This window comes from Caretta caretta, chromosome 9 (genome assembly GCF_965140235.1).
Source record: "Caretta caretta isolate rCarCar2 chromosome 9, rCarCar1.hap1, whole genome shotgun sequence".
Taxonomy (NCBI): domain Eukaryota; kingdom Metazoa; phylum Chordata; order Testudines; family Cheloniidae; genus Caretta; species Caretta caretta.
In genome coordinates this window covers 65,188,556-65,249,503 of record NC_134214.1, presented here as the reverse complement: position 1 = coordinate 65,249,503, position 60,948 = coordinate 65,188,556, and the positions used below count along the sequence as shown (strand labels likewise).

Genomic DNA, 60,948 nt, shown 5'->3' with positions numbered 1-60,948 from the left:
TAATGGGGCTGCCAGGGCTGGTGTTAGACCTGCTGGGACCCGGGGCTGAAGCCCAAGCCTCACCACCCAGGGCCAAAGCCGAAGTCTGAGCCCTACTGTCCAGGTGCAGAAGCTGAAGCCTGAGGGCTTCAGCCTTGGGTGGTGGGGCTTTAATTACAGGCCCCCCCTCATCCCCCATCCAGGGCTGAAGACCTTGGTTTCAGCTTTGATCCCCCAACCTAGGACAGTGGGGCTTAGGCTTTGGCTCCGCCTGGGGGAGTGGGGCTCGGGGATGCTCAGCCTTTGGTCCCCCCTCCTGGGGTCATATAGTAATTTTTGTTGTCAGAAGGGGGTCACAGTGCAATGAAGTTTGGGAACTGCTGCTCTAGTGACATAGAGGTGTTCTCTCAGGCTTGCTTTGGCCTCCAGGACAGCTGCTGTCTAGACTCAGGGCTATACTGCCATGTATATTTAGACAAGACCCTCCATGCACCCAGATACTGGATGCTGTGCTCTGAGGTATGAGATGTGGTACTTCATCTAGACTCCCCTGCTGGGCCAGGGACAGTAATGATCGCCTTTGCAGTTATCTCCACTGCAAACATAAGACTGCATTCCCCACGTCTCCCTGGAGAGGGAGCTCTTCCCTCCAGAGATTTGTTTCACAAACAGCGAGAGGAGGGAAACTGGTGTTGCAACTGGATGTGGGTGAGACTGAGGGAAGTTTGAAGCCAGACTAGAGTTCCCCAGAATTCAGGGGCCTTTCAGGCTGACATCTTGGAGATGAGCCAAGCTGTTCAGATCTGGATCCAGGCTTTCCCAGAGGATGAAGGGGCAGGATCCAGTGTTCAGTTTGGACTCAACTAGCATACACTACCACAAACCACAGAGAAAAGAATAAACGCCCACCTAACTGGCGCACTATTGAACAGTTAGGGCCCAAGAGCAGAAAGGAGGAAAATTCCCCGATCTCCACCCAGTGAGCATGAGTCGCTGGAGCTCTCAGCCTCTTCAAACCCAACTGCATGATGCTGCCCACGAAAAACCAGAAGAGACAAAAGCCAGACCCAAAATGGCATCAATTCCTTTAAAACACAGAAAATTTCCCACCATGTCAACTTCAAGATTCATCCATTGTGAGTTCAGCAAATGTACAGTCATAACCAGAGAGAGAACACCGGGAACGGGGAAGACAGGGCACAATCATGAACAATGTCCCTTCTGCTGAGGTACAGCTGAGAAGTGCAGTGCCAAGCAAAGGCACAGGGTAGCAGGGGTGTCCAGGGATGCCTGGACTTACTTGGAGACAGAAATCTCCTTTCATGGCAGAGAAGGGTGGCCCCTGCGGTCCAGGTTGTGGTGTGCAATTGATGCAGTGTATTGGTGGGGAATGGAGCTCTGGAAGAGCAGAGAGTCAGGGACTGGACGCCCCTCCGACCCCAAACAAGGGCTCTCCTGACAAAGTAGGAGGTGGGGGTGGGGACGAGCGCACACTTTACTCATGCAGTGTGGGTGTCATAATGAAGACTGAACTTGCCGCTCCTGCTGGACACTTCAATGTTCAGCAGGAGCAGAGCATGGAGAGGTGGGATTCTCCTCTCCCATCCACAGCCTACAGTGGGTCCACAGGCACCAGACTCCCCCATGACATCAGAGTGCCGAGATCTGCAGTGTGAGCGGCACAGGAGAATTCTGGTCTTGGTACCTATTCAGCTTAGACCTGCTTTGTGCTAGTGACTGGTGATGAGGCCCCTTGGGCCCAGCCTGGCTGCTCTCCTCTTCATAAATCACAGCTTTGCTGCCTGGCTGCCCCCCCAATTCAGTCTGTAAACAGGCATGTGTCACATCTAGACACCTGGCAAGAGCCAGGCAAGTGCTTTCGATCAGTCATTGACACCGGCAACTGCGTCGTTTTGGATGTTTTGGACCTGCCCCCTCCCTCTGCTGGGTGCGTCAGACGATACTGTGCCTCACGCCAGACTCGCAGGGTGCATCGAGTTGTGTGGGCCTGACTGGTGCACACCGCTGGCAGCAGACGCACTGCAGGAAGTCTGAGACATTGTGCTGAAAGAGCTGGCGGCATGGGTGCAGGTACTGGAAGAAGAGGAGCATGAAGAAGATCGCCAGGCAGTAGCCCACCAGCAGCTGCAGCACCAGCAGTGGGGCGCAGATGTAGTCAAACACATCTGTCTTGAAGAGGTACCAGAGGACAAGCAGGACAGCATTCTCCGCCAGTCGCACAGCATAGTATGTGGTCAACCGGCCCCAATTCTGTGCCTTGTCTATCAGGTCCCGGTCAGTCAGGTTCAGTTGCACGGCCGACCAGCAGAATATGTTGATGCCAGCGTACAGGAGGGTGAAGGAGCACAGCACCGCCACGGTGCCCACCCGGCTAAAGTTCTTCTCAACATTGTCAGGCAGCTGGGCACCGCTACGCCAAAATTCCACCCATGGCAAGAAGAAGAGGATCAGCAGGTTGGCGAGAATAATGGGGATGATCCAGTGCTTGAAGACGCTGCAGAAGAGCACCAAGACGGCCACACGAGTGGAGATCTCCAGGCTGCGCCACAGGACGATACAGATGAATGCCAGCGGCCGCAGCTGGACCTTGTAGTCATCGTATTTTATCTGGATGGCCAGGATGTTGCAGATCAGCGCCCCATAGGTGACTGATATCAGGCAGATGCCCATCAGGACTGCTGCACAGGAGGGAAGAAAGGTGGTGACCATGGGTGGTTAGAGGTTACACAGGGCAATGCACACATGCTGCTCTAGTCCATGTGTTCCCCTCTGCCCCACTCTCCAAGCAGACTCTGGGTCAGGCACAAAGGTCTCGGCGTGGACAGGGTACTGTGAAGGGACAACTCATGCCCAATTCAAGCAGGCATTTGGGAGGGATGACTCATGGAGGGTGGGAGCAGGGGTTTGGAACTGGCTCTGGGGCAGAATGGCTCACAGTGGTATGAAAAGGAGCTGGGAATGGGCAAGGGGCAGGGGAGGAATAGCTTGTGGCAGGCGGCATCAGGAGCCTTCAGCAGCTGCAGGTGAGGGACAGAAACAGTCTGGTTAGCTAGATCCCAAATGGGAAAGGACTTTCCCAGCCAAGAACAGCCTGGTGAAGACAGTATGTCCTGCATGCCCTAAATCAACCCCAGCAAGCCACTTTCTTGTTCCTGTATCTATAAGTGTAGCCACCCAGGACCCTCTTCTGCCCAGAGTAAGTGGGAACATTTGCATTCCTTCTTTCCTGCTGGCTGAGTGGGTGCTCAGCAATAGGTTAATGTACCATCTACCCCTCACCCCACCTCACTAATTCAGACAGCTAACAAACCCCATGTCACTCCAGAAAGGAGATTCAATTGATCCCAGATGCCAGCAGGCCCAGAATCATGGCTGCCCCTGTGTCAGCTAGGCCTGAATTTGGCTTAAGACCTCTGAGTTAGGGCAAAATTCTGCTCTTGGCTGGGGTTGTGAAGCTGTAACTGGGAAAGATCTGGTGGCCCAGGTGCTCAAATACAATGGGGACTGGTGTGGTATAAGCACCTAGGTAGTTAGTGCAGTAGCAACGAGGGCAGGAGGCAGGACAGCCATGAATCCTGCTTGGCCCCATTCCCTGCTTCTGTCTCTACAACTATAACCCACCCAGGCCCTATTGAAACTGAGGCTTGTAACTGCATTGGAATCAGTCATGAGACACAATTATGGCTGTGATAGTTTGCATCTGCACCTAACACAGCTATAAACTAGGCAAGAAAGTGGCTGCAGACTTGCCACGGGGCAATCTCTGACACAGATTCTGCTAGGAGAGTTATGTTTAAGCAAGTCTCTGTCCACCTGTATTTAGTGACTAATGTCCTATGAGCCATAGCAAGTCAATGCAGGACATACTTTGTCTCATGTTTCAGCAGTAGCCAGGCAAAGGATCAGATACTATGATATCAGTATACTGTAGTACATGTGGGAGGAGTGAGCTTTTGTCCTCTGTGTTACAAAGTCAGCCTTTATATACAGGAAACGTAGCTGGTCACTCTAGTTCAGCCTGGACGGGGAAACTGTGCTGCAGCCATAAAGGAAAATTGCTTCTGATCTCACGTGTAGTGAGTAAATGATGTATTTACTACTGTGGCATGTAGATTCAAGATGTACAGACAAGCTCCCTATGCAAATCCCTGAGCTAGGGTTACTTTCCTGCATCTGTTGCTGAAATGGCCAGAGGTTTTATTCCAGAGCTTCTCAAACATTTTTGTAGTGTGGATCACACCTTAATGGAGACTTTCTAGGGGACCCTTTCCCTCACATTCATGATCACACAGCATCCCTGGGCAACTATGGCACTGGCTTATGTACAAAAGTAATACTAGGGGGAAAAGGTGCTTTTAGCTGTCCTGCAAGGAAGGCAGGCTAGTCGACTCTCCATGAACCACCAGCAAGTCCCCAGTAATGCATGGACCACAGTGTGGGACCCAGAGTGTTTTACAGTTACAGAGTGTGCAGGTAGACCCTGGAAGGGCCTCACGGAATGAAAAGGAGAGTTTCTTTCTGTGCTTTGTGAATAATCTCTTCTTTCCTAGAGACTAGTGCATTATTTGTGACCTGGAATACTGCTCATTGTACGAAACCTTAAATTGCACGTGAACATGAAGGTCAGTGGAAACTGGGTGTCATTCTCCTATTAATTCATGCCCCTTTGGGTATGTGCCATTCTCCTAATAATTCACACCCCTTTGGGTGTGTAGGTCTTCACTACCCACCAGATCGGCAGGTAATGATCCATCTATCATCTAGACGCAATAAATCAATCCCCAAACGCGCTCCCTGTTGACTCTGGAACTCTAGCTCACAAGAGGGGAAGCGGAGTCACGGCCAGGTAAGTCGACCTAAGATACGCTATTTGCGTAGCTGAAGTTGCGTATTTTAGGTCGACCGCGCCCCCCCCCCAGTGTAGACCAGGGCCAAGTGTTTAGCAGCTTAAGGCATATGTGACGTACATAGGAATGGAAATCTCCACTTTCTGAACTAGTAAACTTTTATGTAAACTAGTGATAAACACCAGTTTTTATACCCTAGTTACTTTAGGACAGTGGTTCTCAATCAGAGGTATATGTACCCCTGGGGCGTAATGCAAAGGTCTTCCAGGGAGTACATCAACTCATCTAGATATTTGCCTAGTTTTATAATAGGCTACATAAAAAGCACTAGCAAACTCAGTACAAACTAAAATTTCATACAGACAATGACTTGTTTATACTGCTCTCTATATATACACTGAAATGTAAGTACAATATTTATATTCCCATTTATTTATTTTATAATGCTATGGTAAAAATGAGAAAGTGAGTAATTTTTCAGCAATAGTGTGCTGTGACACTTTTGTATTCGTATGTCTGATTTTGTAAGCAAGTAGTTTTTAAGTAAGGTGAAACTTGGGATATGCAAGACAAATCAGATTCCTGAAAGGGGTACAGTAGCCTGGAAAGGTTGAGAGCCACTGCATCAGGAGGTTACATTACATACATGAGGAATTGGAAAGCTTGGTTTACACATTTACTGATTATATGCCCAATCCTGCTCCCAGTCAATGGAAAACCTCCCTTTGATTTTAACAATAGTAGGCTTAAATTGTACTAAATTAGATACAATACTACTACTTTGTGCTTCTAGAGCTTCTTCTATCTGCAGATCTCACAGCGCTTCACAAACATTAGTTAATCTAGCCTCGCCACACCTGCAGGAGGTGGGTACATGCTGTTATCTTCATTTTACAGATGGGGAAAACTGAGTCACAGGATAGATCTAACTCAAGGTCGCATGGAAAATGTGTGTCAGAGCCACATGAGGACCTAAGTCTCCTCACTTCCTGGCCTGCACCTTACCCATGAGATCATCTTCCCTACCCAAATCCCATTTACTTTACCAGTCCTGGGCCAGGTCCATGCTTAACTTTACTCATGGGAGCAATCCAGTTGAAATGTATGGCCCCCATCCCTGGATAGTGAAATCAACAACGCTGCTAAATCAATGGGGCTACCATGAATTACACCAGCCAAGGATATGGACCTGTGGGACTCACTCTGCCCGAGATTCTGTGCTGTGCCTCTCAGAGGAGCAGCACGAACTTGCAGCCCAGGGGAAGGGGGACTATGGTGGTTTTAAGCCACTTTTGTGCCCTCCCTGTCCTTGGAGTAGACAGCCTCTCTTAGTCACCATAGCTTCCCCCAAATCTCCTCAGTGATGCAAGCTGTGGCCTCACCTCGGCACACCCCTCGTGCCCCAGCACAACCACTACACCCCAACTTGCAAGGGGGTCCTAGGAGGTAACCTTATCTTCCACAGTGCCCCTTCCAGGGGAATCCTTCCATGCTGGAAGCAGGGCACTTAGGGCCTCTTTACACTGCTCCTGCCCTTTTATGTAGCATGAATGGCTTAAAGCACGAATGAGGCGCTCACCCTCTAATTCTATTAAATGAGACTGAGACAGTAGCTCTCAGGATTTTATAAGCAGAGAGTCACTAAACACAGCACTCATTGTACATTAGGAATAGCAACTGATTGGATAAAACCCAATTTCCTCATTATCATTTATACTATTAGCTTAAATTAAGGTTTATTTTGGTTTGGAGTCTGTTTCCTTGCCTGGATCCTAAGAGCTTTAGTGACTTTTTCCATGGACGTCATATGAACTTATCTAAGACGTGGCTGCACCAGCAAGACCAGACCATATGGGATGATTTAAACGTGACTACGAAAAATTCTTTTAAAATATACGTAACAGTAAGATGAGCTCTGGAATGGAAGCAGCTTCCAAAGGAGACAGAGGCAATAGTATCACATGAAGGGAAATGTTAAAGCCCTACCGCACTATGCCCCTAGTGGAGATGGGGATCTACGTTTATGGCCTTCAGCACCACGGTACCAGAGCACCTCACACTGGTTCATGGATTTTAGCCTCCCAACACCCCTATGGGGTAGAGAAGCATTATCCCCAATTGACTGTTGGGGAACTGAGGCACAGGGTAGATTGTGACTCTGTCAGGTCACACAGGCAGTCAGTGGCTGAGACAGGAATTGAACCCAGGTGTCCTGAGCCTCACTCCAGTGCCTTATCCACTGACCATCCTTCCCTCACCTACAGGGGTTTACTCTATGAGAGAGAGAGTCCTGCATGGAAAAATAAGCCAGGGACTGAACTAGAGATATTTCTTTTCCACCCTTTTTGGGTGATACGTCAAGTTTAGAAGACTCAGATCTTAGCTGTACGAGCCAGTGCCTCACGCATCCTATTCAGTGGTGTGCTGACCTACTTGCCATGGAGCTTTTCTCTGGTATGAAACAGGCTCCACAAAGATTTTACCCACAAGTCTGAGTTTGCTACCTAAACATTCCCCTCTAGTGTCATTTGGATACTGCATTGCTCTTCACCTGCTCTCCCAAAGCACGGTGAAGCATTGCTATGTGCTATTAAACATCTGTCACCTTCCATTCCAGAGGTGGTTGAACTAGAGGACTAGCCTGTTCTGAGGAGACTTCAACTGTGCATTTGCAGACCTGATAGACTTGGATAAACACTCAAATTTCTGGGCCTGCACCTTGAGCCTCATGGGTCACTATCCATGCTGCCCCATTCCTCCTTTACCTCTGGCAGTGGGGACATACATCTCAATGATGCTGATGTACAGCTGCAGTGTGAGCTGCGGGGTGGAGCCTAGGAAGGCCTGGATCACTGCTATGCGCTTGAAGGCATTGCGGTGTGTGACCAGCTTGCGGATCGAGTGGCCGACCTCCTGCTCCAGCTCCACCTCAGAGCCCTTCCTGAGCTTCTTCTTGCGTGTGATGGTAACGTATGGCTCCTCCTGCCGACCCGAGCAACAGTAAACCACCAGGGCCTCCACGCACCTGCACACAGACAAAGCAGCCCATCAGCTCAGCCAACCCCCTCACCAGGGACCCCGTCATGTTCCTCTGCAAGTCTCTCCTTGCCGGCATCCTCCCCAGCAGGAGGTTGTTGATTCCACTCAAGCAGTTTAGCAAGGAGGCGACTAGTGAAGGAGAGCTTGACAAGGCAAACAGCTCCCCTGTTCCCAAACCACGGGCAGGGCACTATATTTGCATTGTGGAAAACATGCACCCCAAAACACACTTTGCTCCGCTGAAATGCTTGAAAAGAGCAGGAGAGTGAGTGTGAGTGTGTGTGAGAGAGAGAGAGAGATTCCCTTCCTAACCAGTTGGCATGATAGCTCTGGCAGCATGGCCTTTTCCCCAAAGGGCAGCATTGTCCATGCATTTTGTTTGATTTACTTCAGCCCAGAGAGCAGATACCCTGAAGTCTTTGCCTTAGCCAGGTCCTCACTGGCCCCCTTAGAGTAAGTGAAGGGTTGGGGGAGTGGGGAGTCCTTCTACTTATGCTGTATGTGGTAGTTTATGGTTGGTTTTACCAACACTGGAGATCCTTCTTACGCCATCCATCTCTGAAATATTCCAGCACTTGGTTTTCTTTGGAAATCCCCATTAGGTTACTCTCAGCAGTTGGACGGGTCAGTTCAGTATTTTGAACTCCAGCCCCTCCAAGTCCATTGAACCCTCCAAATCCATCAAAATCATTGGGGGCAGGGTAAGTATGAGAGAAAGAGAAATGGTTTGCTGAAGAGAGGTAACACCTAAATGTGTTTAGCTTCAGCTTGGAAACCAATGCGCTCTGGGACCGATAGTGGAAAACTTTATTAGGACAATCAATGGTACAAGAGAAGTCACCATTTTTCAGACCAATTGTAATTAAATCTCTGCACCACTTCTCTTATGGGACCCGAGCCTCGCCTGGTTACATGTTGTGTTGCAAACTCTGAACTGAAACCACATTCATCCTAAAGGACCAGTTTCCAGTGAGCCCAGAGCCCGTGTATGACTCAGTGAAACCAGGTGAGATTCAGTGGTTTGGACTCCGGGGCTACACCTGAAAGGGTTTGCAGACAAGTCTCTCTAGAACGTTCCGAGGCTCCTCTCAGTACAGCCACGTGCCTGCAGACATCATCACAAAAGGCATTACAGACACTCTACATTTGGCCTCTTGCTGCTGAAATGGATGGGGGCCATTTGCAGCATCATCCCATTGTAAAGAGATCCGGGTGAGTGCTTTCACGCAAATAGAGTCTGCACAGCAAGATGAGTTAGCCATTTGGTGCAAGGTGTGGGATCAGAGAGGCCCTGCAGATGGCTTCTACTCACTGATACAATTTATGCTACTGTTAGAACTGGCAGTGGAAATTTAGCCCTAAAATAACTCTCTCATCCTGATCAAATGGCCTGATGTAAGTCCCCCAAAACCTGGATATTCAGTCAAGGACAGCATTATCCCATTAGAGCTGAAGCACCACATGCTGATGGACACCCTGATACTCCTTCATTCTTTGCTTCCTGTCAGAGGATGTAGCAGCTCTGAATCTCTGGGGGTTTGTGGTTTCCACATGAAGTGGAGGGCTCGGAGTTAGTTGTTTAGATGTCAGCTAGATACACCATATTGTCCTGCTCATCTCCTTCCCAAGAATTCTCCATGGAGACACCTGAACACCACCTGCATCCCAGGGCCACTGACACCCTCACAGGGGGGCAGGCTGGAAGGGACACACCTAGCCTGGTCCTCAGCCCAGCTGAAAACAGAAACTGGTTTTAAAAGCCTTATTATTTGTTTTAGCGAGCTCTGATGCAGCTAGCGTGGCTTTCCCACAACCTAGGTTTGTGAAAATAGGCTGTCTTGCTGGAGCAGACAGAGCTTACTTGGGGAGGGGTGCATTCCTGCCTGGAAGGAGGCATCACTGTCATTCTCTAGGAATGAGACCTAGGCTTCTTCCCTTCCTGTTTACTGCACCCAGCTCCTCCTCTCTCCCTTGGGTCTGTGGCTACAGCAGCCTGGGTGTCTCCCCACTCCTAGGATTTTTCTGTTCCAAAACTCACCCATTTGCACAAATGCTCTTCCATTCCTTGTCCCATGTCTCCCCATCTCTTCCTTCCCACATCATCAAACCCAAGGTGACAGCTGCCTTCCCTCAGTCAGACACAGGACTCCCAGCCACACCTTATTCACATCTCAGCTCTGAAACAGCCCCAGGAAGAGAATTCACACACACACCCCTCCGTACCCTACAGCTGCAACTACACAGACTTCATAAGCCAATTCCCTGTCTCTCTTGGCCAACTAACTCAGAGGGGACAAGAAGTGCAAAAAGCAATCATGAAAAAGGAGCCTTTGTTAGACAGCCTGGGTGCTGAGAACAGTTCACTGCAGACCTCCCCTTACTGAGAGGCAATAAGCATTTAGTCTGGATGGGGCGTGGCAGGAAGCTGCCTGGGTAGGTTCCAGTGGCCACTGTCTTTGGGGGAGATGGCTGGGTAGGAAGCTCCTGTGGTTTATTTCCATTGGGGTTAGGAGGAGAAGAGGAAATCTCCAGGGCTTTATTCTTCTGAGCCTGTCCTTGGGTAAAGAAGGGAGAGAGAAAACAGGAACTATTTTGAGATAATGAACTGTCTCAGCCTCATGAGGTTTTGCTAAGTTACAGAATCTATTTTTTGTAAGGCAGCTGAATCCAAGCCTAAAACTGGTTTGTTTATCTGATCTTTCATAACGACTCTTGCCTTGCTGTAGGCAGGAGGAAACAGGTTGCAATCTCCTGTACAATGCAAAAGAGAACCAAGTGCGGTATCTCTGAGCTCCTAGCACCTATAGCTAGCATGTACCACAGGGAAATATCTAGGAACTACCCAACAGCTCCTACACCTCTCCCCACAGGGACTGGGACAGCTAAGAACTTACCCAAAGCCAGAGCTGCTACTACACCACTCCCAAGAGAGCCTCTCTAGTAACAGTAATATTAGCCCTCATAATGCTTTCCACTGGCAAAGCACTATCCAAACAGTCACCCTTAGCAGAGTTGAACTGTAATGGTGGAGAGCTCTACTACAGCCAGTGCTCCTGCATCATCCCCTACAAGAACTCTGTACAAGAAGCTTCCCTGGTCAACACAGTCTCCCTGGGACTGACTCAGTGTGCAGCTGGCTGACTCAGGGAACAGATCATCTCATCCCTAGTTCATTGGGGCTGGGGGGAGGGGTATGTATTACACTGGGGGTGGGGAGGTATTCATGCTGCTCACCTGATGACAGGCCCCAACTGTAGAATGTGCATCAGTAACACCAGTGGCTTGTCACTGGTCAAATCCCTGTGGACAAAAATGAGGGTCAGCTGGACCATGATGGATGGATACAGCATGAAGAGAATGGTCATCGCAAGCCAGAAGTGATCATCAGAGTGACTGTAGGAGGAACACAGGAATCCAGCAGCCACGCACTCGCCACAGAAGAGAAGCGTGGAGAAGATGATACTGAATGGTGGCTTTGTCTTGGGGGATACAAGGGGTTCCCCGGTTTCTTCTTCAAGTGGGGGTTGGTCTGAACATTCCCCGATGGGACCCTCGCACATGCTGTCCATCCTTGGAACCCCAGCCCCTCCAGTCTTATCAGCTCGGAGCTATTCTCCCCTTCCTCGAGCCCCAGAAGTGTTTAATGCAGTGACGAGTTAACCCTGTTCAGCCCAGGAGCCTTTAAGAACCATCCTTTCTCAGTAGGCGCGCGCTCTCTCTGGGTGCAGCCTGGTACGAGGGGCAAGGTGTGGTGTGTGTTGAATCAGTCTACAAAAGAGCATCGGCTGTACAACTTCCTCCCTTTCAACCCAGAGCTAGGCGGCTTCTACCGGTCACACGGCAACTGTACCCTAGATAAGGACGACAACGGTGGCTCCGAGCGAGTGGTGAGCCGAGGCCAATGAGGATGGCCTGGAGAGAGCGGTCTTGAGTCTGTTAAAAGAAAAAAAGTATCAAATTCAGGCAACTGAACTGGTGTCTCTTCCGAACGCGCGCAGGAGCCGCAGCCCGAGGAGGGGAGCTGCGGCGCAGGGACCGGCACACGGGCTCCCGCCGGCGCCGAGAAGTTGGGGAAGGCCGGTCCATGTGGGGAAGTTGCGGATCCAGGGCCCGTGCTAGACGGCGCCGTGCAGGTGCCCCTGACCCGGCGCTGGGGGGCTCGGCACACAGCGGGCCCGGCTGGCAGGCTGCGCCCCGCTCGCAGCAGCGGCGGGCGGGCCCTCCGGGTCCATAGCGCGCCGCCCGACCTGCCCGCAGTCAGGGGCTCCGGGCGCCCCGGCGGGCGGCGGCGTCCTCACCGGAGACGGGCTGCGCGGGGCTCTGCGGAGCGGGAGAGACGGGCTGAGCGCGGGCGCGCACGGCAGGAGCCGCCCGCCGAGGGCTCCGCGTGGGCACGGGGCGGGGACCAGGCGCACGCGGGCACCTCGGGCGAGGCTGCCCGCCCTGCCCCCCTCGCCCGCTGGGCGCGCTCCACGGCCAGGGCAGCGTCCGCCGGGCCAGCTCCCGCGCCCCGGTCCCCGCCCCCGCGGGGCTCGCCCCAGCTGATGTGGCCGAGCAGGTGTGAGCGCTTCCGGGCGCCGGCCCCCCGGGTCCTAGCGCCCGTCCCGGTGCGGCGCGTGGCTCAGCTGCTGGAGCCGGCTGCCGTTCGGGCTGTGGAGCCCCGCAACGAGTCCCCTCCCCAGAGGGTCTCCCAGTGGCGTTAACGGGGGGGGGCAGAGGCACAAAGTATCCCCCATCATCAGCCTCAGCGCTATTCTTTCAGTGCCTTGTTGCATGTCCCCCTCCCCCACCAGGCAGAGAGGACCTACACTCGCCCGGGGACCAGTGCTCGTCCTGCTCTTCCTTCCTCCCCCTTTTCTGTTTCTCTCCCTCCCTCCTGCCTTTTCCCTCTGCTTTCTCCCCTCTGCGTTCGCTTTGCTGCACCAGCTCCGCATTCCACCTCCATGGGCTTCAAATCCCCCTACTAAAATGATCAGCAATGAAATAGTGAATGCCGATCTGTAAAGTGTAAGCCTCTGAAGGCTTTAGTGTCAACCCCTAGTGAAATGGCTGAAGGATGGGGGAGTTCCCACCTCTCGGTCATTGTGTCAGGCTGTCTGCAGACCCAGGAAGGTCACACTGCATTGGTTACCTTCCTTTTGTGTTTGGAAGGTTTTCTTTGCAATTGTGAGGGCTCGAAACTTTTTAAAATGAAAACTGAGATTCTGCAGAACCACCATAAACTGCGCAGGCCATATAAATGCATCAAGTAGCCTGGATATGGTCCCTGGGCCAGATGTTTGGCACTATTGTCCTAGATATTATGGACTCGATTTTCAATAAAGTTTAGCATGTTGGGTGCAAAAAGCTCCTTTCAAAATTTGGCTGTGATTATCGCTGCTGACTGAGTGACTCTCTCCAAGTGCATGCTGCTTTCCTTAGCTAACTGCCCCAATGATCCCCGGAAGACCCTACCTAGGCCCTTGAAGTTAGATTCCTCCTACTCTCTGCCATTCTCTGCACCCCTTCCTTTGCTTTGCAAAGGAGGAAGGAAGATAACAGTGATCTGCCCACAGAAGCTAACACATGAGGGGAGATCTCAGATCTTTGTTCCCACCCACCTCGGACCAGCCTGGGGGTGGGGAGGTTGCTTGCTGCCTAAGAAGCATAAATTGTGAGGCAGAAAAATGGGGATCCTTCCAATGCACAATGAGATCAGACCTATTTCCAGAGTTAGATTCTTGGTGAGGGGAAGGGTTAAGTATTAAGTGTGTCTGGGCACAGCTTTTCTCTGTGTAAGGGAAGGCTGTGTGGGAACAGATGTTACGGAGAAGTCATGGCTGCAGCCAGCATTTGGGTAAGTTGAGGTGGGCTGGAGCACCTGACCTCTGCAATGGCATGTGAATTCCTGTAGTAAACAAAGCAGGTATTTTCTTTTATTCTATAATCTAATGGGAAACATGGGAAATTGATGAGATTTTAAAACTCTTTTGTCGTGCACCCTTTCCTAGCTATTCCCATGAGCCCTACCTGAACCCCCTCCCCTAGCCTATTGATCAGGGTATTTTCCCTTGTATCTCCAGGGTCTTCATATGCCTGTGAGCTGGAGACAAGTGGGATGACTCCTTGTCTAACGTAGGGGGATGAAGATTTGAACCAAGGAAACAGAATAGACCTTTCCGTCCATCCTGCAGGTCACAGGCCGCATATTCTTGCAGTCAGGGCTTGGAGCTATGGACACTTCACAACTGTGGATGTGAGAAGGACTTGGCGACCAGCACCATACCCCAGTCAGCATCCCTGAACAATTCCCCAATAACATCAATAACCAGCACTCCTGAAGCATCTGAAGAAGTGGGTTTTTACCTATGAAAGCTTATGCCCAAATAAATATGTTAGTCTTTAAGGTGCCACCGGACTCCTCGTTTCTACCAGCAACCCTGTCCCTGACCTCAGACAGGGATTATTCCTTACGTTCCCAAATATCTAACCTCTTTCTGAATGCGTGAGCACTGATACTGCCATGGGCTGGTCAATAACTGTCAACAGGTCCTCAGAACCTGTATGGACTCTCATTGCCAGAATTCAATAGCTGTCTATGATCATATACTGACAGCGCCTATTAGATGTGACGCAGCCATGGAATGGTTGTGATTGGCCAATTTTTCCTATTTTAGGGAGACCCAGAAGCTATAGATAGCTTTAAAAGCTGCTTGCTAGACAGTCCCTTTGCAACTAGGCTGGCTTGAAAGGCGCTGATCCAAACTGTGCTGTGTCCACTGCTAATACTACCTCACCTCCTCTGTAGCAGCCTTCATCCAACAGCCTCCCTGTGCTTTGCAAACATGAACGCTTGCAACCCTTGTTTTCACCTCAGTTTTCATTTGTGAGGTGTGGGTCTTATCTCTGGTCTACAGAAGGGAAACTGAGACATAGGAAGGCTGCCAAGAGTCACTTAGCATATCAGTAGCAGAGCTGGGAATAGAATTTGGTTAGATGTTTGGGGCCTTTCTCTCCCATCAGAGGCTTTCCCTCTGAAACACACAGAAACCAGAGTACTTCATTATTGTGCTCCTTTCTCAATTGGTGTTCAGTAGGGCTGTGTAGTAAACAATTAGCAGTAAATATTGACTATTAGTGGTAAATATGCCCAATGGCCTGTGATGGGATGTTAGATGAGGTGGGATCTGAGTTACTACAGAGAATTCTTTCCTGGGTGTCTGGCTGGTGAGTCTTGCCCACATGCTCAGGGTTTAGCTGATCACCATATCTGGGGTCGGGAAGGAATTTTCCTCCAGGGCAGATTGGCAGAGGCCCTGGGGTTTTTTCGCCTTCCTCTGCAATGTGGGGCACAGGTTACTTGCTGGAGGATTTTCTGCACCTTGAAGTCTTTAAACCATGATTTGAAGACTTCAGTAGCTCAGACATAGGTTAGGGGTTTGTTACAGGAGTGGGTGGGTGAGATTCTGTGGCCTGCATTTCAGACGATCGTAATGGTCCCCTCTGACTTTAAAGTCTATGATTCTAAGTAATTATGCTTTCAGAAAGTGGTCAATGTTTTCTCCTCTGCCCCTAGACAGTACCGTACCAGGCTGCTAATATGAGGTGCTATAAGCATGAGGATGGCAGAAGCCCCAGAAGGAACTATGTTCTATCTGAGAGAAGAGGAAAGGGAAGGCTGGATGGGACCGTTAGTGTCCTAGCTTGCAGCTGCAATGGTCTATAAGAGTAATAGTATGGGAAACTGCTGTAGCATCTGCCTATCTGCCTCTAGACCTTACTGGGTGACTCTGCTTTTCACAGGCCTCTGTAGGAAAAAGGATAGCTACCACCTGCCTTCATTTTTGTGGGACAGTTAGTAGTGATAGATCTATTCTCCAAACAGAGCTGAAATATTTTCAGGGGCTGGTGCAGCATCACAGTACAATAGCATTCATGCCACATTGTGACATAACTCATTCATCCCCCAGCACAAAGCAGTAAATGTGCAAAACACAGCTGGCGTCCTCTTCAACACACAGGTGCAGCCTGTGGACATGACTGGTCCCAGCATGCAATGCACCACCTTCATCTGAGCACTAAAGAAATATTGCATGCTGGGGCTAATCATGACCACACCTTTTCATTAACCATAAAAGCAACTTGTAGTCTGTTCTATTTATGTAAATTAAATGCAACCCTCTGGATTCTGGCAAACTGCCAGTGCAGCCTGCCTTCAACTGAGCAATGCTTGAGCTCTCCTAATTCAACATAGTCATAGATTCTTAATTGTATCTTTCCATATTTACTGATAAATGAATTAAATATAATTACTTAAGCACATAAGCACTCTAATGCTGCCTTCTGTACAAGGATCTCAAAGTATTTCACAGGAATTAACCAGTTAAGCTGCATAACTCCCAATGTGAGGTTGGTATTATCATCCCCATTTTATAGGTGAGGCACAGAGAGTGATTAAGGGAATTGCCCTAGTTCACACAGCAAGTCACTGGCAGAGCCAGGATCAGAATCTGCATCTGACTCTATCTTGTGCTTTAACAGACGGATCATAAAACAGCATTGTAACCCAGGATAAAATCTCGAGATGAATTCTGCTCTCAAATCCACTTAGCACTCCCATTAAAATCAATGGGATGGGCATGCATGTATCTGCTGAACTGGGCCTGAGGTTACTATGGAGAAGGCCTTGAACTCTCAGTTTATTGCAGAGCAGCAGTACAAAATAGGACAGAGGTAAGCAAGGAGTGACTGTGCAAGTAGAGGGAGGGAACAGAAATAAATCATTCTGTGTGAAGCAAGAGTTAGTTCCCATCTGGAAAGCTGTGTGCCATGTTAGTTGCCATGCCTCAAAAGCAGTTGCTGCCTCTAAGAAGATGGCCTGAGGTAATGGAACAGATGTGGGAATCTCTTATTTCCCTGGAGAAGAGGTGACCAAAGTTTCCTAATAGAAATTACAAAATGATGATAAAGAAAGTTAGGACTAAAAACCAAGAATAACTTAGAATTGCTCTAAAGCAGCTAGGAGAGAATTATTTGTGGATGGTCTCTAGGAAAGCTTCCTATAGTCTTTTCCAAAGACACTAATTATAACTTGTTTGTATCACAGTAGCACTTAGAGCCCTATTATGCTAGGCACTATGGGCCCATAGTGAAAGACAGGCCTTGCCTTGAAGAGGTTACCGTCTCAATAGACAAGACAGACAGCATTAATTCTATTTTACAGACAGATGAAGTGGCTTGTCCAAGATCAAACACTGGAGTCTGCTGCAGAGCAGGAAACTGATCCTAGACCTGGTGAGTCCCAGTTTTGGGCCTGAACTACAAGGCCATTTTTCTTCTCAACCAGTGTTGCCAACTCTTTTTGATTTTCACAAATCTCACAATATTTGGCACTTTTCTTAAAGCCCCAGCTCTCTGAGTCCTGTGATCATGGGAGAATCTTGGCTTTTATTTTTTGGGAGGGAGAGGGGGGGAGTTTCTAGCCCTTGTGGTTACCCAACATATATGTGTTCTGCTTTTTCCTCATGCTCTTTGGGCCCTGACTCATGATCTCAGAACATTTTGGGATGGCAATACTGCTCATCCTAAATATAAAATCCAAATACAGAATTCACTGTATGAACTTTACTTTCTCTCTGTATAAAGTTTGGTGAAATGATTTTATGGGGGTGGGGGAGGAAGAAGAAGCTCCATGCTTCATGGGCTTCTCCTGTTCAAAATATTCCATGCCTAGCAGTTTAGCTTCTGTAAATGGAGAACAGAAACTGCTCTTAAAGAGCTAAAAGACCAGAGAGCTGAGCACATACTGCTTGAAAACAAGCCTCTCTCCTTTTCTTTGGTGTCTGCCTGGAAACACTGTTGCATTAGGACCCTGAAGAAGGCATTACTACTGGAGGAAATCACTGGGTCATGCCAAGAAACAAATTGCTTCCCAAATATAGTCATGAATGGGGGTAGAAGCAGCTGGGTCTCAGTGGAGAGACAGGCAGTTATGGTTCCCCCTCCCCCGTTTTGGATCAGGAATCTCTCTGCAAACAGAATTTGCATTGAGGAATGACTAAATATGTAGCTGTGGCCTGATGGAGGGATGTTTTAAAACCCTCTTTCCACTCCCTTAAAAGAAGCAAAATGCAGCTCAGAAGAAGGGAGCTGGATTAAATGGGAATCACCAAATATTAACAAATTAAACATTCAACAAACAAAGGAAACCAACATTTAAACTCTGGGTTCAGAACAATTATAGAGAATAGACCAGCTAAACTGGTGGCTAAAGGGATAATGTAGGTTCAAAATCATTTGCAAGTCAGAAACTCCTTACCCGTTTTGCAAAGCAACATAGTGTAGATAACTAAAACTGAACAATTATTTTTTAAAACCCAGACTGGATTTTTGTTGCTTTTGCATTTCAGCATAGATGTGTCAGTTTTACTTTTGCTTCCATTTGTTTTCAGCGTAAGGTTTCCCTGTGCTAAATAATGCTGTAATATTTGCAGTGCAAACACTTCGGGGGGTTGGCTTTAGAAAAATGTTTTGATATGATTTTTCTCTCTGACTTCCTGGAGACTTTTGTATTGCTCTTTTTTGTCTTGTACAACATTAGGCCTCAATCCTGTCATTGGATCTGTGTTGGGCAGAACCCTGTACCTGCATGGAGTCCTGGGATCGGAGATTTGATGAATCTAACTGCAGCAGCCTTGGTCCTGGACTTATAAAAAGCAGCCTTTTGTGCCGAGTGTGGCAAAAAATATTAGATACTGAGCAGATAACTTGGTACACACTTAGGTGATAGTATGTGGTCATCTGAGAGTTGGTAGTGTTGATGGGGATTTCCTTGCTTCTGTGGTGGTAAATCCCAAGCATTAGAAATGTTACTGCTGCTTGTTTGCTGAATTGCCTTTTAAAAGAAATCAAGAAATGTCTATTATTTTGGTGGATTTATTTAGTGTAATTCTTTCAAATTCTGTCTGAGTTGTGGCAATTCCCGTACACACAGCAGGTGACATTGTAACAATAAATCAGGTAGTAAGAGTCTGTCTCTTTAATTAAGAGATTCACCTGATCCCTGGAGGTTTAACCTTATGTGGCCCTGTTAATGCACTGAGCCAGCCAGAGAGTGTCTGTAAGTGACCTGGCTGAACCAGGCAGGGGCAGGGCCATATCATCATGCTTACCACCGTTACTGCTGCAAGCAGCATGAGGAGGCCTCTACGAATGGAGCCCATGTCAGAGTGGAAGTTAACCCTCTCGTGCCCAGGAACCCTTCAGGTCCAGTACTGCTGTTCAGAATCTCTGTGATCAAAGGTTAAGGGAGGGATATGCCCCATGCCCAAATGGAGAGGCACTGTGGAATGGTGTCTAGTGTAGAGAAATTACATGCTAACTTCTCCCTGTGTGGGAAATGGGAAAGAAAGGGTAACAGACAAGCTAGAGGAAAGCATCTAGGCCTGTCTCTGTCATGGGCTTGCTGTCTTAATTGAGGCCAAGTGCCCCAGTGAAACCCAGCACAAAAACTGGGTAAAAAGCAAAGGTCTCCCAGAAAAGCAAGTGCTGCATCCAAGGTCAGCTTTCTTGTGAAATACACTACAAAACTCCTGGAATGGGAATGGCATGGGAAAACTGAAAGCCCCTGTCCCCTAGCAGCAAACTGCTATGCAAACTAGTCCAGTTACGCAATGGGAGGGATTGCAAGCTTTACAGAAGGCTGCTCTTTATGGACATTCTCTCCTCTCCCTGGAGCAAAGGTTGGAATTAATTCTCCTATTGCAACTGAAACTAGCCCAAACAAGTATCTATGTATGTCAATCACATAACAATCATTCCTGCATCCTCAGGGTGTGAAGCCCTAGTCCAGATGGGTGCATCACCCTAACCTGCCCCCCAGGAAATCCCAATGGAATAAAAGAGAAACAATCAGGCTCTTCCTGTTCTCTGTTTCCCCATTCTGGGGACTGTTTGCCTTTCCTCTTTCAGGCCTGTCTGTTTTCTTACCCATCTCATCACTGTGTGCTTAAATGTCTTTGTTTCATAAGGAATGAACAGGTGTTTGTGCAGTGTTTTTCAGATGCTGAATATGAATATACTCTGGGAAGCTGCTTATCTCTCTACACTTGATTTCAGGTCCCTGGTTTCCTTCATTCCATGGGGTTAAGAGAACTGTAGTGTGTGAGCTCAAAAGGAAAATTTAACTCTGCCCTCCCAAAATGTCTCAAAAAAGCTATTGACTGGAAAAGAGAGCTCTTTTAGCCCTGTTTGACAGCATACTAGTGCCAAGCTGGGGAACACACCAGGACAGGGTGCTGATATCCAGCAGCAAGCTGAACTTTAGTTAGTGCCACGCACAAAGTACATGTACTGCTAGCTAACGGGGGTTAGTGACAACATTCCTATTACAGCAGCCCTCAATCAGGCTTTTCCATGTCAACTAGCATCAGGCTGTTGAAGGCCCTTGATTCATCAGCATCTAATTTTCCTCAGAAAAGGCAGCAGTTATCTTGTGATTCCAGTCAGACCATGTGGTGTTTGTGTGTAATTAGTTCTCAGAGTCTAAAGCCCCCATTATCTGACTTATCATTAGCAGCCAGAGCTGTGCTGGAATTTAAAGGGACAGTGTGGTATTTAACCACACATGTTTGCCACACAATTTTTCTTTTGATTTGTTGGCATTTATTACAAGAGGTACTTCAAGAAAATAACACTCTCTCCCTTTGAATGTTACAGCTACCATCTACCTTGCCAGTATTGGAACCATAGGAGGCAATGATGCCCACCGCACAGCAAGCAGAGCTCATAGTGAGTAGATCCCACTACTCTCTACAGAGCCTATGAAAGCATCAGATGGATCCCTTGAGAACAGATCTCCATTTTCCACTAAGTAAATTGGGACACTGTCACCCTTTCCTTTATGTTGTCTTCACTGACCTACCTGAATCTTAAGAAATCCTTAAGCAGTGCTGACTGTAATAATCACAAATTGGTGCCAAGTAATCCCAAGCCTCACTGATTTTAACTGCTAATCCTCATTAACCCTCCTTCCCAACTCTAGTCAATCCCATCTTGTTCTAGCAAATTCCCACCAAGTTGGGCTAGTCCTAGCCAGTTTTCATGGATCCCAGATAACAGCAAATCTAGCCCATCCTCGCTCATACTCACAGTTCTTAGGCAATCCCTGTAAGAGTGAATTGCCAGTGCCTCCCAATCCTCACGGCTCCTTTTCAGTTCTAAGGATGTCGCAGCCGTCCTTGTTCATAGAACCTCAGGGAATGCAGCGATGTACACCAAGATTTTTAAAATATGTGCTGAGTCTTAAGGGACTTGTGGGCTGGGAGTTTAAACAGCTCCTGAAGTTTCCGATGCCAGCATGCTCCTTCGCCTGCCTCTGAATCCATCACACAGTTGGTGATGACAAGGGGGAGATGCCCACGGGCAGCCACACTAGATTCTTGGTCACTGTGTAGCTTATTAGCAGCCCTAATGGAGAATGTCTTCTGTTATCAACCTGGGGACTAAATTCTACCTCCCAGTCTCACCTGGCAACGGTAACCAGGGAAACCTGGAAGTGTTCCTACAATAGAAGAGAGTTGAAGCCCAGAGGCCTCTCTCTGGAGGCTGAGGGAGAGATTCAGCTCTCGCCCACTTCAAAGTAAATCGGGAATAACTTCACTGGCTTCCCTCCAGTTACTCCTGGCTTACGCTGGGGTAGCTGAGAGCAGAATCTGGTCACGAATAGCTACGCCCTGTTGAAACCAAAGCTGGGCTGAGGTGTTTATCCCAAGGCCAGGACATTTGACCGTGTACCCTGACATAGACTGAAGCAATGAGCCGAATTTAGGCCAGTAGCAAAATGCCCATTGACTTCAATGGATTAGGATTTGGCCCTGGAATTTTAGGGTCACTGATGCAGTTTTGCCAACTCTCTGATTTTTATTGTGTGTCTCGGAAAAATGCAGGGGGAGGGGTTAAGGGTTCCCGTGAATTGCTGGTATCTGCCTTCAATCTTGGGAAGGCTTGTCCTTATTAAATATGGCCACCATCTTCCATTACTCGACCGAAGCCACAGGCCGTTCTGAGGGAAAATGGTGGCCCTTTTGTCACCATGTGTGGGTCTGGCAGGGGACAGGAGGACATAGAAGTGCTGGGAATGGGGCTCTGGGTACAGCAGGTGGGGCAAGAGTGCTGAGAAACAGGACAGTAAATTATGAGGGGACAAGTGGGTAGGGGGGATGCAAGTAGCAGACAGAGGGGAGCAGGAGGAGACTGTGATGGGAAGGAGACTGGGGGAGAACATGAATGTGGGGGACATGTTGTGGGGGCCTGCAGGGAGAATGGGTGGGGCAGCTGCCTGTCTTGTCTCCTTGAAAAGGAGCTAGAGAGAGGGATAACATGGCAGGTCCCTGTGCCCAAGGCATATGAGTGTGTAAGTGGTGTTCCCTCCAAGCAGCAGTCAGGGAGACCTGTGTATGTGTTTCTATGAGCATGTGAATGTATTTAAGGTTGCATTTTGATCCCAAGATGATCCCATGCAAACTGGGGATAGGCAGCAGCAGCTTCCCTGAAGGTAAAAGAAAATCAAAAGATGGGTACAAAACAGTGTGCTTTATTTAGCTTTAAAAATCATGAGATTTTTAGAAGGCTGTCTCATTATTTTTGAGACGTCCTTGTGGCACCTTAGAGACTAACAAGTTTATTTGGGCATAAGCTTTCGTGGGCTAAAACCCACTTCATCAGATGCATGGAGTGAAAAATACAGTAAGCAGTATATATATCACAGCACATGAAAAGATGAAAGTTGCTTTACCAAGTGGGGGGTCAATGCTAACAAGGCCAGTTCAATTAAGGTGGAAGTGGCCTATTCTCAACAGTTGACAAGAAGGTGTGAGTATCAGCAGAGGGAAAATTACTTTTTGTAGTGACCCATCCACTCCCAGTCTTTATTCAGGCCTAATTTGATGGTGTCCAGTTTGCAAATTAATTCCAGTTCTGCAGTTTCTCATTGAAGTCTGTTTTTGAAGTTGTTTTGTTGAAGGATTGCCACTTTTAAGTCTGTTTTTGAGTGTCCAGGAAGATTGAAGTATTTTCCTATTGGTTTTTGAATGTTACAATTCTTGATGTCTGATTTGTGTCCATTTTTAGAATCATAGATATTTATTCTTTTGCGTAGAGACTGGCCGGTTTGGCCAATGTACATGGCAGGGGGGCATTGCCGGCACATGATGGCATATATCACATTGGTAGGTGTGCAGGTGATATGTGATATATGCCATCATGTGCCGGCAATGCCCCTCTGCCATGTACATTGGCCAAACTGGACAGTCTCTGTGGTCAGTGGGAGCTCCTCTGACAACTCAGGCAAATGGCTTGTGTCTGTGGTTAGTTCCTATTGTGATTGGCTTCACCTTCCCCACTAGTTGGGTTACAGGTGGCTGTAGTTTGAGAGAGAGAGGCTAAGGGAATGGAAATAAAATGTTCTTGTAGTGGGTCATACCACCTATCACCAGCTCTATGGGAGGCTGCTGCTGCTGTGGGAGGTCTCCATTCACGATAAAAGTTTTGTTGGATTTTTAGATAATGTGGTCTGCCTTCTTTCCTTTGCACGCCTCTGCTGTTACACTGTAAAGAGCGCTATCTCTTGGCACATGACAGTCTGTACCAATATTTGTAAGTCTATGTTAAGTAAAATTGTTAACGCTGAAAAAGGCTGCCTTACCCAGAAGCGCTTAACACTTAGCCTCGGAGTTTGCAAGCAGGGCTACCTGGTGCTTCCCTGGCTGCAATCTTGACTGCTCCGTAGACAATACAGGAAGGGAGAGAGTTACTTAGTTCAATGAGTGTTTTGGGTGTTTTTTAAACATCTCCTTTGCCATAATTGCTCTGCTCTGTTTGGCTGCTGGTGGTCAGACACAAGAGCAAACTTAGCATATTACTGTTGAACCCCACTGTGGGACTTGTGCTCAATTCAATGAACGTTGCAGCCAAGACACGCTGGCCCTTTGTGGTGTGTAGGAGGCTTATCCACGAAGTGAGCCAGAAGGGAGAGCCTGGAATGGTTCCCCTCACATTATTTTGAGACAGAAGTGGTGTATTTTTGCCATGAATTTCCCACTGCAGGCATGCATGTATGTGCACACTCCTACAAAAGCTTAGGGGGGCTTAGGCAAGTCGCCTGCAGCCACACTTTCAAAAGAAAAGGAGTACTTGTGGCACCTTAGAGACTAACAAATTTATTTGAGCATAAGCTTTTGAGAGCTACAGCTTTCTGTTGTGTGGTTGCTGGTGAGTATTTGCTTCAAGTTAGGGGGCTGTCTGTAAGCAAGGACTGGCCTGTCTCCCAAGATCTGTGAGAGTGATGGCTCGTCCTTCAGGATAGGTTGTAGATCTTTGATGATGCGTTGGAGAGGTTTCAGTTGGGGGTTGAAGGTGATGGCTAGTGGCGTTCTGTTATTTTCTTTGTTGGGCCTGTCCTGTAGTAGGTGACTTCTGGGTACTCTTCTGGCTCTGTCAATCTGTTTCTTCACTTCCGCAGGTGGGTATTGTAGTTGTAAGAATGCTTGATAGAAATTTTGTAGGTGTTTGTCTCTGTCTGAGGGGTTGGAGCAAATGCGGTTGTATCGTAGAGCTTGGCTGTAGACAATGGATCGTGTGGTGTGGTCTGGGTGAAAGCTGGAGGCATGTAGGTTGGCATAGCGGTCAGTAGGTTTCCGGTATAGGGTGGTGGTTATGTGACCATCGCTTATTAGCACCGTAGTGTCCAGGAAGTGGATCTCTTGTGTGGACTGGTCCAGGCTGAGGTTGATGATGGGATGGAAATTGTTGAAATCATGGTGGAATTCCTCAAGGGCTTCTTTTCCATGGGTCCAGATGATGAAGATGTCATCAGTGTAGCGCAAGTAGAGTAGGGGCATTAGGGGACGAGAGCTGAGGAAGTGTTGTTCTAAGTCAGCCATAAAAATGTTGGCATACTGTGGGGCCATGCGGGTACCCATAGCAGTGCCGCTGATTTGAAGGTATACGTTGTCCCCAAATGTGAAATAGTTATGGGTGAGGACAAAGTCACAAAGTTCAGCCACCAGGTTTGCCATGACATTATCGGGGATACTGTTCCTGATGGCTTGTAGCATTCAAAAACCAGTCGGAGAACACTTCAATCTCTTTGTTCACTCAATTACAGACCTAAAAGTTGCAATTCTTCAACAAAAAAACTTCAAAACCAGACTCCAACGAGAGACTGCTGAATTGGAATTAATTTGCAAACTGGATACAATTAACTTAGGCTTGAATAAAGACTGGGAGTGGATGGGTCATTACACAAAGTAAAACTATTTCTCCATGTTTATTCCCCTCCCCCCCACCCCCGCCACTGTTCCTCAGACCTTCTTGTCAACTGCTGGAAATAGTCCACCTTGATTATCACTACAAAAGATTTCCCCCCTCCCCTGCCTCCCACCCCAGCTCTCCTGCTGGTAATAGCTCACCTTAAGTGAACAGTCTCATTACAGTGTGTATGGTAACACCCATTGTTTCATGTTCTCTATGTATATAAATCTCCCCACTGTATTTTCCACTGAATGGATCGGATGAAGTGAGCTGTAGCTCATGAAAGCTTATGCTCAAATAGATTTGTTAGTCTCTAAGGTGCCACAAGTACTCCTTTTCTTTTGCGGATACAGACTAACACGGCTGCTACTCTGGAACTTTTAAAAGAGGCCACTAACGAGGTGCTTTGGTTTGATGGGGCCTAACTTGATACCTTCTGCCTGACTTTTAAAAACACTGCAAACCATGCACACCACTTCATGTCAGTGGGAGTGGCAAGCACTCTCAGCCCCTTTGACAGTCAGACCCAAGCGGTCGCAAAACGAGGCACCTGAACTCAGTGGTAACTTCTGAAAATCAGGGTGCCAAGTTCTGTAGCCCCCTTTTCCCAAGAAGGTTCTACTCCTCCCTCTCGCCAAGCTGGTGAGAGGTGAGGCTAAATAGACAAACATCTGTAAAGCACGTTGCTGTCCTTGGAGAGAAGGGACTAGAGAAGGAGAAATTATTAATTATTTTTATTTTGATCGAGGTTTTTATTCAGATAAACTATTTTAAAATGAGATCAGGGCTTTGATTCAGTTTAGTCCTCTCACCCTCCTGTGCTGGTGCACCTGTGGCGGTCCAGGCAGTCCAAAACAAGCCGTCTGTGCTAGCGAGAGGCCCACTGCTGGGAGAAGTTAAGTAATGGCAGCTGAACTTTGAATTCCATTTGGAAACTGGCTTTTATGGACTTACCTGATCCATCGTGTTAATTGAGGGGAGTCCAATGAACTGCTCAGGGAAAGTGGGAGGTTCTCCCTAGCATTGCTCACTCACCACCCTCCTGGCAGACCCAAGGAGAAGCAGTGAGGGGTTCAAACCTCCCTCTGTCAGAGAGGAGCACTGTGCAGTGGGGCTGTGTGAGGAAGGTCCTGAGGGCTGTCAGAGGGGCCTGGAGGATGCAGGCAAGTGACAATATCCAGCACATTGGCTATACATCCTTGCAGCCAAGTCTGAGCCCTAAGTGATGGGTTATTGCCTTCTCAGAAGGGGAGTTCTCACAGTGGAAGTGCTGACACCACCTAGCCCATGAACTGTAGCGCAGCAGGCTTTCAGCCACAGCCTTATCCCCCCCTCTGGGCTGGAGCAGAGTCAACAAGTGGGGGAGGGCATCACATTTCCCCTGGTTGGTGACTACACTGTCCCTTCTCCAGGAGCTACATGAAAGAAGCAGCAGGAGTTTCTAGTGGATGTTTACTCAACCAAACTGTGTGTGTATATGAGCGCTATTCAGTGGCAACATCCTGTTGAAAACTGCCTGTGTTCCTTATTAACCACCTGCCCACTCACTACATGTACATGATCTAGACTCCTGACCCATTAAACAGGGGCGCACAGCAAGGTGTGTAAGAGGAAGGATGCTGGGGACCCTGCAACACACCCAATGTATAATGAGTTACATACAATTTGCAGATTAGTGGTCAAGGGATAAAGCTGACCATATGTAGCAAGCAAGAAACATGTATCTGTTGAACAGGGGGGTTGTTTACAAAGGAACAATGCCTGTTCTGAGCTTTGATTAATAAGGGACAAGCTGAAATGTATTTCTTTGTTCAGAGGCCAGCTTGCTGAAAAGAGACTGAAGATAGGCCCCCAGCCTTCACCACTAATCCCTATTTAGTCCCATTATCACTTACTTACCTGCCCTGGTGGCCCTCCTGCACAATTTCCTAGAGTCCCTGTTCTGAGTCCCAAGTGTTGTCGTTTCCTCCCCAAAATCTGCCCTTCTCTCTCTAGAGCTGGTGAGTGTGTGTCACTGCCTCATATCTCTGGAAGTTTGTCCCAATTCCTGCAGTGCTTAAGAGAGTTTGTTAGAAATATGGAAACAACAAATCTCTAAACTCTTCAACTCTGGATTTCCACTGTGCTCCGTTAGCTGTGTCTAAGGTTCTTTATGTCCACGTTTTCTGTGCTGAATACAATGTTGGCATTAAACATTAATTAACAATAACTTTTTCTGTGCCTGCTCTGCTTGCCTCACTGATGTCAGACAATTCTACCTGGATCAATACTAGCAGTCTGAAATCTGTTCTCAGACTCTAGCTAGTCCTCTCCTTCTCCTTGCCTGCAGTCTGCTCATTAGTTCCAAAGCCATTCTACAAATTCCTCCCCAGGATCAGCCCTAAGGAAACAATGGAGTGAGGACTCCAATGGATCAGCCCACATGATCACAAACACTGATAATCTCCCAGGGCAGCTGTGACATCTGATCATTTCCTTCCATATCCTGAATGAATTTTACCGAATTAAGTTAAATTATTGAACGCTTATTGAATTATGGTTAATACCTTTAGGGTCCATTTGTATTAAAAATGTGATTAGTGTATGTGTTTTGTATGTAACTTCTCTAGGAGGAGGGGGATGCTAATGTAATTCCTCTGGTTATCAGTCCTTTGAAGTCACCCATGGAAAGATACATGTATACTGGTTCAGAGGTGGAGGGAGTCCAGGGACCAACAGACAAAGCATTTTTGGATAAAGAGCCTGGTTTTAAACTGGTTCTTCCTGATCCAGCAAATGGACAGGACCCCTGGTCCACAGAGGGCCTCAATATTTAGTGAAGTGATGGAAAGATTGGACCTACTGAGACCCCAAAAGACTGTGATTGTTCTGAGCTGAAGCGGAACTTGAAACTACAAGGATACTCTTTCAGTGGGGTGCTCCTGCCAGAGCCCCTGTTTGGGTTGGGGTGATCTCTGGTAAGCTTATTAACTGGTGTGCAGGTTCTTTTTCTGTTTTGGGTATGTTTTCTCTGTCGTGCTTTTTACCTTCAGAGAATAAAAGAGGCTTGCACAGGAAGTGTTGTGTGGTAGGTAGCTATAACTGTGGGCACTGTGTTAAGTGTTTTGGAAGAGAAAGCAAGCACATCTGCTCAGATTGTCTTTTGCTGGGCTAACACAGTGAAGGCAGGAAACTCTGCAGCCTGGAAATACCAAGGTCAGAAAGGAGAGAGATTTGGGTCTCCACCCCAGAGAGGTGACGGCTGGGGAGCTGGAAGCCTGACAGAGGGTGTCATTGCTAGAGCACTGGGGGGAAATACTGGTGCAGTTGCCCTGAACTGTGATGTATTTTCCCTTTCCCCTGGTTCTGTTGGCCTATTTCTCATTTTAACCATCTGGTTTAGTAAGTAAACCCCCTTAAGGCAGGGATCTTGCCTGGTTAGCGTCATGCACTGTGATAAGATCTTTGGATGAAAAGCAAAAACCCTAAGTGTTAAGAATTATTGGGCTATATCCTCAGCTGGAGTAAATCAGTGTTGCTCCATGGATTTCACTGGGGCTATGCTGATTACACCAGCTACAGATCTGGCCAATTGCTATTAATTTACCAATATCAAAGCAGCTTGAAAACCATCAAAGTATTTATAAGAGGCCAGAAGATAAAAGAACTGGCAGGTGCCACAGGATGGGTTGCCCCCTGGAAATCAAAATTTGCATGCCATGGGGTACACGATGCACGCTCCTCACCATCCATGCCCTCCACCTCTGCTGAACTCAGCAGCTCAAAATAGCATTGCTGTCTTTAAACCGCTTATGTGTATCATTCTGATCCCTTCCCCGCTCTCTACAAGATGATCCTTCTTCTATCCATCTGGTTTTTGGCAGATCTCTATCATTTACATCCCCCTAACCCTACACGTTCAGTGGCCCCTCTTTGGTCCCAGCAACATCCTCCCTAACACAAAATGGCACCAGGAATACTCACGATATTCCAAATGACAGTGGGGTCTTCGGTACTCCCCATCGCCTCTAGACTCCCATAGCCCTGTATATCATGCAGTCCGTCACATCTTGGGCTGAATGGCCTTCACGTGATTTCTAATTAATATTGCCCCTCTCTCCCCAGTGCCCCTTCATGTCTCCTGCTCTGTGTTCTGCTTGATTCTATTTGTCCGCTTCCATACGCTGCACTGTAAGAGCCATGTGTCCAGCCCACAGATTAATCTGTCCAAATCCCTTTCAGTTTGCTCATGCTGTCCTCTCCCTTTGCTGCATCCTCATCCCTGGTGCCCTCCCTCCTGTCAAACAATTGAGCTACTGGGAAAATTGCAGCTTGGAGCCTTCTCTAGTCCTTTGTCTGTAGAGGGAATAATAGTTTTAGGGGCAGGAAGCAGGGCTGTGTGGCAAAAGGAAACCTGCTGGGGAGAGATAAGAGGCTGGGAGTTAGAACAAGCAGCCCCTCCTGTTTATCACACCTGCCAGCTCCATCACACTGTGCTTCCTATTCCTAGAAAACAGCTTTCAACACACATCCTCCTGTGCTTTTAAATGCATTGTGAACAAGTCTGGTGCACAGGTGTGCAGTATCCCATGGAGCCTGAAGATATGGTTACCCTCCATCTATGCAGTTAGTAATGTAGTCCAAGGATTGTAGCCAATTTAATGGGCTGATTGCCCCTAAACAGCCCTTTCCCTTCTCAGCACTTTCTTCCCACTTCCTGTGTCAGGTTTGCAGATCTGGATTCCCATCAGTGTTCCCTGGTTTCCTTCTGAAATGAGGGAACATCAGCTTCTCTTGCTGACCCTGCTGCACCTAGCTGGGTAGTAAATTGCTTTAATCATTTCAAAAAGCATCCAGTGGAAAGTGCCAGATCAGCGGTGGTACAGCCGGAGTTAGTCCATTTATCCACAGAACACATGCAGGAAAAGTAACGGCTGCATAAGCCTTCCCGCACTGCACAGCCAAAGGGTCTCAGACATAGTTCAGGCTCCATGGCCATTCAATAGCTGGCCTCTGGTTGGGCACCAGATGAGGTTGCCAACTCGTGCCACCTATGATGGTGGTGTGACCCCTACACGCACCCAGTAAGAACTGCACTCCTACCTGCCAGGTTCATTTTACACAGGCCACTGAACAACAGCAGCCAGATGGTAACAACTTTGGGCATTTCAAGTTTAGGCTGCTTATGACCTAGTTATCGCTCACCTGCACCATCCAGCCTCATTCCCCCATCTGATTCCATCTAAGTAGCCATTTCTTCTTTGCCGCGGTGAGTTGAACAGTTTCTCTCCAAGGTTTTCTACTTACTGACCTGCATGTTCTAATCATGTGATCAGCCTCACCCTATTCTCTGGGTGACACACTTTCGCTGGCTGCTTTCAGAACATGCTGTAAGGCCATGTGTTTTTGGGTAGACTGGGTTCTACCATACAGCCTTTGCTGTATTTTGGGCTCCCTTCACTGATTAATATATAACCCATTTTCCTTAATTTTTTGATATCACTTGGGAACTGTTTCCTTGCATTTGCCTGTGGGCTCCTGGGTTTTCCCCTGTCCTGGGTCCTTTGCTTCTGGCTGGTGGTCTATTCGAACTGGTAGATCTGAGTTGAGTAATATGTCTGACTTTATCATACAGTGTTCAGATGTTGCCCAGTAGGTGCCTTATAAAGGTATTAAATAAAAGCAAATACTAGTGGATTCACAAGAGTCAGTTATAACTTATGTTTAAAAAGTGGGGGAGCAGCAAAGGCATCTCTCCCCAAGAAAGGATGCCACATGAGCAGTGAATGGCTGTTGCTCTTTGCAGGTGCTACAGGGTATGAACAGTAATTGGGAGATTAGGCCAATGAGTGATGTGTGGGGTGATCTGTTACAGCAGATATTATCTTTGTTGGAAAACTGTGGTGGCCAATCCGAGTGCTCCATTTCTCCAAGCCATTTAAAAACAGAGATGGACCTTATTGTTGCTTTATTCAGTGGTCATACACATGGCCTTGTGGATAAAGCAACTCTCCCTCCAGCCTTGTAAAATGCAATGGGAGATGCAAAGCCTTCAGAACTACATTTCCCATAATGCACAGACAGCCCGGTCTGAACCCATCCTGAGATTAAGAAGGCTACACGTAGTGACTAGTTTAAATCCAGATTAGATTTAGTTGAATGCTGCAGGAAGGAGGAGAGTGTGACCAGCAGCCGGACAGCAGAGGCTAACTGGTGAGAGACTCTGACGTGCACTCCTTTAACATGAGATGGTCTTGTCTCCTGGCTGGAATTGGGGCTCAATTCTGAGGAATTCTTAGCTCAGGAATATTACATGGATTCTCAGGGTGCTGCTGGGAGGGGTGTTTTTTCTCTTCAGGCCTGGGTGGCTGTGCTGGGAGTTTGTAGTCATTCTTTGGGCATTGAAAGAAAGTTCAGGGAAAGATGGTGGCATTTGACTTCAGAAGTCTGGCTGAGGCAGAAGCCAGGGATGGTTCTACCATACAAGAACAGGCAGTTGTTTAGGGAAGCATTGTGTTAGAGGTAGAAGTATTGTGACTGAGGGGTTGTTGGGGAATGGTTACACCTGTCTGTCCTCAAAAATCCCTAGATCCATCGCTTGAGGGAAGGGGGAAAAGTCAGCTATTATTTTTCCCCCCCAAAACAAGGTTCCTTTGTCTTTCTCTGCATCCTAATAGGGACCCAGGAGCAGATTTCAATGTCCTTACACCAAGTAGTACCGTTCTCCCTGAATATACCTAGTAATCTTGGTGGAGTGAGGTGTACTCGGCGTGTCTGAGGGTGCTAGAATCTGGTGGCTGAGGCTTCTTATCAGCAGGTCACTGAGAACTCCGTTCGGTGATGGGAATTACTATGCGTCACAGGGAGTGGGGTTGGGGGGGCGTGGCTTTGCTTCACTTGTGCTGCTTGCCATCTCAATGAGGAATGTCTGATCAGCTGCTCTTTGTTAGGAAAGAAAAATAATGACACACAAAGCTGCTGTTTGTTAGGAAAGAAAAATAATGACACACAAAGCTGCAGTGGAGTTGTTGTTACTGTTACTATTATAGTAACTATTTAATATAATAGAAATTATAGTTAATATCATTATTAAGAAATGTCTGTATTATTTGTATTGTGAAAGCACCTAGAAACCCGACTCATTGGGCAGGACCCTATTGTGCTAGGCACTGTACAAAGAGACTTGCAGCTAGTTCTGGTTATCTGGTTATTCTGTGCTCACAGGACATCAGTATCTGGTTATTCTGTGTTCACAGGACATCTTACTTAAAATTCTGCAATAGAGCAGGAGTTTAATTTTGACTTTCTTAGATGTTACCCTTCCCTCTTGCCCTTTCCTCTCCCCATTCTCCAGACTTCCCTGCTTCTCCCAGCATCCGGTCAGGTCAGCTCTTAAACTGGTGGAAATCAGTGATTGACTTTGGTGTGGTTATGCTGATTAACATCAGCTGAGAATCTGGCCCTGTGCTTAGAGGGCAGAATGGTAAGGACAGCAGGAGAGGATAGCATCATAGCCCTGGTCTACACTACGAGTTTAGGTCAAATTTAGCAGCGATAGATGGATTTAACCCTGCACCCATCCACATAACAAAGCCATTTTTATCAACTTAATGGGCTCTTAAAATCGATTTCTCTACTCCTCCCCGACTAGGGGATTAGTGCTGAAATTGACATCTCCAGGTCAAATTTGGGTTCACGTGGACACAATTCAACGGTATTGGCCTCCAGGAGCTATCCCACAGTGCTCCATTGTGACCGCTCTGGACAGCAGATGCACTGGCCAGGTAGACAGGAAAAGCCCTGCGAACTTTTGAATTTCATTTCCTGTTTGGCCAGTGTGGCGAGCTCATCAGCAGTGGTGACCATGGAGTCCCAGAATCACAAAAGAGCTCCAGCATGGACCGAACGGGAGGTATGGGATCTGATCGCTGTATGGGGAGACGAATTTGTGCTATCAGAACTCTGTTCCAAAAGACGAAATGCCAAAATATTTGAAAAAATCTCCAAGGGCATGAAGGACAGAGGCTATCACAGGGACCTGCAGCAGTGCCACATGAAACTTAAGTAGCTCAGGCAAGCCTACCAAAAAACCCAAAAGGCAAACACCCGCTCAGGGTCAGAGCCCCAGACATGCCGCTTTTATGATGAGCTGCATGCAATTCTAGGGGGTGCCCCTACAGTTGCCCCACCCCTGTACGTGGACTCCTGCAAGGGGGGAGTCTCATGCAACAGGGATGAGGATTTTGGGGACTAGGAAGATAGTGCGCACCCAGGCTAGCGGAGAAACCGTTCTCCCCGACAGCCAGGAACTGTTTATCACCCTGGAGCCAATACCCTCCCAACCTGGGCTCCCAGACCTTGAAGGTGGAGAAGGCAGCTTTGGTGAGGGTACCTTTGTAAATATAATACACGGTTTAAAAGCAAGTCTGTTTAATGATTAATTTACCCTGAAGACTTGGGATGCATTCGCGTCCAGTACAGCTACTGGAAAAGTCTGTTAACGTGTGTGGGGATGGGGCGGAAATCCTCCAGGGACATCTCAATGAAGCTGTCCTGGAGGTACTCCCAAAGTCTTTGCAAAAGGTTTCTGGGGAGGGCAGCCTTATTGCGTCCTCCATGGTAGGACACTTTACCACAGCAGGCCAGTAGCATGTAGTCTGGAATCTTTGCATAAGAAAGCATGGCAGCATGTGGTCCAGGTGTTTGCTGGCATTCAAGCAACATCCATTCTTTCTCTCTCTATGTTATCCTCAGGAGAGTGATATCATTCATAGATTCATAGATATTAAGGGACCATTATGATCCTCTAGTCTGATGTCCTGCACAATACAGGCCACTGAATCTCACCCACCTACTCCTGCAATAAATCTCTCACCTATGTCTGAGCTATTGAAGTCCTCAGATCATGGTTTAAAGACTTCAAGGTGCAGAGAATTCTCCAGAAAGTGACGTGTGCCCCACGCTGAAGAGGAAGGCGCTTAGTGCATAGTGTGGGGACACACGCAATCAACTGTATAAAATCACTGTCTAAAAAATCGACTACTATAAATTCAACCTAATTTCATAGTGTAGACATACCCTAAGAAAAACCCAGTCACAGATTTCCATTAACTGAAGAATTGGCTTAGAATATTGACTATCCTGTCTTCTCAGTGGACACCCAGTGTGTAGTGGCTGGCTATAGACAAACTGCTGGTGGTTCAGTTCAGAGAAACATCCCAAAGTTTGGAGGCTGCTCTGAACCACTTGGGCCTGCAAAACCAGGCCAATTATTTATTACTTTTACATTGCAGTAGCACCTAGGCAGTCCACTCAAGTACCAGGAGCTGTACAACCGCACAACACAAAGATGATCCCTTCCTGAAAGAGCTTACAGACTATTTCTTGCGGCATTTTGACCCTTTTACACATGGCTGGAAACAGGAGATTTTAGGGAGAGTGAGGCTAACACGACTCTGCTACCCCACACGTGAAAAGGGGAATTTCAGGCCAGCATGACTCTTCCCAGAAGAGAGGGGGAGCCCAGGCCTGTTTGTGTGCAGGAGACGGAAGGTTCTAGGGATCCTGAGAAATCCCAATAAAGCCTTATCTACAGCCCAATGGGTGGTCATTCTGGATAGATGAGCATTGCTATAGCTGGGAGGATGAAGCACAGCACAGTAGAACTGGAGTCTCTGGTGGTTCCGTCCTTGTATCAGTGACGACTCCTCCCTTGGTTGCTGTGCTGGCTGGCACAGCAGTAAGGGGGGCTCGCTGTTCACTTTCTCTGGTATTCCTAGGTACAGAGGCGAGAGGCTCTCCTCTCTCTACAGAGTATGTTCCAGCTCCTCTCCCACTGCTGGTCATGGCTGCAGGCAATACAGGAACCAATCAGGTAATCCCCCAGGACCCAGTTGCCTCATGACATTTTGCATGTTAACTACCAACAGCTTTGCATTAGAAATGAATCAGTGACTTCTCTGGATGGGGCGGGTGGGAAGTCTGATCCTTTGCTTTGTCTGGGACAGGGATCTGTATCGTGTCATGCACTCTGAGGAACTTTGTCCTGATGCTGGCCCTTTGTGTGATTGTTTAATAAACTCTTTTGGATGCCTGGTACCTGGGAGAGAGCCCCATTTCTCCAGCCCATAGGACTGTCCGTATTGTCAGAGAGGGAGCATGCTGCATTGTTGTGTTTCCAAGCTCTTTGCTTTAACCATCAAAATAGTGTTAATGTTAAAATATGTTAAAATCTATAAAGAAAATGTTATTAAATTGAAAACCAGATGGGAAAAGATTTAAAGGTCCTATCTCACTCCTGAGCTGGACTGGCATGTTCCCTATGGCATGCATGCAGAGGACAGAAATTCCATTTCACAAAAGATTTCAAAATCTGGCGTTGTTTCAAATAGATACAAACCTGAAAATTTTAAAATTCTCCATAGAAGAAAATTCTGAAGAATTTTCATTCCGGGTTGGTTGACCTGTTTCATTTCATCCAAATCCAAAATGTTTCAATTTTGACTTTATTTTATAATATAAAATAAAAAAAATTCTAAACAAAGTAATTTAAAAATGTAAAATCAAAGTGTTTAGTTTGGAAAATAAGAGAAAGGGATGTTTTGTCTTTGTTGGAACATTTTTTGTTTCCTCTCTGAAATGAAATTTTGGTGAACAGGACATGATTTCGTGAAGCGTTTCGATTTAGATGGAAAATGGTTCTGTTGAAGTTTTTCTGACTAGTCTATTGTCCAGTGTTTTGTTTAGTTTTAGGCTAAAATGACCAAGCAATAAGGTTTTCACCATTTACACTGGGGACTAGCACCCCATAAGAAATAGACCTCAGTGCTGGCATATGTTCTCTGCTATTCAGCCTTTGCTCAATTTCATCCCATTACTTTTAATGAGAGCTGAATTCTGCATTTTGTGATAGTATTAGAAATTCTGGGATTCTTGCTTTTAAAAAAAAATTCATGCGATGATGTGCCACCAGTATTTTAATTCAGGGGTCCCACAAGTGTCCCTTTAGCCTGCGATGAACCCTGTATCCCCAGCCCCAGGAATACAATTCATTGTTTTTCCCATGTAAACAAAATCCGTCTCCTCGCCATGGAAGGAGAAAGCTCCACTGGACCAACAAACTGGTTTGAAGCTGCACTTTGCTAGAGATGTCTACACTGCTACAGCAGGGGTCACCAGGTAGCACGGTTACACATAGTCTTACACCTTTTTTTTTCTTAGCATGTGAGTAAATGTTCAGCCTCTGAAGAGATGTCAGTTAGTTTTGTTGTTGCAGGTTCTTTAGGGGAGCTGTGGAGGCAGCAGGAGGCTTTGCCCTCTACCCTCATGTAACTAGGCAATTGTTGAGGCAGAGTTGCTCCCTGGGAACTAGGAATTGGGTAGTGGGCTGAGATTGCTGAAAGAAGGGATTGCCTGCATGCTGTTCATGAGCCCTTCTGTTCCAGGGCTGTCATATAGGTGTAAATAAAACCAGTTACACATAAAATATACTCAAACTCAACATCACTGCTTTCTCCTCCATGGGGAAGCCTATGTACAAGGCCCCAGACATGCTACTGCTCAGCAGAGGGACAATTCTTTGGGCCGGATTCTCCTTTGTCTTACACCTTATCTAGTTATTTACACTTGTGCAAAGTGGATGTAAAATGCTCCCAAATCAGAATGTTTCCCTCTCACACATCAGCAGGAACAGTTTCTATGCAGCCTTGCAGAGGTGCAGATGCCAGCAGAAGATGCAGGGTCAGGAGAAGAAGGCCTTTGTCCCTAATACAATAATTGAATGGGGAGGGCTGGGGACTCCTTCCCGTAGGACTGTTTTTGAAAATATCTGTCATTTGGCACTATCTAGTGGGTCAGTAAGGAAAACACTGAGCTCCTCAACAGGATCTTTGAGCCCCAAGGATAAGTAATCTCTGTCGGGGGGATTAGCAGTGTCAAGTGAAGGGGTGAGCTTGAGCAGAGGCAGGAGAATCGCCCAAACCTCCTTCAGAATTAGTGGCAGAACTAAAACAGGGAGTCCCTTTGAGTCCCCTCCAGGTCATTGCTTGTTCATCATAGATCTTGGGAAATTTCTTGTCTGTTGGGACAATGGGTAAAGAAGAATAAAGCTCCCCAGCTTAGGCGGCTGTTGGCTCAGGTCTCAGCATCACGGGGCAAGGTGGCATTGATGCATCTTGGGGTTACAGCACAAGAGGAGAAGTGGATCTGACAGGCATTCCTGTGCCTAGGGTGCTGTGCGTGATGTATGTGTGGGGACAGAACTTTGTCAGGGCACAGCCCTGGCGGTCCTTACCCCCATTCCTATAAATACCATTGTTTCAACTCTCTCAGGATGGATGGAGACTCTGCACTGATGTAAGGGGAGGGTCCAGGAGAGAGGGGCTCTGTCACAGGGATTGGCCCTTTCAGGGGAGTCAGGGACCAGGTACCTGTGACAGGTCTGTAAGTGAGAACAAGCCAACCCAGACCCCTTGGCAGTAATTACATTCCTAGGTGGCTGATTGGCAGCTGATTAGAAACCACCTCAGCTGAGCTCTGGTAACCCTTTATCTGGCTCATTAGCTAGAGACAGGAACTTCCAGCAGAGTGCGGGCAGGCCTGGCAGGTGTGTGCCAAGGAACAGGGAACTCCCAGGCAGTGGCAGGAAGCCTTAGGCTGTCATGAGTCCCCAGAGGAGAGCTGCAGGAGGCAAACCCCTGGCTCTGGGAAAGGATTCTGTCCAGGTAGTGGCAAGAGGCCTTGCTCCAGGGAAGGAACCCAAGCCAAGAGAACCCTGCTGAAGGGGACAATCCTGGGCTGGCCCCTAGGGAATGGACTAGGGCAGGGGTGGGCAAACTTTTTGGCCCAGGGGCCACATTGGGGAATAGAAATTGTATGGCGGGCCATGAATGCTCACAAAATTGGTGTTGGGGTGCGGGAGAGGGTGCAGGCTCTGGGGTGGGGCTGGGGATGAGGAGTTTGGGGTGTAGGAGGGTGCTCTGGGCTGGGAGCAAGGGGTTCGGAGGGTGGGAGGGGGATCAGAGCTGGGGCAGGGGTGTGGGAAGGGGTGCAGGTTCCAGCTGGAGGTGTGTGCTCTGTGGTGGGACTGGGGATGAAAGGTTTGGGGCGCAGGAGGGTGCTCCAGGTTGGGATTGAGGGACTTGGAGAGCGGGAAGGGGATCAGGGCAGGGGGTTGGGGCGTGGGGAGAGGCTCAGGGGGTGCAGGCTCTGAGCGGCGCTTATCTCAAGCGACTCCCGGAAGCAGTGGCATGTCCCTTCTCTGGGTCCTATGTGGAGGCGCGGCCAGGCGGCTCTACACGCTGCTCCATCCTCAGGCATCCCCCTGCAGCTCCCATTGGAGTGCATAGGAACTGGAGCGGGGCCATGCCGTGGCTTCTGGGAGCCGCGTGATACAGCCCCCAACCCTGCACCCGCGCCAAAGCGCCGGAGAAGGGCCAACCCACGTGGTGCAGCCCTGACCCAGCACCCCAGCTGGAGCACCAAAGCAGGGCTGAGCTGCTGGTCCAGTCCACCCCTTGACTAAGGGTATCTTTTCTATGTTACTCTCTTACCCTGCCCTTGTCCTCAGTTATCCACTCTATGTCCACAAAGGGCCGGCTTCCTCCCTGCTCTAACCCCATGAATTCAGTGGAGTTATACCAGGGAGAACTAGACCCAATGAGCCCTTAGGATAATTGCTCACAAGATGGCTGTGATGACCATTTCAAGTCAGAGACCACAGTCCCGTTGCTTGGAGGGGAGAATATCTCCTCGGTGCAGGCTAACTTTGTTTTTCTTCCTCATCAGGAAAGTGACCCTCCTTGTCATTGGCCTGGACAATACAGGGAAAACCTCCCTCATAATGGAGATACAGAGAGGTGAGGAGCCAGCTGTCTCCAGTTACTGCTGGAGTCTGGGGATATGTCTATGCTGCTGTCAGAGGCGAGAGCGGATGTGTTGACGTATCCGAGCTAGCTTTGATCTAGCTAGCTCCAATAACACCCAGCACTGAAGCCACGAGCAGCAGCGTGGACTAGCAACTTGTGTACATAACCAGGGTCTCGGGCAGGGCTGCACAGCCCGGGCTGCTACTTGCAGTACCTCAGCTTTGCTGCTGTGTCTACCTGTGCTGCAGTCACACCCTGAGTCTCAGCTGAGCTGACATGATGCCAGAGGCAAAGAGTTTATTGTTCTTTGCAAATAACTTCAAATCTCCCCATCGCTGAGGGGATAAATCTTTCCGTGCTTCCAATTATTCCCCTCCATCCTCTGCAGGAGGCAGCATTGTAATAATCCCGTGAGGTCAAAATTGGATCATAATTGTGTCTTTATGCTCTGGTAGGTGGGTTTGACTTTCTCATGTCTATTTGGTAACTTTATGTAGCTGACATTGTTTGTCCGAGTCCAGCGTAGGGGATGTAGACTTGGACAGTCTATATCACTCACTTTCTGTGGGACTTGAGGACCAAGCCACTGCTGAGCATCAGAGATCTGAATTCACTGCATCAGGCTGTTACACAGGATGCAGGTATACAGCGTGATGCATCTAGATTTGCAGAGTGTCTGGAATACAATGGCCCCTTCTGCAGAACTGGGATTTAGACAGCCAGGTGCAACAGAAATGTAGTACTGGGTAGCCACTCAGGTTAAACCTAGGGGATAAGATCGCCAGTGGGAAATATGGCTGGGATATCGACAGGCCTCAATCCCTGGGATTCCTGGCAAGCCATTTGGCTACTCTAAAACAATCAACAGAGTCATGATTGCTTTAAGAAATATACTGCTAGGATTAACCTAACCTGCCACTGCACAATAGGAAACAGGGTGGGGCTATTCCCCTCTCCCCTCACGCCAAACCTGCCAGGATTTAGGATAGATCTATGAACAGGGGTGTCACAGAGCAAGGAGTTTGTGCTGCAGTGGCCTAAAGTCATGATGCTGACCAAGACCCACTTAATCACCTACTTTAAGACAGGAATTGGATCTGAAACAGCCACAGCCTACAGTGAACACAGTCCTAGGATTAACCTACCTACGGTATTTATCTGGCCCGCATCACTGTGCTATCTGAGCACGTTCCAATCTGTAATGCAGTTACCCTCTCAGTACTCCTGGGAGGTAGGGCCATCCTATTATCCCCATTTTACTGGTGGGGAATGGAGGCAGAGAGGGACTAAATGACTCACCTGGGTCACACTAGCCATCTGTGGCAGAGTAAGGAATTGGACCTGGGTCTCCTGAGTCCCAGGCTAGCACCCTAACCACTGGACCACTCTGCTAGCTAAGGTCCTGCAATAACCCCCTGGAGCTGTCCATAGGGAATGTAATCCTGGTGTTTCCCAGAATTGCCAATGTGTCCCCTTAAATGAGAACAGGAATGTAGCTGAAGGGGGTTAATGCTAATACAGGGGATCCCTGCTATAAACCATAGCTGGGAACAAGGAATAATAACGTTCAGTGTTTGTCTGGGGGCTGCGTGTGTGTTACTGTGGGTGCTGTTCTCTCTGCAGTGCTCTCGTGTGAGGTGCTCCCCACAACAAAGCCTAACCAAACTGAACTCAGAGTGGACCGGTTTGAAGTCTCCCTTGTCGACCTGTCCGGGGGGCAGAGGTTGCGGGGCATATGGCGTAATCACTACGGTGACACTCACGGGATTATCTTTGTTCTGGACTCCAGCGATGTGCTGCGGATGGAAGAGGCCAGGAGGACCTTGGGCCGTGTTCTGGCTCACCCTAGGATTTCAGGGAAGCCCCTGTTACTGTAAGGCTGCCTTTCCCTTGCATTGAAGTGTTCCTTGGCCATTCCAGTAAATGGGGTTGCTGCACATCCGGGCAGGAACCTCAAAGGCAATATTTGGGGATCCCAGTGCTGAAACAGCATGGGTGAGGGGAACCCAGGATTGGAACGAATGAGAAAGCTGAATTAAGAGAGGATTGTCCCTTTGGATTAGGGCTGGTGGGGTGATTAGAAAGAAGCACAGTGCTGGTGAGACTAGCATGGAGTCAAAGTAGGGTAGTTCTGCAGACCGCACTTCTCTTGTGTCCTCTGCAGGGTAGAGCTGCAGGTGCCTTAGTGGTGATCATTTGTTATGTTGCACAGAGATGTGCCTGGCACGTTGCAGGTGCATAAAGGAGAAGGTCCTTGCTCCATGGAGCTGTCAATCTAAACTAGGTGAAGAGAGAGTAGAGTAGAGGGGAGAGCATTCTTGGGTTCCCACACAGAGCAGATAGTCCATCTGCTCAGTCTTGTTGGTAGCCATTGGGTCTTGTTAAGGTGTCTGAGTTTTTAACATGACTCAGCAGTTACTGAAGCATGATGGGTTATCTTCGGGAATGAGACAGGTGCAGCTTATCTGGGAGACTCTGCCAAACATTGAGGTGATGGGACGCTCCCCATAGGACTCTCTGTGCTCTGAGTTTTAACTGGGCCTGGCTGACATGATGCAGAAAGAAAAGCCCAGCCACACGGTTCTGTTCACATCAGTTTGGAACCGTGGCTTAGTGTGGCTTTGTATTCCCTCAGCTTAGCACATCCTGAACCACTCTGGAAATGGTGGTGGCAACATGTGAACTAATAGGCCCTTGTCACTGAGCCCCTCAGTCCCAACTCACAGTGTCTCCACCAGTCCCTTGCGTTCCACTGGCATGGTGTCTGCACTGCCGGGGTGGATGGGACAAGGCAGTTAGTCTGTGAAGCAGGGGGCTGTGGCAGAGCAGGATAGCGGGTTATAGGGAAAGGGTGAGGGCCCAGGCTCAGGGCTGGGGCCAGTGCTCAGGTGAAGGGGCCAGTCCTGATCCCACTGAGGTGAATGTAATTTTTGCCATTAACTCAAACAGGAGCAGGCCTGGGGTGAAGTGAATGTTAGGGATGAACAAAGCCTACCCCAAATCACGGTTCTTCATTCAGAACCATGAGCCAGTTGGGGGTTCTCCTGTCCATGTGACAGAGGCTGTGGATTCCATCCCTCTGCTTCAGCGGTCCCAAACTTTCACATGGTCCCCTCCACACTAGAGATAAGAAGGTTGTGTAACTAAAACCTGACCCTGCCAGACTTCTAGGGAAACTTTTGGGGGCTTTTGCCAGACTCTGCCAAACTCAAAGTGAAGCTTCTTGCTGCCTCAGATTTGTCTGAGTTTCTGTGGCTGAGTTTGGTGGGTTTGTTTGATCCCATCCCAGAGCTCGGGACAGATGGTCACAGAGTGGTGGTCTGGGCTGAACCAGGCCCTTGCAAGCTCCCGCAAGCTCATACGTGAATCTCGCTGGCTGTCTTTGGAATTTGCCATGTTGCCTTTGCATAAACCTCAAACTGCAGGGTTACCAAATCATGCCAACCACCCTGGACAAGCTCCCCACAGCACTAGCCTGGCTCCACCTCCCCACAGGAGTGAGGCTGAAGAAGGATAACATTGAGTTACTGTAGGAGCTCTGCTGGCCAGTGACGTCTTATTCTTTTTTCTCTTTCGTCCCTTCTTATTACTCCCAGGCTGGCCAATAAACAGGACAAGGTTGATGCCCTCCTCCCATGTGAGCTGATCGAATGCCTGACCCTGGAGAAGCTTGTGAACGAAAACAAGTCACTGTGCCGCATCGTAAGTGTGAGAAGGGCTTGTCCAGCTTGATGTAGTTGACACCATTCTCACCAGTCTCATAAGAATGACCATACTGGGTCAGACCAAAAGTCCATCCAGCCCAGTATCCTATCTACCAACAGTGGCCAATGCCAGGTGCCCCAGAGGGAGTGAACCTAACAGGTAATGATCTAGTGATCTCTCTCCTTATCTCCACCCTCTGACAAACAAAGGCTAGGGACACCTTTCCTTACCCATCCTGGCTAATAGCCATTAGTGGACTTAACCTTCATGAATTTATCCAGTTCTCTTTTAAACCCTGTTATAGTCCTAGCCTTCACAACCTCCTCAGGCAAGGAGTTCCACAGGTTGACTTTGCGCTGAGTGAAGAAGAACTTCCTTTTATTTGTTTTAAACCTGCTACCCATTAATTTCATTTGGTGGCCCCTAGTTCTTATATTATGGGAACAAGTAAATAGCTTTTCCTTATTCACTTTCTTCACACCACTCATGATTTTATATACCTCTATCATATCCCCTCTTAGTCTCCTCTGGAGCTGAAAAGTCCTAGCCTCTTTAATCTCTCTTCATATGGGACCCGTTCCAAACCCCTAATCATTTTAGTTGCCCTTTTCTGAATCTAATGCCAGTATATCTTTTTTGAGATGAGGAGACCACATCTGTACGCAGTATTCAAGATGTGGGCATACCATGGATTTATATAAGGGCAATAAGATATTCTCCATCTTATTCTCTATCCCTTTTTTGATGATAATTCCTAACATCCCGTTTGCTTTTTTGACTGCCGCTGCACGGATGTCTTCAGAGTACTATCCACGATGACTCCAAGATCCTTCTCCTGATTAGTTGTAGCTAAATTAGCCCCCATTATATTGTATGTATAATTGGGGTTATTTTTTCCAATGTGCATTACTTTACATTTATCTACATTAAATTTCATTTACCATTTTGTTGCCCAGTCACTTAGTTTTGTGAGATCTTTTTGAAGTTCTTCACAGTCTGCTTTGGTCTTAACTATCTTGAGTGGTTTAGTATCATCTGCAAACTTTGCCACCTCGCTGTTTATCCCTTTTTCCAGATCATTTATGAATAGGTTGAATAGGATTGGTCCTAGGACTGACCTTTGGGGAACACCACTAGTTACCCCTCTCCATTCTGAAAATTTACCATTTATTCCTACTCTTTGTTCCCTGTCTTTTAACCAGTTCTCAATCCATGAAAGGATCTTCCCTCTTATCCCATGACAACTTAATTTACATAGAAGCCTTTGGTGAGGGACCTTGTCAAAGGCTTTCTGGAAATCTAAGTAAACTATGTCCACTGGATCCCCCTTGTCCACATGTTTGTTGACCCCCTCAAAGAACTCTAATAGAGTAGTAAGACATGATCTCCGTTTACAGAAACCATGTTGACTTTTGGGCAACAATTTATGTTCTTCTATGTGTCTGACAATTTTATTCTTTACTATTGTTTCAACTAATTTGCCTGGTACTGACGTTAGACTTAACGGTCTGTAATTGCCAGGATCACCTCTAGAGCCCTTCTTAAATATTGGCGTTACATTAGCTATCTTCCAGTCATTGGGTACAGTAGCTGATTTAAAGGACAGGTTATAAACCATAGTTCCTCAATTTCACATTTGAGTTCTTTCAGAACTCTTGGGTGAATGCCATCTGGTCCCAGTGACTTGTTACTGTTAAGTTTCAGAGTAGCAGCCATGTTAGTCTGTATCCACAAAAAGAAAAGGAGTACTTGTGGCACCTTAGAAATTAATAAATTTATTTGAGCATAAGCTTTCGTGAGCTACAGCTCACTTCATTGGATGCATGCAGTGGAAAATACAGTGGGGAGATTTTATATACACAGAGAACATGAAACAATGGGTGTTACAATACACACTGTAATGAGAGTGATCAGGTAAGGAGATCTATTACCAGCAGGAGAGGAAAAAAAACCTTTTGTAGTGACAATCTCCCTAACATCCTCAGCTGTGAAGACCGGAAGCCGTCTCATTCATTTTCATACGTATACAGGAATCACGGCTCCTGGGAACGCATTAAGCTGTGGGTCTTTTGCCATCTACAAAGGGAATTATGTAGAGGGGAGAAAACATGGGCATGTGGAACATGCAGACCAGCACTGTCAAAAATGCCCAGTGATTTTTTGGGGTGGCTCATTTTCTGGGAGCCCAACTTGAGACACCTTGGGCCTGAGCACCTGTAGCTCCCACTGACTTGCACCCCCATACTAAGGGGGTGTAAGCTGGGCTCCTGCCACACAAAATCAGTGGCCACTTTTGAAAATTTTGGCCATAGTATCTTTGGAGAGACTCTTCATGCAGAGCCTTATGCTGAGTAGGGGGAGTGATGGGACCAACTCCCAGGGCGTCTGGGAGTGCCAGGGGAGGAAGATGCGTGGCCCCATGAGCACCTCTGCATCAGTCCCAGCAGTCAGGAACTGGGCTGTGAATATGGGAGATACATAAGCAAAGGTTCCCTGGGAATTATAAACATTTCTCCCCATTTTATGCCACCACCTCAGCATTGGTGAGGACATTAAAGGACGTTATTTATTCGGTATCTAGTGTCCCATCACCAGTATTTAACAGGGAGCGGCTGAGAAGCATTTGGCCTATGGAAGGGGGTGTACTCACCATCTGTAGCATCCCCTTGTGTCAAAGCGCAATGCTGCAAGGGGTCCTCATCCCCAGTGCCTCCTGCTGGATGCCTGCCTCTTGCCAGGTCTTGCGTGGCTCAGCCCTCCAGCCAAGTCAATGTCCATACCCTCCAGGGGCAACAAAAAGGTCCAAACAAAAGTTCTAACAAATCCAAAGTAGTAATTCCTTGGTCCCTCTTGGGCCAAACTAACATCTACCTCCTCTCCAACAGGATTCCCCATGCAGCCTCTCTTCCCCAGGGACTCTGGCAGGTTACCTCTGGGGTCTCCAAGTTACAAGCCCTGTCCCAGAACTCCTCTCACAGGGGTCAAACCAACCAGCTCCCCAAGAGTTTCTTCTAAACATTGTAGGCCCTAACTCAGGGCTTCGCCAAGAGAGAGTCTGCTCTGCTCCCTGGGGCTTTCTTCTCTCTCCTTATTCCCTTCCCAGAAGCCAGTGTTTACATGTAGACTCTCTGGTCGGGAGGCCAAGGCCGGCTCTTTTCCCAGAGCCTAATGACAGGAACTCCACCACTGTCTCCCTTCTCCAGGGCTCCTGATGGTTCTCTTGCAGCTGTCACTGTCGCCCCCACCCAGGGCTGCTCTACCTCCTGTGGGCTCCTCCCAGCCTGCAGCAGCCGCAGCACCTTGCTTGTGAGCACTTCTTTTTCTCTCCTTTCCTTCTGGGAACTTTTCCTTTACACTGTTCTAGCTCAGCTGCTCCATTGCTGATTAGCTAAAGGGGCAGCACCTGCCTGCTCTTAGGTGTAGCCCACAGGGTCGTTGTGAGACAATTAGGCCCTAATTCTCCTGAAGAGGCACTGAGCCCATGACAGCCTAATAAAAATAAGGCCCAAACCCTAATCCACACCACTCAGGCTGTCTTGAAGCTAGCAGATCGCTCAGTGTGAGGTTAAGATTAGGATTCCACTGGGTGGAAGGGGAATGTCATATACAGGCAGGTGTCTGTCCCCCGTGCCCTCTACTGGACCTGTTCAAGTGTGTGACCATGTTATCAGCTAGTGACCGGAGGTCCTCAGAGGATATAAACACTGCTACAGCTGAGATTGTCCTTTGGTTTACTTGGTGGCAGCCTGTGGCAGTTTTGGAGCAGGATTCCCCATGCTGCCTGTGAGTGGCTTGGCATGCTGGGATGGTGTCAGTCTCTCTGCACGTCTAGATCTTATGTGGGAGAGGAGAAACTTCTCCACATGCTTTGCAACCAGGTCACTATTTCCTGCTACCCCTCTCCTAGCCAGGCCATCTCACGTCAAAGGACTCAGTGTGTTTCCCCAAACTTGCCAATCAGGTGATTCTGTCTCAGATACAGAAATCCACAGTATGGCCCCAGGTCTGCAACCTGATGGCCAGACATTAGAGCTGCCTTAATCCTTAGCCTAATTGGGCAATCAGATGTGTGTCCTGTATGTTACTGCTGACCTTGATCTGGGACTCTTGTGAGTTGCTGTGCCAGTGAGCCATACGGGGACTTCCCCGGTTGCAATAGTAGAAGCCGGGTGGCTGGCCTTCTCCCTGCAGTGAGCTGCTCTCTGCAGTTTTTCAGGTACCTTTCCTCCTCGCTGCTTTGCTGTCAAGCTGCTGCTGCTGCAGATGCTGATTTGGGCTTTCTCTGCCCACAGGAGCCATCTTCAGCAACCAAAAGTCTCCATAAAAGCCAGTCCCGGACCATTCTGCAGGGACTCCGCTGGCTCCTGCACACCATTGCCATCAACTACAGTGTCCTGAGTGCCCGGGTGCAACAAGACAGCCCTGACCAGCCAGCCCCTGGAGAGCAAGAGGCTCCCAGGAGAGCAGCGCGGACCCGCAGCCAAACACGGAGGGAGAGGTTTGCTCTATGGAGAGTTAACGTTCTGGGCCATGCCCTGCCCTTGGTCTGACATCTGTGGATCTGAGTGCAGACAGCCAGCCTAGAAGAGGGGGATTCATTCTTCAAAGCCAAAGACTGCCCCCCCCCCCCGAACTAGCACATTTCTCACTCTTCTCCTCTCCCTTACACCGGTGTAAGTCAGGAATAACTCCAGCCAAGCCCAAGGAGTTACACCAGTGAAAATGGGAGCAGAATCAGGCTCCAGGATGACACTGCACCACAACGAAAAGTGCTCCACGGAGCTCTGTAATTATAGCACTGCCCCCATCCAAGAGGGTCCTCACGATACGCAGTAACTAATGCCTTTCCTAGTGATACTGGAGTAGCTGTGAACTTCCTCACGCACCTCTCAGCAGAGATGATGGGGGGCAGATAGCTCAGTGGTTTGAGCATTGGCCTTCTAAACCCAGGATTGTGAGTTCAATCCTTGAGCGGGCCATTTAGGGATCTGGGGCAAAAATTGGGGATCGGTCCTGCTTTGAGCAGGGGGTTGGACTAGATGACCTCCTGAGGTCCCTTCCAACCCTGATATTCTATGATTCTCTCTCTCCCAGCAGGGGCTGTGCCAGCATCTCCCCTGGTGCCTCAAGAGTTGGGCCTGTGTGTACAAACCAATGGGGGGAGGGGTGGTTATATTCAAAACTGGGAGCATGAAAGAGGTGGCCATTTTAGCTGGCATGGTGACAGTGGGGTGGGTGAGGTGCTTCCCTGGGACCAGATTGGGGGAGAGAACTTTGGGCAGGCCCCCCCTTCAACTAAACTACATGGGGCCTCTTGAAAAGCCCTCAGGGAACAAGAGTTGGTGTATGAGGTGTGGCGGCTGCAGGTCCGTGAGCAGGGGAAGTGATGCATGCCTGCTGGGATGTGACAGAAGCACCCTCAGGCATATAGGGAGCTCTTGGTCACATGCTCAGCAGAGGCCTGGGACTGGCTTCATGGAATGGCTGGCTGGAGAGGATGCTACAGAATGTTAAGGGCCTCCATCAGCATCCGGGAACCTGAGCCTCTGGGCTCCTCAACGGGGCAAGATCCCGGGGACAGGATTTTGCTTGAGGCCTGCAGTTGAGAGGCATCCATGCTCTGGTCTCTGAATTCCTGCTGTCTGGTAGTGTGCCCTTCCTTGCCACAGCCAGGCAGCAGGGGACACTGCAGCTAAGGGCTCTGGGAGGAAAAATACTGCGGGAGATGGGGGGTGAATTTGTTAATTTGTCTGTGCTTCCCTGTCGCTAGGGAGTTGCTGGCCAGAAGGGAGAGTTCCCAGGAAGGAAGCGCCAAGATAGGGGAGTACAAACCACTACAGCCCATCCAGAACATCCTCCCACAGGTAACCAGCCTCTCCACTCATTCCTCACCCCTTAATATTGCTGTTCCTGTTACTATCCCCACCAAACAGGGACTGACCTCTGGTAATGGACTTCCCCCACCTCTTCCCTGCACAGAAGGAGGAAGGCCCAAGGGTACCCAAGAGAAGGAAAAAGAAAGTGAAGATGAAGAAGAAAGGGTTGGTGCAGTGTGGGAACGTGGCTGATGAAGAGGAAGGGAAAGCTTGGGGAGGAGAGAACAGAGCAAGTGCTGCCGTTGGGCTCCTCCACAGCAACAGAGTTGGCCAGGAGAAACCACTCCCACAGGGGACAATTCCTCTCCCGGCAGGTAACAATATTAGTAGGCATCAGACTGAAAGAAGGCTCTAGCAGGGGTGCTGGAACAATTCATTTAGTGGGGGATGCTGAGAGCTGTTGAACCAAACTGTAGACCTACAGATGATGGACACCACTTCAACTCAGGGGAATTGGAACAGCACATATTGCACATGTAAACACTAACTGTGTGAAAAGTTTAGCTGGAACCCAACACCCACCTCAGGTCAGGATGGGTCCAGTTTATAACCAACCTGCAGACAATCAGAGCAGGTCCATCCAGGGTGTTCCCATCACATGGGGCCCTCTGAATTTCACCTAGCATGTTGTTTTCAGATGGTGGGTCGTGATGGTGGCCTGATTCCTGCCCTCTCCTGGGGTTTGTGACCTTCTCTACTAAGCCTGTCCCCCAAATCCTGCAGTGGTATCAAGAAGCACCTGTTCCCCATTCCCTCACCATGGAATTGGGAAATACTTGTGCTGCAGCCACTAATATAAAACAGGTGGTAGCAGATCCCTATAAGGTTTTAGTGCCATAGCAAAGGAACTTGCTCAGGTTTTGTGGAACTTGAACCTCCGAGTCAACCTGCGTTGGGTGCCTTGGTGTAGGCCACCTGCCAATGAACCTGTCACTGTCTGGTCCATGTGACACAAACTCTACAGAGCTTATTCTTCTCTAGTGAGTATTTAGTTACCCTCCTGAATGCCACATGCTAAGCATAAAAACATAAGAACGGCCATAGAATCATAGACTATTAGGGTTGGAAGAGACCTCAGGAGGTCATCTAGTCCAATCCCCTGCTCAAAGCAGGACCAATCCCCAACTAAATCATCCCAGCCAGGGCTTTGTCAAGCCGGACCTTAAAAACCTCTAAGGATGGAGATTCCACCTCCACCCTAGGTAACCCATCCCAGTGCTTCACTACCCTCCTAGTGAAATAGTGTTTCCTAATATCCAACCTAGACCTCCCGCACTGCAACTTGAGACTATTGCTCCTTGTTCTGTCATCTGCCACCACTGAGAATAGCCGAGCTCCATCCTCTTTGGAATGCCCCTTCAGGTAATTGAAGGCTGCTATCAAATCCCCCCTCACCCTTCTCTTCTGCAGACTAAATAACCCCAGTTCCCTCAGCCTCTCCTTGTAAATCATGTGCCCCAGCCCCCTAATCATTTTTTTGCCCTCCGCTGGACTCTCTCCAATTTGTCCACATCCCTTGTGTAGTGGGGGGACCAAAACTGGACACAATGCTCCAGGTGTGGCCTCACCAGTGCCAAATAGAGGGGAATAATCACTTCCCTCGCTCTGCTGCAATGCTCCTACTAATACAGGGCAATATGCCGTTGGCCTTCTTGGCAACAAGGGCACACTGCTGACTCATATCCAGCTTCTTGTCCACTGTAATCCCCAGGTCCTTTTCTGCAGAACTGGTGCTTAGCCAGTCGGTCCCCAGCCTGTAGCGGTGCATGGGATTCTTCCTTCCTAAGTGCAGGACTCTGCACTTGTCCTTGTTGAACCTCATCAGATTTCTTTTGGCCCAATCCTCCAATTTGTCTAGGTCACTCTGGACCCTATCCCTACCCCCCAGCGTATCTACCTCTCCCCCCACAGCCATGTGTCATCTGCGAACTTGCTGAGGGTGCAATTCATCCCATCATCCAGATCATTAATAAAGATGTTGAACAAAAGTGGTCAGACCAATGGTCCAGCTATCCCAGTAACCTGTCGTCCGACAGCCGCCAATGCCAGATGCTTTAGAGCGAGTGAACAGAACAGGGCACTTTACTGAGTGATCCATCCACTGTCATCCAGTCCGTTTCTAGCAGTCTGGGGTTTAGGGACACCCATAGCATGGGGTTGTGTCCCTGACCATCTTGGCTAATAGCCATTGATGGCCTTATCCTCCATGAACTTAACTAATTCATTTTTTGAATCTAGTTGTACTTTTGGCCTTCACAGCATCCCCTAGCAATGAGTGCCACAGGTTGACTGTGCATTATGTGAAGAAAAACTTCCTTTTGTTTGTTTTAAACCGGCTGCCTGTTCATTTCATTTGGTGACTCCTAGTGCCTGTGTTATGTGAAGGGGTAAATAACACTTCTTTGTGCACTTTCTCCACCAATCATGATTTTATAGACCTCTATAACATCTCCCCCTTAGTTGTCTCTTTTCCAAGCTGAATAGTCCAAGTTTTTTTAAACCTCTCCTCATAGGGAAGCTGTTCCATATCCTTAATAATTTTTGTTGCCCTTCTCTGTACTGTTTCCAATTCTAATATATCTTTTTTAGATGGGACAACCAGAACTACATGCAATATTCAAGATGTGCGTGTGTCATGGAGTTTTACAGTGGCATTATGATATTTACAGTCTTATTATTTATCCCTTTCCTAATGGTTCCTAACATCGTTACCTTTTTTGACTGCCTCTTCATATTTGAGCGGATGGTTTCTGAGAACTATCCATGATGACTCCATGATCTCTTTCTTGAGTGGTAACAGCTAATGTAGACCCCATCATTTTGTATGTATCATTGGTGTTACATTTTTCAAGGTGCATTACTTTGCATTTATCAACATTGAGTGTCTGCCATTTTCTTTTGCAGTCACGCAGTTTTGTGAGATCCCTTTGTAACTCTTTGCAGTCTCCTTTGGACTTAACTATCTATAATAATTTTGTATCATCTGCAAACTTTGCCACCTCACTGTTTATCCCTTTTTCCAGGTCATTTATGAATATATTGTACAGCATTGGTTCTCGTACAGATCCTTGGGGGATCCTTCCATTTATCTCTCCACTGTGAAAACTGACCGCTTACTCCTACCCTTTGTTTCCTATTTTTAACCAGTTACTGATCCATGACAGGGCATTTCCACTTATCCCATGACTGCTTACTTTGCTCCTTTGCTTTGCCTTTGGTGAGGGACCTTATCAAAGGCTTTCTGAAAGTCCAAGTTCAAGCATAATCAGGGGTTAGCAGATTTCCTGAGCCACAGGACATTTCACAGCATGGTTAGACATCCTGCTACAGGGTCATGTGAGTGCCACTTCTCTGGAAGGTCATAGAAAACTTGATCTGTTCTTAAAAATAGTTACCCTAACCATCCCATTCCATATGCACTGCACAGTTTGCTTGTAGATCCACCCCACAAATGTCTTTTTGGTTAAGAGCATTTAAAAAACACAAGCCTGAAACCAATACCCCCTGCTTTGTATTACAGGACATTTCCCTCAGGTGCGTTACTAACCCTTGAAGATTGGGAGTGGTAATAGAAATAAAGGTGGTAATAGAAATATAAGTTAGGTTTTTAACATAGAAAACTCTGGTGCCTTAATAAATCCACTCTCTGTAACTGGACACAGAAATGTCAGGTACTGCAGATCTAAACAGTGAGTTCTGAAATGTAGATAGTTTAGAGCACCTAACTGAAGTTTAGCTGCATGGGGCTGAGAGGATGGGAGGGGGGAAAGGAAGGGAAGACTTTGCAGAACATCTTTGCCATCCTTGGCAGGTGTTGCTGTGAGAATGAGGAGGAAAATACTGATGTTCTCAGCAAGCTGTTGGGCAAAGTTTTCCCGGCTAGTGTAATGACCACAAAAAATCCTTGTCCCAGTGTTAAATCTAACTTAACTTCATTTAATCCAGGGCAGAGCACAAAGAAGAAAAAGAAGAAAATTAAAAATAAAATCAAGTCCCAGGAGTCCTCACTGGAGCCACAGAACGAAGGCATCTCGGGTACCTTTGGTCAGTATTTCCCAGGTGAAGTGTGTATGCAGGAGGGGATGCTGTACATCTGCTGTCCATGTTCCTGCAAAGAGTGGGAAGGGTTCGATCTGCTATCATCTGTGTTTCTTGGATCAGGAAAGCTTGTGAAATGTTATGGCCCGTATTGCATCAAGTTACTGGTGGATTTCAAACTGACCATGGGGAAGTATCTTCCCCCAACTTGCTGTTGGCTTGAGGAATGGTTGGGAATGGTATGTTTAGTCAGCAAGAAGTTGTGAGCAGCATCGGTTTGATTTGTTTTGCAGCACAGCTTATAGCCTGGGAAGGTCCCAGACTGACCAGTGATGTTATCTGGGTGGGTACTGGAAATCAAGGTTTAAAAGGGATAGCCAGATGTGTCCAGAGTACATATGTATGTATTGAGTACATACAATGGTTCAAGGCAACTCTGATACTGTGACATACCATCATATAATCCAGACTAGTGGGTCGCTGTGTCATTCCTGTCTTGTAACCTGGGGTGCCTTGCTCCTGTAGCCTCCAACCTGGACTGCTCACAACCAGCCACCAGCAGACAGGCCACTCCCAGATGTGATTGTGTAACTGCTGCCTGCCAGTCATACCCTGGCTCTCACAGCCTGGTTATACTACAGGATGACCCCAACACACTCCCAGTCTTGGACTTTCCCCCAGAAATGTACATCTTGTACTGCCCAGCCCTCTCTGGGACAGTCTGCAAATATTAAGTTCATTATCCTTTTAAGGAAATAATATACAGCAGTGTATCATGATAAATGAAGTTACCTAGACAATTTAAACACACTGGATTGGATGAAACAATAAAACAAGTTTATTAGCTACAAAGAGAGATTTGAAGTGAATACAAGTAATGAGGCATAAAAGTCAGAAATGGGTACAAGAAAGATAAAATGCTTACTAGTGCCTAATTTAACAAACTGTGTTAGGTTCTAGCAAAATTTCTCACCACATGCTTCCAGCAAGATTACTGATCAAACTCTTCAGGTCAGGAGCCACTCCCCAGAGTCCAATCCCTGTTTCCTTTTGTCTTCTGAGGTGCAGAGAATGTGATGAGCATGGAGAAAGGGGGTCCGTTGGGGGTGTTTGCTCCTCATTTTATAATTTCAGTCCCCCTCTTGAAAAACATTTCCAGCTGAGAACCAGGAAATAGTCTATGTAAAAGGATGTTCCCTGCTGGGGTTTTTTTCCCACCTGTTGGAGTTTTTCTTTGTTTTCCCTTTCCTTCCCTTCCTGATGACTCTGTTTACTACTTAAATGCAAATTAAGGCAAGCACACATTCCTTTGTTTAGGACAGACCTGTTTACTGACTTCTGCTTGGGCGGGGCTGTGGGGTTTGGAACAGGGAAATCTTGTAACTTCACATACGGTGTTGCCACATGTATGTTATCAGGACAATACTGACCAGTGAATTATGAGTTTTCAAATGATGCCTTACAAGGCATACCTTGTACATAGATTATTACAGTAGTGTGTCGGGTGTGAATACAGCGGTGTGTTCCATCACAGATGCCCCCTATTCCTTGGGGTGAAGTCTGATTTGAGGACTTGAGAGTGAGGCTGAAAAGGAATTGGGATAGGGGATAGCCTGTCCAGAAAGGCGGGGAATACTTCAGACCTTTAGCTGGGACTGCTGTCCTGGGATTGTCAGATATCAAAGTTCATTTGATTTTCCAAAGTTATATCTCAAAAGTCTGCACCGGGTGGGTGACTCTATTCTCTCAGAGAACTTCTCCCCAAGAGAAGGCAGGTGTCTTGTTTTGATGATGGTGGCTGGTGAATGGTATAGATGTTTTTGCATACATTAGCTGAAGTTAATTGTTGATACTGTTTGGCCTTTCCACATGAGGGATGGCAGAATATCTTTAAGGTTATTAGACTGGGTTTTGGAGGTTATTTTGGCTCAGATGGGCAGTTTTTGCTTAGATGAACAGAGGGCCCCTTTAGTCATCTTCTCGCTGGACTTAAAACTACCCTTTCTTCAGAGCTAGCTTATGTGTGGTTGAGCGGTGGCAGCGAGCCAAGCAGGAAGCTACCCCAGCCACTGATGCAGAATGAACTCCTTTTCTATACCATCCTGCAACACTTGCTGGAAAGAGGAGGAGTTGCTGCTGCTCTTCTTTATTTGAAGAGGGCTGGAAAAAGGAGCGGATAGGGAGTTATGAATTAAGGGTAAGCTCCATTGTCTGGGAAACAAGCAAGGTCTGTGCTCAGCATTATCATGATGGGGGGGGGGTCTCATGCTGTCATAGGGCCTGATCCAAAGCTTATCAATGTCAATGGGAGCCTTTCCATTGACTACATAGATTGTAAGGCCAGAAGGGATCATTGTGATCATCTAGTCTGTCTTTCTGCATAACACAGGCCAGAGAACCTCACGCCATAACTTCAGCATCAAGCCCAGAAATTCTGACCTAATGGGCTTTGAATTAGGCCCATAATATACTGCCCAGGAAAAGGAGCCCTGCACGCTGGTAATCAGTTTTGCCCCAAGAGGTTGGTTGGTTGGTTCTTATTGTCTTGCTCAGCAGCAAGATTTACAATCTTTCCTTTGTTATTAATGATGGGTCTTTATTTTCTCTCAGACTTGTATCGAAGGGCAATGCTGGCTCTGAAAATGAGGCAAGAGCGGAGGAAGCAGCCTTCTGCTGTCACTTCCTGAAGAAAAGCTCCATATTGTTGACCGCATAAATGTGGTCTCCACCAGGCATGAGGAGGTGATGGCAGATTGTTCTGTGCTGTTATTGCTGGTGGTGTGAGGTTCTATGTTCCCCTCTACCAGTGCAATGTATCTGTGCTCCCACTCAGAACCTCCCAAGTCCCAAAGGGTAAGTGTCCACGAGCACGTGCAGTCAGTATCGGCTCCAGCAGTGAGATTGTCTAACCTAATGGAAACTCTGCTCGAGAGACAAGATTCTCAGGGCTCGTGGGCTACAAAGGTGGAGTCTCAAGCATGAGTCTTCAAAATGTAAAGACCAGTTTCCTCATCCTAGGGACTGTGGGAATGTTTGGGATTCACACATGTAAGCTGAAGTGTCACACGTGTAGCGAGTTCTGCCAACAAACTGGATGTAAACATCTGAATAAAATGAAATGGAACATTTCTACACCTGAGTGGTTTTCTGTGTCTCTTCTTAATGTTCTCTCTCAGACTTTCTTACCCTGTAAGACACTTGGGGGTGGGATGTGGGGAACCAGACCAAGTCCCCGTATCCAGTAGGCCAGGGAAGAGGGCTGTGCGTGATGCAATCTGTCGACCTGGAAAAGGGCAGTTGGTGTCCATACAAGCTTATCCTCACAGGGCTGGGGCTGAGCTGGATAATCATTCATTCTACATCTACAAACTGGAAGATATTTTTTTCCAGTGACAAGATTAGGAAGGGATTTTTGGATCCCCTGTGAGGGGGGCCTCACTGAGTGTTCAACCATGCCAACTGAGGCTTTGTTTCTGGAGTCCTCTCCCACAGGGACGAGGTGGTGTAGGATAACTAAAGCTGTGTGTCATCTGCATATTGCTGGCACTTGAGTCCACGTTGTCTGATCAGTTCACCTAGAGGGGTGCCTGTCAATGTTGAGTAGGACTGGAGAGAGAATTGATTTTTGTGGGAATCCACAAGTGAAGGGGTCTGTTGGCAGAGGTGCACTTTACTCTGAGTCATCCCACAGAAATGAATGGGACTAGTCATGGAGTAATGCATTACTCAACATGAGCAAGAGTGGCAGAATCTGGCCCACAGTGTTTCCATGGATTAAATTCCTTGGCTAGATGGGATCATAACCCTTTCTAGCATATCCAGCTGCTGTGCTCTGCAGATTCCGATGTGTGAAACATCACACATCTTTTACCTGTTGTCTCCTTATGCATCCTGTAACATATTATTCCACATAAGAACAGCACGTATGATGGAGGGGGAAGGATACCTCAGTGGTTTGAGCATTGGCCTGCTAAACCCAGAGTTGTGAGTTCAATCCTTGAGGAGGCCATTTAGGGATCTGGGGGCAAAAATTGTGGCTTGGTCCTGCTTTGAGCAGGGGGTTGGAATGGATGACCTCCTGAGGTCCCTTCCAACCCTGATATTCTATGTGATAACAGGCCAGGAGTGTGTGGCTGCATCCAAGACATGCTTGCATACACTATAAATGCATAATGGAGAGGAGTAGTTTTTTGTTTTTCAGCTGTTAGTGTTTCAAAGCTGTGTATATATATGCATGGCTCTGAAACCTCTGAAGCCACCACAGAGATGCAAATGCACCAGCTGGATGCTTTTGACATGAAATAGCAACAGCATATTGAAGGCGTATGGTGGTTCCATCATGTTGTGAACAAGGATGTGAGGCACTGGACCAACCAGCAACCAATATCTTCCCAAATGACAATGCTGGTTCAAGTGGCTTGGCCATCTGCTCAGTGTGCTGGAGTCCCTACCAACCCGCCAGCTTTATGTGGTTAATCCAACAAAAGCTGGTTGGCGAAGACCTTGAGGAAGGTCTTGAAAATGCTGGAGGGATGTCGTGGCTTCTGATCTCACCTCCCTCTGCCTTAACATAGACATAGCCATAACATTGGTAGGAGCCAGACTTTCTGGAAACAGGCAAACTGAATTGTGCACTCAGCGCTCCACGAGCAGGAGAATTAATCAATGACTGACCGTTAGAGTGTGTGTACAGTACGTTCACATGTTCACAGTTCCCATTGGTTTGTGGTCAGCAAGAACTGCTGGGGCAATTCAAAGTGGCCTGTTAATTGGGAGATGAATAGGAGCATTATCTGCACCCAGTTAAAAGAAAAGGGCTATTGAAGTTCCCTTTGGTCACATGATCTTAATCATGTGCCTGAGGCGATGTGGGGTCCAAGAGACATTCTGGCAGGGCCTGCACCTCTGATAAATAGATGACATCAGGGCTATCTAACTGCTTATGGCTACAGCCTGGTTGTCTCTGGTACATGACACCAGGGTTCATCCTAACAAACACAGCTCTACCAACACCTGTCTGAAGGAAGGCATTGAGATGTCTGCTGGCCTCCGTGACAGCACTCCCAGCTGTCCGTCAGGGTGGCAGGAGCTGGGCTGTAACATCTTCCACCTGTAAAAAGAATAACTCACTAGTCCTTTTGTTTAGGTTTCCCTGTGTTTGTCTCTCTCTTCTATTAGGGTTTGTTTGACTCCATGAGTTTTAATCTACGATTAATCACTAATGTAACTGACGAACACCCAAACCCAAAGAGCTGAATAAGCCATTTATTCTCTTTGACATACAAGTTCTGCATCTGGTATGAATTTTCTAAGGGGTCGATGGTGATGAAATGTCACTTGTGCTGCTGCATGACTGTGAGAAAACTGTGGATAGAACACAAGGCACCTTCTTGGGCACTGAATCCCCTTGACTGGGAGTGGTGGACTCTGAAACAGCAGGCTCTCCTGTGGAGGAAACAAAACAGGGGTATGACATGTCTATAAGAATCATATAAACTGTGACCTCTTGCACCATATTGGCAGCCAGGGAGGCCAGTAATAAACAATGGCCAAACTCTGTATAGAGAACAGTGCACTAACTAGCAATTATAGATTTGATGAAATACTGTCGGGGAAAGGCTAGTTAGGGTAAGAAGGATGGTCTAGTAGGTAGAACACGGGACTAGGGCTCAGGTAGGCCAGGAGTTCAATTCCTGGCTCAACCACAGACTGCCTGTGTGACCTTGGGCAAGTCATTTAACCCACCCTGTGCTTCAGTTCCCAGCCTGTCAAATAAGGATGATATGTCCCTACCTCGCTGGGGTTCTGAGAGTCTAAAAGCCATTAACAATTAGGATGCACTTAGATCAGACAGTGATGGGGGTCCTATAAGTACCTAGATACCTGTTTTCTCTTCTAATGAGGAGCCTTTATTTCCAGCATCTTCGCAGGGCAAGGCAAACTGCACCATGAGAAGAGTAAAGAGTCAGTGTATGATTCTGTCTCATTCATGCTCTTCAGGGCTATACAGCTACCAAATGAATAACAGGAAGCTCTTAACTGGGATTGTAGGGGGAGTTGTAATTCCAGCTGTGGTTCTGGTACTGTCAGGAATGACAGGAGTGAGGCTGGAGGCACTAGATGTAATTATAGCCTCTTCAGCATGCCACAGTTTTCTAAGTAGTCTCTAACCCAAGCTGCTGGACAACAAAAGAGCTGACCTCCTAGCCCAGTGTCTGGATTACTTGATGAGCACACAGGGAGCTTGAAGAAGGGAGGCTGCCATCGGGCCAGGCAAAGAACAGCACCCTATTGATTTCCTTTAACAAATTCAATCCAAACCATTTCCTGGGACCATGTAAATATCAGCCCTCCTCACTACTGAACCCGTCCTTAAGTTAAAGTGACTACTCACATGAGCTACAGCTGTTGTATTGGCTCCAGTTTCCCCAGGCATTTGCCGCTTTAGCTTGGAGCTTGTGAATTGTTATGAATACCAGACAGGGGTGAAAGCAGCTGAGGGGGATGAAGATGTTTTCACTGAAGGATGGGAAAAGTAACAATTGACTCATGTTTTCTATTTTTAGGGTACATTGGACCATGTCTCTGAAAATAACAAGACCTTGTTACTTGACTGTAAGTAATGGCCAGTGGCATGGATCCCTCTGAGTATGTGTGTTTGCACCCATCGGTCTGTGTGTTTGTCTCTTTTTAGGTAAATGAGACCTCAAGGCTGATCTCCACAAGGGCTGTTAATGCATAGTCAGGAGCAGACTGACCGTAAGTCCAAATCTTTCTCCTGGCTAGCAGAGACCTGCAGAGGGCAGAAAAACTGGGGCTACTGCTATTTATTGATTCTTTATGCAAAAGCCCTGAAAGAATTTTTCCAAAAATATTTCGGTTCTTTTTTCACTTTAGAAATTCAGACCTTGTCCACCCTGCTGGCAACTGCCAAACGAGAAAAATCACAGGAGTGAAAGTTTAGCAACAGGGAAGGGAAGGGAAGGGATTTTTAGCCAGACTCAGACTGTTTTTTTTTTTTGTTTTGTTTTACACTTATTTGACTCCCGTGACTAACGAATACTTGGGAGACAGGGTGTTTTTGTTAGCGGTAGCACATTACCACCCCATCTGCTGAGGTGTAGAAGCTCATAATAGACATGGACGACCCCAACCAGTTCTGTAGCAAAATCAGAGAAGACCAGGCTAGACATGCCTAATATTTTTAAAGGTTAGAGAAAAGAGGGGGTGTTTATTTGTTTTTAAATAACCCCTCCAAGTATTCTGCATCCAAGAGAAAGCAGCAAAAAAGGACACAATCCCAGTGTTTTAGAAAGTCCTTTGCAGCTCACCTTCACTATAAAGAAAAAAGAAAAGGAGTACTTGTGGCACCTTAGAGACTAACCAATTTATTTGAGCATGAGCTTTCGTGAGCTACAGCTCACTTCATCAGATGCTGTAGCTCACGAAAGCTCATGCTCAAATAAATTGGTTAGTCTCTAAGGTGCCACAAGTACTCCTTTTCTTTTTGCGAATACAGACTAACACGGCTGTTCCTCTGAAAACTATAAAGAAAGACTCCAATATCTGGTTCTGATGCCATTACTAGCCTGTGGAGCCATATCCCATAAGCATTATTGGCATAAGGGGACTTTTTCCTTTTAGTCAGCCCAGGTTTGTCTTATCAGTAGAGTGGAGGGGGAGCAATCTGTGACCCAAGCTGGCCAAGGTTTATTGAAAAGATGTTACAAGCTTGCTAAGCTAACAGCTGGTTGGTCACAAATCCTTCCCTTCTACTTTCTCTCTTCTGACCCCTTTGGATAGGCTACTCGAATAGCTGTGTGTATTAGAAGATGATGCTGTTGTGCAGATGCATAAAATAAGGTGACTCGATTTTTTGATCACATTTGTTTGGGAGGCGGCACATACAGCCTGTACGGGTATGTCAACCATGTCATCACAGGGTGTGATGGCAGCTCGTGTATACATAGCCACGCCAGCTTTAATTAGCTAGCTTGGATACTGGAGCAGCTGTGGTACCATGGACTTCTGCATGGGCTAGCCTTAGGAGTCATTGCCCAGGGTTCCAAGTGGGTTTGTATAGTGGCTTCGCTGGTCTGGGACCCAAGCTAGCTAGATCAAAGCTAGCTCGCGTATGTCAGCTCAAGCTGCAATCACACCCCAAGGTTATTCTAGACCAATGGTTCTCACCCACAGGTCCAGGGCCCCTGGGGGGCAACGAGCGGGTTTCAGGGGGTCTGCCAAGCTGGGCCAGCATTGGACTTGCTGTGGCCCAGGGTAGAAAGGTGAAGCCTTCCTCTCCACCCCGGC

At 47.7% G+C, this 60,948-nt stretch overlaps 2 protein-coding genes across 13 annotated transcripts; one reads left to right on the top strand and one right to left on the bottom strand.

The window, feature by feature from the left end:
• Positions 1-1,052: 1,052 nt before the first annotated feature.
• XKRX (XK related X-linked) lies at positions 1,053-11,455 on the bottom strand. Its single transcript, XM_048864272.2, has 3 exons — positions 11,121-11,455; positions 7,613-7,872; positions 1,053-2,678 (listed from the first exon to the last, which is right to left on the bottom strand). Exons 1-3 carry the CDS (start codon positions 11,453-11,455, stop codon positions 1,933-1,935), a joined length of 1,341 nt encoding a protein of 446 aa, XP_048720229.1. The 3' UTR covers positions 1,053-1,932.
• A 228-nt stretch (positions 11,456-11,683) lies between these two features.
• Positions 11,684-55,770, top strand: ARL13A (ARF like GTPase 13A). 12 transcript variants are annotated; one of them, XM_075132413.1, is made up of 13 exons: positions 11,684-11,773; positions 13,949-14,219; positions 16,407-16,598; positions 17,089-17,159; positions 20,583-20,654; positions 34,934-35,028; positions 38,940-39,010; positions 42,616-42,721; positions 47,017-47,222; positions 48,495-48,588; positions 48,704-48,914; positions 52,546-52,644; positions 55,249-55,770. In XM_075132413.1, the coding sequence occupies exons 3-13, from the start codon at positions 16,540-16,542 to the stop codon at positions 55,323-55,325; spliced, it is 1,161 nt and encodes a 386-aa protein (XP_074988514.1). In that variant the 5' UTR covers positions 11,684-11,773; positions 13,949-14,219; positions 16,407-16,539; the 3' UTR covers positions 55,326-55,770. The 12 variants fall into 12 exon arrangements, with proteins under 12 accessions (XP_074988514.1, XP_074988516.1, XP_074988513.1 ...); XM_075132412.1 differs by lacking the exon at positions 11,684-11,773 and adding an exon at positions 11,814-12,019; XM_048864278.2 differs by lacking the exon at positions 11,684-11,773 and adding an exon at positions 12,369-12,444.
• The last annotated feature ends 5,178 nt before the right edge of the window (positions 55,771-60,948 follow it).

Bases quoted from the DNA above. Each gene is read 5' to 3' on its own strand.
- XKRX (XM_048864272.2), bottom strand. From the start codon at position 11,455: ATGGACAGCATGTGCGAGGGTCCCATCGGGGAATGTTCAGACCAACCC. The intron at 7,873-11,120 runs GTGAGCAGCATG...GTCTGTGTGCAG, and splicing joins CAGTTGGGGCCTGTCATCAG to GTGCGTGGAGGCCCTGGTGG. The intron at 2,679-7,612 runs GTAAAGGAGGAA...CCTCCTGTGCAG, and splicing joins GTATGTCCCCACTGCCAGAG to CAGTCCTGATGGGCATCTGC.
- ARL13A (XM_048864273.2), top strand. From the start codon at position 20,622: ATGATGCCCACCGCACAGCAAGCAGAGCTCATA. The intron at 39,011-40,642 runs GTGAGGAGCCAG...TTCTCTCTGCAG, and splicing joins CATAATGGAGATACAGAGAG to TGCTCTCGTGTGAGGTGCTC. The intron at 40,893-42,615 runs GTAAGGCTGCCT...TATTACTCCCAG, and splicing joins TCAGGGAAGCCCCTGTTACT to GCTGGCCAATAAACAGGACA.